General features: G+C 45.9%; 2 protein-coding genes and 1 pseudogene across 18 annotated transcripts; 1 reads left to right on the top strand and 2 right to left on the bottom strand.

Moving 5' to 3' along the window:
* Positions 1-34186: 34186 nt before the first annotated feature.
* On the bottom strand, positions 34187-35022 carry LOC123409317 (annotated as a pseudogene).
* Positions 35023-45838: 10816 nt separating this feature from the next.
* On the bottom strand, positions 45839-66935 carry LOC123410290 (pentatricopeptide repeat-containing protein At5g39350-like). 17 transcript variants are annotated; one of them, XM_045103201.1, is made up of 8 exons: positions 64867-66935; positions 56380-56459; positions 54222-54330; positions 53520-53555; positions 51733-51835; positions 51364-51505; positions 50619-50887; positions 45839-46175 (listed from the first exon to the last, which is right to left on the bottom strand). In XM_045103201.1, exon 1 carries the CDS (start codon positions 66909-66911, stop codon positions 64890-64892), a length of 2022 nt encoding a protein of 673 aa, XP_044959136.1. In that variant the 5' UTR covers positions 66912-66935; the 3' UTR covers positions 45839-46175; positions 50619-50887; positions 51364-51505; positions 51733-51835; positions 53520-53555; positions 54222-54330; positions 56380-56459; positions 64867-64889. The 17 variants fall into 17 exon arrangements, with proteins under 17 accessions (XP_044959136.1, XP_044959137.1, XP_044959138.1 ...); XM_045103202.1 differs by lacking the exon at positions 45839-46175 and adding an exon at positions 49287-49654; XM_045103203.1 differs by lacking the exon at positions 45839-46175 and adding an exon at positions 53009-53109 and having other exon boundaries at positions 50266-50887.
* On the top strand, positions 46182-53380 carry LOC123410292 (beta-carotene isomerase D27, chloroplastic). The gene is made up of 7 exons (XM_045103215.1): positions 46182-48547; positions 50137-50276; positions 50653-50745; positions 51064-51125; positions 51693-51799; positions 53037-53126; positions 53211-53380. The coding sequence occupies exons 1-7, from the start codon at positions 48247-48249 to the stop codon at positions 53243-53245; spliced, it is 828 nt and encodes a 275-aa protein (XP_044959150.1). The 5' UTR covers positions 46182-48246; the 3' UTR covers positions 53246-53380.
* Positions 66936-72089: the final 5154 nt, after the last annotated feature.

Genomic DNA, 72089 nt, shown 5'->3' with positions numbered 1-72089 from the left:
TTACCGATAATTTCAGTGCTTGCACAGAATACCTTGCTGAAAACCACTTGTCAGATCCTTCTGTTCCTCGTTGGGTTCGACACTCTTACTTATCGAAAGGACTACGATAGATCCCCTACACTTGTGGGTCATCACTCACTAACAGAACTGTTCTCCTCCATCTTGCAGATAAAGAACTTGTCGGAGACTTCATATCTCTCGACCCGGGCATGAGCTTGAAAAACTAGCTTTAGCTCCTGGAACATCTCATATGCTCCGTGTTGCTCAAAACGCCTTTGGAGCCCCGATTCTAAACTGTATAACATGCCACACCTAACCAGAGAGTAGTCATCACTCCGCGCTTGCCACACGTTCTGAACATCTTGGGCTACCGCGGGAACAGGGGGGTCACCTAGCGGTGCATCAAGGATATAAGCCTTCTTGGACGCAATGAGGATGAGCTTCAAGTTGCGGACCCAGTCCGCATAGTTGCTACGATCATCTTTCAGCTTGTTTTTCTCTAGGAACGCGTTGAAATTGAGGTTGACAGGTGCGTTGGCCATTGGATCAACAATATTTGTAAAGACAACTTTTAGACTAAGTTCATGATAATTAAGTTCATTTAATAAAATTAAGTATGAACTCCCACTTAAATCGACATCCCTCTAGTCATCTAAGTGATACATGATCCATGTCGACTAACCCGTGTCTGATCATCAGTGAGACAGACTAGTCGTCATGGTGAGCAACTTCATGTTGATCGTATTCAACCATACGACTCATGTTCGACCTTTCGGTCTCTTGTATTCGAGGTCATGTCTGTACATGCTAAGCTCGTCGAGTCAACCTAAGTGTTTCGCGTGTGTAAATCTGGCTTACACCCGTTGTATGCGAACGTTAGAATCTATCACACCCGATCATCACGTGGTGCTTCGAGACAACGATCCTTCGCAACGGTGCACACTTAGGGGAATACATTCTCGAAATTTTATTAGGGGTCATCTTATTATGCTACCGTCATTCTAAGCAATAAGATGGAAAACATGATAAACATCACATGCAATCATATAGTGACATGATATGGCCATTATCATCTTTGCTCCTTCGATCTCCATCTTCGGGCATCGCATGATCATCATTGTCACCGGCATGACACTATGATCTCCATCATCGTGTCTCCGTGAAGTCGTCACGCCAACTACTACTACTACTACTATAGCTAACTGTTAGCAATGAAGTAAAAGTAGTAAACACATGGCGTTGCATCTCATACAATAAATTAAGACAACTCCTATGGCCCTTGCCGGTTGTCATACTCATCAACATGCAAGTCGTGAATCCTATTACAAGAACATCATCATCATATCATACATCACACATGTAACATCACAACCTTTGGCCATATCACATCACATGTCAAACCCTGCAAAAACAAGTTAGACGTCCTCTAATTGTTGTTGCAAGTTTTACGTGGCTGATTTGGGTTTCTAGGAAGAACGCCTTCTTACCTACGTGACAGCCACAACGATGATATGCCAAAACCATTTACCCTTCATAAGGACCCTTTTCATCCAATCCAATCCGACTAGAGTGGGAGAGACAGACACCCGCTAGCCACCTTATGCACCTAGTGCATGTTGGTCGCTGGAACCTGTCTCACGTAAGCGTACGTGTAAGGTCGGTCCGGGCCGCTTCATCCCACAATACAGCCGGAAAAGAATAAGACTAGTAGCGGCAAGCAATTGACAAAATCATTGCCCACAACCTTTTTGTGTTCTACTCATCCATAGAATCTACGCATAGAAAACCTGGCTCGGATGCCACTGTTGGGTTACGTAGCAAAATCAAAACAATTCCTACGCCATATTCAGATCTTCCAATGGAGAGACCAGCAACGAGAGAGGGGAGAGTGCATCTTCATACCTTTGAAGATCGCTAAGCGGAAGCGTTGCTAGAACGTGGTTAATGGAGTCGTACTCGCGATGATTCAGATTGCGGTGTGATTCCGATCTAGTGCCGAACCACGGCACCTCCATGTTCCACACCCGTGCAGCCCGGTGACGTCTCTCGCACCTTGATCCAGCAAGGAGGAGGGAGAGGTGCTACTGCAACAAAAGACCTTCCAACGGCGCCACAAATAAGCGTGTCGACAGCACCAGGAATCCTTCTTCTACGGCTACGCCTTAAGGGACTTCCTCGGAAAATATGCAAAGGATTTCCCCCGTGGCCTTGGGGACTTGCGTTGGTGTTCTCTTGTAGCGGAAAGGGTGATGTAGCGCAACGGTGGTAAGTACTTCCCTCAGTTTTGAGAACCAAGGTATCGATCCAGTGAAGGAGTATCACAAGTGACTGCACAAACACAAAAAGCTTGCTCCCAACGCTATGAAGGGGTTGTCAATCCCTTATAGATTGTTCGCCAAGTGAGAACTGAAAGCAACAAAGTAACAAAGCAAAGTAAAAGCAAAAGTGGAAAGATAGGTGTGAATAGACCCGGGGGGCGTAGTGTTTACTAGTGGCTTCTCTCATGAAAGCAAGTAGACGGTGGTGAACAAATTACTGTCGAGCAATTGATAGAACCGCGCAAAGTCGTGACGTCATCTATGTCAATGATTATATCTATAGGCATCACATCCAAAACAAGTAGACCGATACTTTCTGCATCTACTACTATTACTCCACAGGTCGACCGCTATCCAGCATGCATCTAGTGTATTAAGTCCAAAAGAACAGAGTAACGCCTTAAGCAAGATGACATGATGTAGATGGACAATCTCATATCTACGATAGAGCCCACCTTGTTACCCTTGATGCAACTACACGATGGATGCCTTGCTGCCCCTGCTGTCACTGGGAAAGGTCACCACACGGTAAAAACCCAAAACCAAGCACTTCTCCCATTGCAAGAATCATAGATCTAGTTGGCCAAACAAAACCCAAGACTCAAAGAGACTTACAAGGATATCAAATCATGCATAAAAGAAATCAGCAAAGACTCAAATATATATCATAGATAATCTGATCACAAATCCACAATTCATCGGATCTCGATAAACACACCGCCAAAGAGGATTACATCGGATAGATCTTCATGAAGATCATGGAGAACTTTGTATTGAAGATCCAAGAGAGAGAAGAAGCCATCTAGCTACTAACTACGGACCCGTAGGTCTGAAGTGAAGTACTCACGAGTCATTGGAGGTGCGATGATGTTGATGTAGAAGCCCTCCAACTCCAAAGTCCCCTTCGACAGGGCACCAGGAGGGGTCTCCAGATGAGATCTCACGGAAACGGAAGCTTGCAGCGGCGGAAAAGTATTTTCGTGGATCCCTTGATTTTTTTTCTGTATTTTAGGGAATATATAGGCGAAGGATCTAGGTCAGGGGGGCGCCATGGAAGCCACAAGACTGCCCACCGCCGCCCCCTGGTGGCGAAGAGGGGGCTTGTGGGCTCCCTGTAGCCCTCCTGGCTTGGCCCACAAGCCCCCTGATCTTCTTCCGTTCGGAAAAAAAATCATTTCGGGGATTTTATTCCGTTTGGACTCTGTTCCAAAATCAGGTCTGAAAAGAGCCAAAAACACAGAAAAAACAGGAACTGGCACTTGGCACTGAATTAATACGTTAGTCCCAAAAAAGATATAAAAGGTACATAAAACATCCAAAGATGACAAGATAACATCATGAAACCATCAAAAATTATAGATACGTATGAGACGTATCAAGCATCCCCAAGCTTAACTCCTGCTCGTCCTCGAGTAGGGAAGTGATAAAGAATGAATTTTTCATGCTTTCATGCTACCTAGCATAGATATCCTTTGTAACTCCTCTCATGTGACGTGAATGTTCAGATCCATTAGATTCAAAACAATAGTTTGCTATTGACGTGGAAACAATAATAATTCAAGCAAACTAGCAAGGTAATCATGAACTTTTGAAATAACAAGGGCAAAAGAAAAGTATCCCTACAAAGGCATATAGTCTGGCTATGCTCTATCATCATTGCACAGTGAATTTAAATCATGCACAACCCCGGTATTGGCCAAGTAATTGTTTCACACCTTTACTTTCTCAAACCTTTTCAACTCTCACGCAATACATGAGCGTGAGCCATGGTTATAGCACTATAGATAGTGTGGAGTGTGGTGGAGGTTGCAAGACAAAACAAGGAGAAGATGGTCACATTAACTAGGCATATCAATGAGTTGTGGAGATGCTCATCAATAGATATCAATGTGAATGAGTAGGGATTGCCATACAAATGATGCACTAGAGCTAAGAGTATGTGAAAGCTCTTAAAGAAAACTAGTGGGTGTGTATCCAACTTGCTTGCTCACGAAGACCTAAGGCAATTTTGAGGAAGCCTATCATTGGAATATACAAGCCAAGTTATAAAATGAAAATTTCCCACTAGCTATATGGTGGTGACAAAACGAGAGACTCTCAATCATGAAGATCATGGTGCTTAATATGCACAAGTGTGGAGAAGTGGTAACATTGTCCCTTCTCTCTTTTTCTCTCATTTTTTTATTTTTTTGGTGGGCTCTTTGGCCTCTCTTTTTTATTTATTTTTTATTTTGGTGGGCTTCTTCGGCCTCTTTTATTTCCTCAGATCGGACAATGCTCCATCAATGATGATCATCACACTTTCAACTCAAAACTCAGAGCAACGATGACTCTATATGGAATGCCTTCGGTAGTGTACCGTCACAATGATCTAGCATGGCATAGACATTAACGGAAACATCATGCTAGCTATCTTATGATCATGCAATAGCAATGTAGACGTGATGGCGCATGTCATGGTGGTAGTTGCATGGCAATATATCTCGGAATGACTTTGAAAAAGCCATAGTAGGTAGGTATGGTGGCTGTTTTGAGGGAGGCTAATGGTGGGTTTTATGCACCGGCGAAAGTTGCACGGCACTAAGAAGATAGTGATGGTGGAAGGTGAAAGTGCATCTAAACCATGGACTCAACATTAGTCATGAAGAACTCATATACTTGTTGCAAAAGTTTTATTAGTAATCGAAACAAAGCATTCAACGCATACTCCTAGGGGAAGGGTTGGTAGGTACAAACCATCGCGCGATCCCGACCGCCACGCAAAGGATGACAATCAATAGACTAATCATGCTCAGATTTCATCACATAGCGGTTCACCATACGTGCATGCTATGGGAATCACTAACTTCAACACAAGTATTTCTAGATCCACAACACCTTACTAGCATAACTTCAATATTACCAAAACCACAACTCAAAACTAATTGAGAAGAATCAAACTTCTCTAACTATTCAATGCACATGAAGGTTGAAGTTTTCGTATCCCTTTGGATAACTACCCCTTTTGAGACTACTTTCAAAGCATAGATCAACTACGAAGCCATGCACCGCTGTGCTCTAAAAGATATAAGTGAAGCACATAGAGCAAAAGTATCTAGCTCAAAAGATATAAGTGAAGCACATGTGAGCTGAATTGTCTACCAAAAGATATAAGTGAAGCTCGACAAAATCACGGTGAGTGCATGTCTCTCTCTCTAGGTGTGCAGCAAGGATGATTGTGACACAACAAAAATAAAATACTCCTATGATACAAGACGCTCCAAGCAAAAACACATAACATGTGGTGAATAAAAATATAGCCCCAAGTAACGTTGTCGATGGATTGAAGACGAGAGAGGGGATGCCTTCCCGGGGCATCCACAAGCTTAGGCTTTTACGGCATCCTTGAATCTCTTGGGGTGCCTTGGGCATCTCCAAGCTTGAGCTCTTACCACTCTTTATCTCTTTGTCCATAAGAACTTCACCCAAAACTTGAAAACTTCACAACACGAAACTTAAACAGAAACTCGTGATAACATTAGTATGAGAAAGCAAACCACCACTTCCTTAGGTACTATAGCAAACTTAAATTCTACTTATGCTGATGTTGGGTTACTGTATTTTCAATCTTCCATGGCTAATACCCCCCGATACTATCCATAGTTTCATCAAAATAAGCAACCAACGCAACAAAAACATAATCTGTTAACAGCAGACCAGTGTGTAGCAATCTGTATATTTCGTGTACTTCTGGTACTTCACAAATTCTGCAAATTGTGACAGTCTGAAGAATTTACGTAGCAATCAGCAGCAAAAAGAATCAACTCAAAAGCTCTTACCGAAAAAAAAAATCTTTTCGTGAGCAGAAAGTTTCTGTCTTTTCCGGCATGACCAAACGATCATCCCCAAGACTAATCATAACGGTTTTGCTTGGCACAAACGCAAAAAGAAACACAAAAAACACAATCATAACAGAATTATGAAAGTGTGGAAAACACAAAACAGAAAGAAAAAGGATAGATTCGTTGGTTTGCCTCCCAACAAGCGCTTTTGTTTAACGCCCTTAGCTAGGCAAAAGGTGATGGAATCACGTATAGTCATCTTTGGTGCTCAAACCATAAGTAGCCCTCATCATAGATTCATAAGGCAATCTTATTTTCTTTCTAGGAAAGTGCTCCATGCCCTTCTTTAAAGGAAATTGAAATCTAATATTCCCTTCCTTCATATCGATGATAGCACCAATAGTCCTTAGGAAAGGTCTACCAAGAATAATGGCACATGAAGGATTGCAATCTATGTCAAACACAATGAAATCCACGGGTACATAGTTCTTATTTGCAAGAATGAGAACATCATCGATCCTTCCCATGGGTTTCTTGACAGTAGAACCTGCAATATGCAAATTAAGATAACACTCTTCAATCTCATGAAAATCAAAAATATCACATAAAGACTTTGGAATCGCGGAAACACTAGCACCCAAATCACACAAAGTATTGCACTCATAGTTTTTTATCTTGATTTTGATAGTAGGTTCCCACTCATCATGAAGTTTTCTAGGTATAGAGACTTCTAGTTCGAGCTTCTCTTCAAGAGATTTCATCATAGCATCTACGATATGCGCGGTAAAGGCTTTGCCTTGTCTATAAGCGTGTGGAGAGTTTGCAATGGATTGCATCAAAGAAATGCATTCAAACAAGGAGCAATTATCATAATTGAATTCCTTGAAATCCAAAGTGGGAGCTTCATTACTACCCAAACTTTTGATTTCTTCTACTCCACTCTCCACACCTTTATCATCAAGATGGGTGGACTCCGAATCATTGGGGCGTTTTTCAACCAAAGTGGATTCATATCCGGCCCCTCCATAAATAGGTTTGACACACGAAAACAAAGATTCAAGAGGAGACACACCAAGCACTTTAAGATCTTCATGATTCGCATCCCAAATTTCAGGTTTAGCTGCCATCTTATTGACTAAGGTACCCTGCTTGTCAGAAATTTGGCCCACCAATTTTTCAAGGTGAGCAAGCTGAGAATTAAGTGCAAGGAAATCATTGGCCATATCATCAACCTCTTTATTCAAACAGACCAAAAAGGAATTTTGCTCTTTTAATTCCCTACATAAGAAACTATTTTGGTCAAACTGAGAAGATATGAAACCTTTGACATTAGTTTCAATCTCCTCCAATTTTCTGAAATAGTTTGGTTTGGCATGAGGAAAGGTCTCTCATGAACAAACCTAAGAACAGGCGGGCGAAAGGGAAAGGCAAAAAGCAAAATAAAACGGCAAAGGAGAAAGGCAAATGAAAACGGCAAATGTGAACTGGGGGAGAGGAAAACAAGAGGCAACTGGCAAACAAGTAAATGCAAGAGATGAGTTTGTGAGACCTACTTGGATAGATCTCTCCTTCCCCGGCAACGGCGCCAGAAATACTTCTGCTACTGCAACAGAAGACCTTCCAACGGCGCCAGAAATAAGCGTGTCGACGGCACCAGGAATTCTTCTGCTACGGCTACGCCTTAAGGTACTTCCTAGGCAAATATGCAAAGGATTTCCCCCATGGCATGGGAGCCTTGCGTTGGTGTTCCCTCGAAGCGGAAACGGTGATGTAGCGCGGCGGTGGTAAGTATTTCCCTCAGTTTTGAGAACCAAGGTATCGATCCAGTGAGGGAGTATCACAAGTGCCTGCACAAACACAAAAAGCTTGCTCCCAACGCTATGAAGGGGTTGTCAATCCCTTATAGATTGTTCGCCAAGTAAGAACTGAAAGCAAAAAAGTAACAAAGCAAAGTAAAAGCAAAAGTGGAAACGATAGGTGTGAATAGACCCGGGGGCCGTAGTGTTTACTAGTGGCTTCTCTCATGAAAGCAAGTAGACGGTGGGTGAACAAATTACTGTCGAGCAATTGATAGAACCGCGCAAATTCGTGACGTCATCTATGGCAATGATTATATATATAGGCATCACGTCCAAAACAATTAGACCGATACTTTCTGCATCTACTACTATTACTCCACACGTCGACCGTATCCAGCATGCATCTAGTGTAATAAGTCCAAAAGAACAGAGTAACGCCTTAAGCAAGATGACATGATGTAGATGGACAATCTCATATCTACGACAGAGCCCACCTTGTTACCCTTGATGCAACTACACGATGTGTGCCTTGCTGCCCCTGCTGTCACTTGGAAAGGTCACCACACGGTAAGAACCCAAAACCAAGCACTTCTTCCATTGCAAGAATCATAGATCTAGTTGGCCAAACAAAACCCAAGACTTGGAGAGACTTACAAGGATATCAAATCATGCATAAAAGAAATCAGCAAAGACTCAAATATATATCATAGATAATCTGATCACAGATCCACAATTCATCGGATCTCGACAAACACACCGCCAAAGAGGATTACATCGGATAGATCTCCATGAAGATCATGGAGAACTTTGTATTGAAGATCCAAGAGAGAGAAGAAGCCATCTAGCTACTAACTACGGACCCGTAGGTCCGAAGTGAACTACTCACGAGTCATTGGAGGGGCGATGATGTTGATGTAGATGCCCTCCAACTCCAAAGTCCCCTTCGGCAGGGCACCGGGAAGGGTTTCCAGATGAGATATCGCGGAAACGGAAGCTAGCGGCGATGGAAAAGTATTTTCGTGGATGCCTTGATTTTTTTCTGTATTTTAGGGAATATATAGGCGAATGATCTAGGTCAGGGGGGTGCCAGGGAGGCCACAAGACTGCCCACTGCCGCCCCTTGTGGCGGAGAGGGGGCTTGTGGGCTCCCTGTAGCCCTCCTGGCTTGGCCCACAAGCCCCCTGATCTTCTTCCGTTCGGAAAAAAATCATTTCGGGGATTTTATTCCGTTTGGACTCCGTTCCAAAATCAGGTCTGAAAAGAGCGAAAAACACAGAAAAACAGGAACTGGCACTTGCCACTGAATTAATAAGTTAGTCCCAAAAAATATATAAAAGGTACATAAAACATCCAAAGATGACAAGATAACAGCATGAAACCATCGAAAATTATAGATACGTTTGATACGTATCAAGAGGTTGGGGAAGATCTCCGGCAGCACGACGGCGTGGTGTCGATGGAGAGACGATGTCTCCCGGCATGGCTTCGCCAAGCACCGTGGGAGAGTAGGAAGAAGAAGAGTAGGGCTGCACCGAGAGAGAGATGGAATTCCGTCTCTCCAATGGCCAAAACCACCGCTATATATAGGGGGAAGGGAGGGTTGCGCCCCCTTTAGGGTTTCCACCCCTAAGGGGGGTGGCAACCCTAGATGGGGGAGGGGGTGCCGGCCAGGAGGGGAGGAGGGGGTGGCGCACCCCCTGGTGGGCCTTAGGCCCACCTGCGCTAGGGTCCCCACTTCCCCCTCTTAGGCGCCATGGGTTGGGTGTGGAGGCGCACCAGCCCACCCAGGGGCTGGTTCCCTCTCACACTTGCCCCATGTAGCCTCCTGGGGTTGGTGGCCTCTCCCGGTGGGCCTCCAGAACCCTTCCGGTGGTCCCGGTACTTTCCCGATGGTGCCCGAAACATTTCCGGCATCCAAACCCATACATCCTATATATCAATCTTTACCTTCGGACCATTCCGGAGCTCCTCGTGACGTCCGGGATCTCATCCGGGACCCCGAACAACCTTCGGTAACTGTCGTGGTTTTGTCACGGCAGATGTCCTCGTGAAAGGACTTAGTGTTGGAGCCATCACACCTTGGTGGCGACTCAAAGGGGTTGAACGGGAGCGAGACAGAGATTTACCCAGGTTCGGCCCCTCGAGAGGAGGTAAAAGCCTACGTCCTTCTTTGTGTTGTATTGATGGTGTTTCGATTACAAGGAGGGCGTAACTCGCCTGACCTAGCACTCGATGATTTCTAACCTCCCCTCTCCTTCCCCGGGACTCGCCTTTATATACCGGTCGAGCCCTTAGGGTTTACAAGAGTCCTTGCCATCATGCAAGTCATGATTCTTTCTATCTCTAAGTCACCGTGCTTTCCAAGACTTGGAGATCTTCCCAATGATTGATTCTACACGAGGATCTCGAACCGCCCTCTAGCTCCTGGGCTTATAGGCCAAGGCTTGAATCGCCAAAGGATGAGTCGCCCGCTTGGTGACCCGGCCCAACTAGGGCGGGTCACACAACAGATAATATCCCCAACATTAGGCCCCAGATTGACCTGAACCTGTTCATGCCAACTCTCACCTAGTCAGGGGCGACTCACTCTGCTCTTTTTTACGCATCATACGCTTAATCCGCCACCCTTTCATGGAAATATCCAAGTCGCCGAACCGTTTCTCGTTGACACCATCTTATCCCTTTAATCTCGGAAGAAATGATGATGCCATCCCCAATGGATCTTTCGGCACAGATATCCCAAAAATCTTGGCGCTATTATAGCGAATCTTTTATCATGTTGTCAGTTCCCGCGCGAGGCGCCTTGATTCCAGCGCCCGACCCAATAAATAGGCTAGGGGAGGGGGCAGGGAACATCCCCACCTACCCATTTCATCGACCCCTTCTTCCTCGCGACTGCACCAAGAACTCCATCGCTGCCCGAGGACCTCCGTCTCCGGCCACCGCGTCCGACGCATCCCCAGGCTGACCAAACGCGCAACACTCGCCGCGGATCTTCCTTGGTCGCCTCTGGTCGCCATCATCAGGTTAGTCCTTTGCCATTAGAGGTAGATCTTAGCTCCTTGAGGCTCGTCGCTTGTCGGTTCCTTGGAACACCTCGAACGCCCCCATAGATGTTGATTAGTTCACAATGATAATAGTAGGCACGGTAGCATCGACCATATCCTCATTTGATTAGCTCCTGTTTGAGAATCTAAAAAAGGCTTCTGTCAAATCAGCTTTACTGTTCTTACCCTAGCCACGGGCTGTTTTACTTTATCTAGGCCTTTTTCCATTCATTTTCGCCTGCTCTGTAGATCTATGTGTTACTGCCTACTGTATAAAACCTGTTTGTAGATCCGTACTTCACCATTTTAGCGAACATCTCTGAAGCTCTAAGTTGTCTCCCTTAAACAGTAGGAAATTCCTAAATCGCCCTTGTATCCTGACCCGGTCCCTTGTTGGCGAGTCAACGGACTCCCTTAGTCACCTGAAAAAAGTGCGGCAAGTTAATTGATCCTTTTAACCACTCAGTAAGCGTTCGGCGAGTTAATTCATCCGTAATCTTTTCCTTTGTAGCCATGGGTACCGTTTTCAAAGCCGATTGGCTCCCGACCAAAGTTGATGAAGCTTTTCTCAATGAATGTGTGGAGACGGGAAATTTCGACCCGAAAGAGGTTATTGGATGGCGATCCGGGTTTGGAGAAGAAATTCCCAACCTGGATGAAGGGGAAATAGTTGTCTTTGTTGAACACCTCGAACGGGGGTTTAAGCCGCCAGGGTCAAAATTCCTCAGAGATGCCATGACTTTCATGAACGTCCGCCTCCAAGACTTAGGACCCAACTCGATTAGTAACTTATGTCAGTTCCAAGTGTTCTGCGAAGCCTACTTGCGGATGGAACCTTCAGTTCCTTTGTTCTGGTATTTTTTTCATTTGAATCGCCAGACCGAATTTTCCAATGGCTCTAGCTTGGAACTTGGAGGCGTCAACGTCCAACGTCGCAGGGACAGCTCACTCCCATCACTCGCCATGCCAAGCCATCCCAAAGGCTGGGGCGAGTCTTGGTTTTATTGCCAAGAAACTTCTCCTGAGGGTGAAAACAAACTCCTTGGCTATAGGGAGGAACGCCTTCCTACAAACTTTAAACTTCCAGACAAGCTCACTGAAGAAGAGGAGTCAGATTTTATTCCGGTGCTATCCGAGTTACGAACTTTGACAAACAATGGTCTTACTCGGATTGATTTGATCCGCTGCTGGGTTGAATGGCGCATCCTTCCCTTAAGTCGCCGAGACGGCTTAATGTGTGAGTTTGATGGCACCTTGGACCATCCCCAATGCTACTTCCGTACAACACTGATAGAAAATGATATTGTGACCATCATCAAGAAGCTGACCGGCGAGCCCTTGGCCAAGTGTATCCAAATAGGGCTTAAGCCATTCTGCAAGATCAACCCGGCTCCTAAGGTAAATAACTTAACTCGCCTTTACTTTATTCTTTCCGACTTACTTGAATTATGATTCACATAATAAAAATGCAACTTCGGAAAGGTGACCGATTCTGGTCCAAGAGGCCGAAAAAGGTGGCCCTGAAGCAAGCCAGGCCGCCTCCAAAAAAGAAATCCAAGAGCAAAAGCAAAACCGCCATTATTGAACCGTCTGATGTGGACGAATCCCAAATCGGCGACGTATCTTCAGAGGTAAAATTCTATCTTCTTTGTCTTGCCATCCATTGCTATAATTTGTGATTACACCTCTGTATCTCTTATGTATAGAATGATGGCAACGAAAGCCAAGAAGACTCCGTAGAGATAATTTATGTTTCCTCCGACTCATCTTCTCCTCCGCCTAAGCCGGCCAGGCGGGTTTGTGGGAAGGTTCCCATGTCTCACCCAAATGCTTGTTTGGATCCTAATTTCCTTTTGAAGAAAGCACAACATGCTTCCTATCGGAAGACTCAAAGTCATTCTAGAGACTTGGTGTCCGGGTTACCAGTGAAAACTCCTACCAAGAAGAGGCAGAATGAGGTATCCTTTTAACAGCGTCCCCCTTTGCTTCCTTTTGGATCATACTTATAACTTGCTCATATCTTGAGGTATTACTTTTGCAGAATTCTCCCCCTTCGTCAGGCGACTCAGTGATGTCAGCCCTTCCGCCAATGATCCGTGTTTCAGGGTAAATCCTCATAACATTTACATTTGTCCTGATGATGAGAATGTATGTTTTTAAGCATATCCCCTTCTCTTTTTAGGGCACAAGCGAAGAAAAGGAAAACTGGCGGATCAACTTCCACTACAGCTCCGGAACCTATTGAAAAACTAGCACCGGCTCAGGCTAACCCGGCAAAGGATAAACCTGATGACCAAGCGGACCTCCCAAGTTCTCCCAAGGAAGGCACAGAAACGCCCAATCTACCGAGTCCGTTGAAAATGGCAGAGGGTCCAGATGTTGTAATCATCACTGGTACTAGCTTCTCTAAACCGGCTTCGGCAGTCTTGTCGAAGCATGAATCAACATCAACCCAGCCTTCTACTGGACATGAGATTTCCAAGGCCAAACTATCCCAATACGAAAATCTTGAATTTATAGAGCTCTGCTCCGGCTTTGCAAGTCGTCTGGAGGCGAGTTATGAAATGGAGAAGAGTCTACTCCTTATGATGAAGAATAGACATGAGGTACGCCTTAATGCATACCATCCTTATTAGCCCCCAAGGGCCGGGTCATTTGTTGAAAGATGAGCCGGGTCTTGATATTAGAAAAATCTTTCGACCTGTAACCCCCAAGGACCGGGTCATCTGTTGAAAGATGAGCCGGGACTTGATATTAGAAAATTCTTTCAACCTGTAACCCCCAAGGGTAGGATCATCTGTTGAAAGATGAGCCGGGTCTTGATATTAGGAAAAAAACTTTCGACCTGTAACCCCCAAGGGCCGGGTCATCTGTTGAAAGATGAGACGGGTCTTGATATTAGAAAAAATCTTTCGACCTGTAACCCCCAAGGGCCGAGTCATCTGTTGAAAGATGAGTCGGGTCTTGATATTTAGAAAAAAAATCTTTCAACTTGTAACCCCCAAGGGTCGGGTCATCTATTGAAAGATGAGTCGGGTCTTGATATTAGAAAAATCTTTTGACCTGTAACCCCCAAGGGCCGGGTCATCTGTTAAAAGATGAACCGGGTCTTGATCTTGTATAACTTTGTCTAAAAATTTATACATTAGCCCCCAAGTGTCAGAGATGTTGCTTGCAATAATTCTGAGACTTGCCCATTGATAATATATTTTAACAGGAATCTCTTGCCCAAGCTGAGTCGGTGTTGGGCGACTTAAAGAAAAGTTTAGCCGACCAGCAAGACGCGCGGGCTAAATCAGAAGAAAAATGTCAAGTGATCTTATCTGAGATGGGGAAGCTGAAGGCCGCCCACAAGAAGGCTCAAGCTGATCAAGGCACCATGGTAAAGCGAGCGGAAAAAGCTGAAGCAAAACTAGAAATTGTGCAACAAGAGCTGGCCGGCTTAAAGCAACATATCTCCAACTTGGCACAAGCTATCTTTGGTAAGAAGCAAACCCTGATCTTGTAGTTTGTAAAAACAAACTTTGTATGAAGAAGTTACTGACCATCATTATCCCTTATATAGGTCCGAGAGCCGCCAACCTTCAGGATGACTGTATCTTGACGCTAAAGGCGATTTACACATTAACAGAGCAACTGTTTACCGGAAGCGTGCTGACCGTGAAGGCAGTGATGGGCGGCAAGGAACCCATAACATCAATTAAAAAGATGCTTGGCTGCTTATCTACCCTTCCGCCTCAGATAGGTGAGCTAACCAGATCAGCTGCCCGGAAATGGGTACTGACTACGTTGAGTTGGTGCTTAGCATACGCTCCAGAGCTAAAACCCGAAGAAGTAGCACCAGGCTTTCTCCAGCTCAAGGACGACGGGTTAGAATTTACTCAAGATGATTATCAGCGCGTTGTCAAAGAATCTCGCTCGGCGGCGACTCAGCTTGCAGCAGGTTTGGATTTGTCAAAGTATCAAGCTGCTTATGATGACAAAAATAAGAAAATAAATCTGCCAACCTTTGTGACAACCAGCTTGACTCTGCGTCGACCCAAGAACCCTTTTGATTTGGAGGCGGACCTCTCGACATTTTTGAATGATGAAGATGAATTCGCCGCCTTATCCAAGTGTAATTGGGTGTTGGGCGACTTACAACTTGAAGTCGGCCAGAGCTCAAAGCAAGCTGACCCGGGGTCATCAGTAGAGTAGTTCTTCATGGAATTGGCCATCGGAGCCATGTAATAGGTTATTTGTAGAAAACAACCTTGTTCCGTGATTTCTTTAAAACCCTTGTGTCGTCCTCAGGGCGCCTTATGATGCCTGACCCGCCATGTCAGTAGAGATTTTGATCATCGATCTATTAGGCTGAAAACATACATCAAACCACCTCAGTGAGTAATGGATGATAATAATGATAACCGACTCAGGATGTTCCGGTGAGTCGGAAAAATTTGCAAAACCTTGTGGCAGTGCCAGGAAGGTGAAAGTAAGGATTTTGTCGGCTCGTTCAAATCGCGACAGGATAGGACGAGTTAACTCAAGTGCTACCCGAGGGAGATTTTTTGTGTAAAAAAGCTCAAGTATTTAGACCGGCTGATGAGGCATGAGTCAAGCTTCAGTGAAGCAGGTTCAGTGAACCAATGGTTTCTCTATTTTCCATGTGGGGCGCTAGCCGGTACCATGCATGTTTTAACCAAGGTGAGTTCAGGGTCCATAAAGCGGAGTAACTCGCCAAGAGTTCATGGGTCCATATGGCGATTCGGCCAACACACAGTCCAGTATAACCATTTGTAATGCGGTAATTTTTCGCATGCCAAATGGGTAGTAAGGCTGATCTCAATGAGAGGAAGCCCCCAAGTGACCTATGATTAGGGGAAAGACTGGTCATAGGATTGTAGAAGTGTATATGCTCTTACCACAAAACGACTTGGGAGCAAATAACCCCCAAGTAATCCGGCCTAATCCACATAATCATATAAGGCGCCTATGTTTGAATCACGCGCTCGTAGCGACTTGATCCTCTTTGGCTTATCGATACCCAGTGTTGTAATAAGTGCAGCATGCCGACTTATGCTCTCTGGTATGGATAGCGTCCATGCTTGGGCGACTTGTCGAGGAGCAATAAAAATCCATACTTTCAATAAGATGAAATAGCAGGAAAGCCCCCAAAATTCGTGGGCATCAATTTTATTGCTTCATAAAAATGAAAGACTTACAATTTTCAAGAGAAGAAAAAACAGAGCCAATAGCTCAAGTGTAATAAGGCCTCAAGTGGGCTATGTTCCAGGGGCGAGTTGACTCAGCCTCCGTGGTTGGTCGATCAGGTCGAAGATCCACCAGATAGTATGACCCGTTGCGAAGGCTTTTGCTGACAACGAACGGTCCTTCCCATGGTGGTGATAACTTATGCATGCCAGTGCGATCTTGGATCAATCGAAGCACTAAGTCGCCCTCCTGAAAAGTTCGGCTCTTGACCCGGCGGCTATGGTAACGCCGCAAGTCCTGCTGATAAATAGCCGATCGGGCGGCAGCCAAGTTGCGTGCTTCCACCAAAGCGTCCAAAGAATCTTGACGCGCCAACTCATTATCCTGTTCCACATAAGCAGCAACTCTGGGCGAGTCATGCCTAATGTCAGTGGGAAGAACAGCTTCTGCCCCATACACCAGGAAAAAAGGAGTAAAACCCGTAGAACGGTTTGGGGTGGTTCGGATGCTCCACAGTACTGAAGGCAACTCCTCAACCCAACATCCTGGGGTGCGCTCCAAGGGGACCATAAGTCGGGGCTTGATTCCTCGCAACACTTCCTGATTCGCCCGTTCCGCTTGCCCATTAGATTGTGGATGAGCAACAGCAGATACATCAAGCCGAATGTGCTCACGATGACAAAACTCCTGCATCGCTCCTTGTGATAGATTAGTACAATTATCAGTAATAATGTTGTGTGGATATCCGAATCAGAAGATTAGTTTTTTCAAGAACTTGACTGTTGTTTCCGCATTGCAGGCACCAACAGGTTCTGCTTCGACCCACTTGGTGAATTTATCAACAGCCACCAGTAGATGTGTTTTTTTGTTGGATGACATCTTAAAGGGGCCAACCATGTCTAGCCCCCAGACCGCAAAAGGCCAAGTAATAAGTATCATCCTTAGTTCTTGAGCCGACACATGAGCCTGTTGTCCGTAACGCTGACAGCCATCACATCGACGAACTATCTCCTCTGCGTCTGCATGAGCCGTCAACCAAAAGAATCCGTGACGGAACGCCTTTGAGACCAGGGAACGTGACCCGGCATGATGCCCACAATCTCCGGCATGGATGTCGTTCAGAATCACGCACCCTTCTTCAGAAGAAACACATTGTTGGAATACCCGAGAAGTGCTTCGCTTATATAATTCGCCGTTGATGATGACCATGGATTTGCTCCGACGAACAATTTGGCGAGCCATCACCTCATCCGAAGGTAACTCGCCTCATGCAAGATATGCCAAATAAGGAAGAACCCAATCCGGCGTAACACGGAGAGCCGCCACAAACTAGGACTCAGGGTCTGGTATTGCCAACTCCTCTTCTGAGGGCAACCTCACGGAAGGATTATGCAAAATATCCAAAAAACATTGGGAGGAACCGGCTTATGTTGTGAGCCGAGACGTGAAACGGCGTCAGCTGCTTCTTTAAGTCGCCGGTCGATATGATCAACTTGATAGCCATGGAAATGACCCGCCACATCAGTCACGGCTCTCCTGTAAGCCGCCATCAAGGGGTCCCGAGAATCCCAAGTGCCTGAAACTTGTTGAGCCACCAGATTAGAATCGCCAAGACATCTGACACGCGTGAGGTTCATCTCCTTGGCGAGTCGCAAACCATGAAGCAAGGCTTCATACTCTGCAGCGTTGTTGGTGCATGGAAACATGAGTCGGAGAACATAACAGACTTTGTCTCCCTGGGGCGAAATCAACACCACGCCAGCCCCCGAGCCTTCCAATTGCCTAGACCCATCAAAGTAAATAGTCCAGTACGTGAGGTCATGCTTGTCTTCCGGAATTTGCAATTCGGTCCAATCGTTGACGAAGTCGACCAATGCCTGGGATTTGATGGTCGTGCGAGGGGTGTACCGCACGTGGTGGGGCCCAAGTTCGATCACCCATTTGGCGATCCGACCTGTTGCTTCTCGATTTTGGATGATGTCCCCAAGAGGAGCAGAGCTAACCACCGTGATGGGATGCTCTTGGAAATAGTGTTTCAGCTTCCGACTCGCCATAAAGACCTCGTAGACCAGTTTCTGCCGGTGCGGGTAACGTTGTTTGGAGAGGGTTAGCACCTCGCTAATGAAGTACACCGGCCGTTGTACCGGATATTCCTCCCTTCTTCCTTCCGTTTGACAGCTACTGCCACGCTCAACACCTTGGAGTTCGCCGCGATGTACATAAGCATAGGTTCTTTTTCAGTCGGGGCGGCCAAAACTGGCGGGTTGACCAGCTGTTGTTTCAAGGCTTCAAAAGCTTCATTGGCCTCGTCCGTCCAAACAAAACGGTCAGATTTCTTAAGCAACTGATAGAGGGGAATAGCTTTCTCCCCCAGGCGGCTTATGAAGCGACTTAAGGCCGCGATACGACCCGCCATGCGTTGAACTTGATTGATATTCGCTAGTTTCCCAAGTGAAGTAACTGCCTCAATTTTGTCCAGGTTGGCCTCAATGCCGCGTTCTGACACCAGGAAGCCCAACAACTTTCCTGTGGGAACGCCAAAGACACATTTGGTGGGATTAAGCTTCATTTGATATACCCGCAGGTTGTCAAAGGTTTCCCTTAGGTCTTCCAAGAGCGTCCCCCTCCTACGGGTTTTAACCACAATGTCATCAACGTAAGCGTGGATGTTGCGTCCAATTTGGCCATGGAGACAATTTTGGATGCAGCGCTGGTAAGTCGCCCCAGCGTTTTTTAGCCCGAACGGCATGGACACATAACAAAAAGCCCCGAATGGGGTTATAAAAGCTGTCTTTTCCTGATCTTCCACAACCATCTTGATTTGGTGATACCCGGAATAAGCGTCCAGGAAACACAGATGCTCGCAGCCCGCCACTGAATCAATCATTTGATCGATGCGGGGAAGGGCGAAATGGTCCTTTGGACAAGCTCTGTTAAGGTTTGTGTAGTCAATGCACATGCGGATGGTGCAGTTCTTCTTGAGCACCAGGACCAGGTTGGCCAACCACTTGGGGTGGAAGACCTCTACGATGAATCCGGCAGCCACAAGACGGGCGACTTCTTCCCCGATTGCCTTGCGTCGTTCCTCATTGAACCTACGAAGATATTGCTGAATCGGCTTTGCTTTTGGGTCAACATTAAGATGGTGCTCAGCGAATTCTCTCGGTACACCAGGCATGTCAGAAGGTTTCCACGCGAAGATGTCCCGATTCTAATGGATGAATTCGATGAGTGCGCTTTCCTATTTAGGATCCAGACCCGCCCCAATAGTAAACTGCTTGGATGAGTCGCCAGGAATGAAATCCACCATCTTAGTGCCATCCGTTGGTTTGAACTTGAGGGGAGGTTTAGCGTCTGTTGTTGGCTTCTTGAGAGGTGACATATCTGCTGGATCAACATTGGTCTGGTGATACTTGAGCTCTTCTGCAGCACAGGCGACTTCTGCGTAAGCCGCATCCCCTTCCTCACACTCTCTTGCTATCCTCCTGTCACCGTCAACCGTGATGGGTCCCTTAGGAACAGGCATCTTGAGTTTAAGGTAAACATAGTAGGGGCGAGCCATGAAACGGGCGTAAGTCGGTCGCCCAAACAACGCATGATAAGGGCTCTTTAACTTGACCACCTCAAATATAAGTGACTCACTCCTGTAATTGGATGTTGTTCCAAACACCACTGTGAGTTTAACCCGGCCTATAGGGTATGCCCACTTACCTGGGACAATTCCATGGAATACCGTGGTTGACGGCATTAGGTCTTTCTCCAGCAGGTTCATCCTTCGAAAAGTGTCGAAGTATAGTATGTTGATGCTGCTACCACCATCCATCAGCACCTTCGATAGGGTATACCCCCCGACTTGAGGAGCCACGACCAATGCTAAGTCGCCGGGGTTGTCAATTATGGGCGGGTGATCCTCCCTACTCCACGAGATAGTCTGCTCGGACCAGTGGAGGTACCTGGGGAGCGCCGGCTCAGATACACTGTACGCTCGGTGACTCACCTTCTTATCACGCTTGCAGGCATTGGTGGTGAACACGTGGTATTGCATGTTGCTTAATTGTTTTGGATTGTTGCAGAACCCGCCATGATCATCTTGCCCCTATGGAGCCCCCTGCGGGGGTGGCTGCTGAAATAATCCGGGCGGGTTATACCGATGTTAGTTATGCACTGGGTACTGGCCGTTGCTTGGCTGCGAGCCGCCCTGAGCCCCCGGTTCGGGGAAGCCGCCGAACGGGTTCTGGCGTTGATTAGGTGCACCGAACTGTTCCGGCCATTGGCCCTGGTCACCGTTTTGGCCCTTTTTCATTGCCTCCGCCCGAAATTCCTGCATCACATAACAGTCCTCCCAAGAGTGAGTCGCCGGCCCGTCCTCCATGGCATGATGCGGGCAGGGGGCCTTGAGTATCTCATTATAATTGCGCGGCTTCTTGCCACTGTAACCCCTCTTCTTATGGCGCTGGTTGCCGTTGTTGGCGTTGGTGCTGGCGACAAAGTCCGTGGACCCTTCCTGCTGCCTTCTTTTGCCGTTCCCCCCATGATTGTGGTGGGCGCGTCCCTGAAGCCGGGTATGATTTTTGGATGACTCGCCCTTCCTCGGCGAGTTGGCCTTGCTGCCATCCTCTCCTGGATCTTTGGTATCATCTGCTTCGGCGTACCTAGTGAGGGTGCCCATCAGTTCCCCCATATCCTGGACCTTTCGCTTGAGTCGCCCCAACTTCTGTACCAAGGGTTCATAGTGGCAGTTTTGCTCCAAGATCAGCACAGCTTGAGCCATCGTGATGCCGTCCGACGAGTGGATATTTCTGTGACCCGCCGTGTCCAGTGGTGAGCCGACTCATCGGGGCGCTGAACGCGGTGCTGTAAATCGACTATTGTCATTGGGCGCTTGCAAGTTCCCCGGAAGTTTTTGATGAAACGCTCTTTTAGTTTGGCCCAAGTTTGGATGGAGTTGGGTGGCAGGTTTTTCAACCAAGTACGTGTCGTCCCCTCGAGCATCATTGTGAAGTACCTGGCGCAGACTACTTCATTTACATCGAGCATGTCCATGGCGCTTTCGTAACTCTCAACCCATGACGCCGGCTCAAGGTCCGGGGTGTAATTAGGCACCTTCCTTGGTCCTTTAAAATCTTTCGGCATCCTCTCATTGCGAAGGGCGGGGGCCAAGCATGGCACCCCTACCTGCCCGCCGCCTACAACAAGTGGTGTTGGGCCGGTTTGAACGTCCGGGTGATCCCGACCAGGCGGGTCCCGATGGTCAGGCGGGTTAACCTGGGGCAGGGGTCACGCTCCGCTAGTTATGGCGGGCTGGTCCTCTGGCCGGCTCCTGGTGCGTCTTGCTTGGGGGGTGGAGTGTAGCCGATCGAGGCTGTGCAAGAACTGAGCGTTTTGAACCATCATTGTCTTCAACATCTCAATGGCGTTTCTTGCCTCTATTTCGGCCGGGGTGTTTCCATGAATCGGAAGGGATTCTAAATGGCGAGTTGCAGCGAGCACGTTGTCCACCGGGTTGGAAAAGTGACCCCGAGGTGTCTGGAAACGGGGAATGCGATCAACTACTGGTTGAAGCAGCGGGTTTGGCGGCTGACCCGGCCCTCCTCCTGGAGCGTCTCCTGCCCCGGGGGTGCATGGAGTGTCGAATAGGCGGGTAGGGTTGATATCAGGGGGTAAACGCCCCTGGTGCCTCCTCCGATGAAAAGCGTCCGATGCGTGCTGATGCCTCTCAAGCCGCCAGTTTTTGGTGTTCAAGCGGGTTGTCTCAGCGGTGATCTGAGCTTGCCGGGTCTCGATCCTGGCGGCTTCTACTTCAGCGTCTCGTTGAGCCTTTGCCACCCCATCTCTTAGCTTTGCCAACTCGGCGTTTATCGTGCCCTGGTTTTCTGCTGTTACAGGGGTCGCCATGATCCTTGTTATCTCCGCCGTCAAGTCCACCAAGATTGCAGCTGGGCTCCTGGATGTTTTGCCAGTCCCATCATTGCCTGCAGGGTTTTGTGTTGGAAATATGCCCTAGAGGCAATAATAATTAGTTATTATTATATTTCTTTGTTCATGATAATCGTTTATTATCCATGCTATAATTGTATTGATTGGAAACACAATACTTGTGTGGATACATAGACAAAGCACTGTCCCTAGTAAGCCTCTAGTTGGCTAGCTTGTTGATCAAAGATGGTCAAGGTTTCCTGGCCATAGGCAAGTGTTGTTACTTGATACCGGGATCACATCATTAGGAGAATCATGTGATGGACTAGACCCAAACTAATAGACGTAGCATGTTGATCGTGTCATTTTGTTGCTACCGTTTTGTGCGTGTCAAGTATTTGTTCCTATGACCATGAGATCATATAACTCACTAACACCGGAGGAATGCTTTGTGTGTATCAAACGTCGTAACGTAACTAGGTGACTATAAAGATGCTCTACAGGTATCTCCGAAGGTGTTCGTTGAGTTAGTATGGATCAAGACTGGGATTTGTCACTCCGTATGATGGAGAGGTATCTCGGGGCCCACTCGGTAATACAAAATCACACACAAGCCTTGCAAGCAATGTGACTTAGTGTAAGTTGCGGGATCTTGTATTACGGAACGAGTAAAGAGACTTGCCGGTAAACGAGATTGAAATAGGTATGCGGATACTGACGATCGGATCTCAGGCAAGTAACATACCGAAGGACAAAGGGAATGACATACGGGATTATATGAATCCTTGGCACTGAGGTTCAAAACGATAAGATCTTCGTAGAATATGTAGGATCCAATATGGGCATCCAGGTTCCGCTATTGGATATTGACCGAGGAGTCTCTCGGGTCATGTCTACATAGTTCTCGAACCCGCAGGGACTGCACACTTAAGGTTCGACATTGTTTTATGCGTATTTGAGTTATATGGTTGGTTACCGAATGTTTTTCGGAGTCCCGGATGAGATCACGGACGTCACGAGGGTTTCCGGAATGATCCGGAAATGAAGATTGATATATAGGATGACCTCATTTGGTTACCGGAAGGTTTTCGTGCATTACCGGAAAAGTTTCGGGCTCATCGGTAGTGTACTGGGAGTGCCGGGAGGGGTGCCGGGGACCATCAGGAGGGGTATCACGCCCCAAGGGGTCTCATGGGCTATGGGAAGAGATAAACCAGCCCCTAGTGGGCTGGAATAAGTTCCCACTAAGGCCCATAAGGTTTGAGAAGGAAAATACACAAGGTGGAAAGAGTTTCCAAGTGGGAAGGTGGAATCCTACTCCAAGTAGGATTGGAGTAGGACTCCTCCACCTCCAATTCCGGCCTATCCTTTAGGTTTTGAGGCTGCCTCCTCCCCTCCCTCCCTCCTATATATAGTGGGGTTTTAGGGCTGATTTGAGACAACTTTTTCAAGGCAGCCCGACCACATACCTCCACGGTTTTACCTCTAGATCGCATTTCTGCGGAGCTCGGGCGGAGCCCTGCTGAGATTAGATCACCACCAACCTCCGGAGCGTCGTCACGCTGCCGGAGAACTCATCTACCTCTCCGTCTCTCTTGCTGGATCAAGAAGGCCGAGATCATCATCGAGCTGTACGAGTGCTGAACACGGAGGTGACGTCCGTTCGGCACTAGATCGTGGGACGGATCACGGGACGGTTCGTGGGACGGTTCGCGGGGCGGATCGAGGGACGTGAGGACATTCCACTACATCAACCGCGTTCACTAACGCTTCTGCTGTGCGATCTACAAGGGTACGTAGATCGGAAATCCCCTCTCGTAGATGGACATCACCATGATAGGTCTTCGTGCGCGTAGGAAAAATTTTGTTTCCCATGCGACGTTCCCCAACAGTGGCATCATGAGCTAGGTTCATGCGTAGATGTAATCTCGAGTCGAACACAAAAGTTTTTGTGGGCGGTGATGTGTGTCTTGCTTCCCTCCTTAGTCTTTTCTTGATTCTGCGGTATTGTTGGATTGAAGCGGCTTGGACCGACATTACTCGTACGCTTACGAGAGACTGGTTTCATCGCTACGAGTAACTCCGTTGCTCAAAGATGACTGGCAAGTGTCGGTTTCTCCAACTTTAGTTGAATCGGATTTGACCGAGGAGGTCCTTGGATAAGGTTAAATAGCAATTCATATATCTCCGTTGTGGTGTTTGCGTAAGTAAGATGCGATCCTACTAGATACCCATGGTCACCATATAAAACATGCAACAACAAATTAGAGGACGTCTAACTTGTTTTTGTAGGGTATGCTTGTGATGTGATATGGCCAACGATGTGATGTGATATATTGGATGTATGAGATGATCATGTTGTAATAGATAATATCGACTTGCACGTCGATGGTACGGTAACCGGCAGGAGCCATAGGGTTATCTTTAAACTAATGTTTGTGCTTGCAGATGCGTTTACTATTTTGCTAGGATGTAGCTTTAGTAGTAATAGCGTGAGTAGCACGACAACCCCGATGGCGACACGTTGATGGAGATCATGGTGTGGCACCGGTGACAAGAAGATCATGCCGGTGCTTTGGTGATGGAGATCAAGGAGCACGTGATGATGGCCATATCATGTCACTTAAGAATTGCATGTGATGTTAATCCTTTTATGCACCTTATTTTGCTTAGAACGACGGTAACATTATGAGGTGATCTCTCACTAAAATTTCAAGACGAAATTGTGTTCTCCCCGACTGTGCACCGCTGCGACAGTTCTTCGTTTCGAGACACCACGTGATGATCGGGTGTGATAGACTCAACGTTCACATACAACGGGTGCAAAACAGTTGCACACGCGGAACACTCGGGTTAAGCTTGACGAGCCTAGCATGTGCAGACATGGCCTCGGAACACATGAGACCGAAAGGTCGAGCATGAATTGTATAGTTGATATGATTAGCATAGAGATGCTTACCACTGAAACTATTCTCGACTCACGTGATGATCGGACTTGAGATAGTGGATTTGGATCATGTACCACTCAAATGACTAGAGAGATGTACTTTTTGAGTGGGAGTTCTTAAGTAATATGATTAATTGAACTAATTGTCCTGAACATAGTCTAATGGTCCTTGCGAATTACGATGTAGCTTGCGCTATAGCTCTACTGTTTTTATATGTTCCTAGAGAAAATTTAGTTGAAAGTTGATTGTAGCAAACTTTGCAGACTGAGTCTATAAAACCGAGGATTGTCCTCGTTGCTGCGCAGAAGGCTTATGTCCTTAATGCGCCACTCGGTGTGCTGCACCTCGAGCATCGTCTGTAGATGTTGTGAACATCCTACATACACGTTTCTGATGACTACACGATAGTTCAGTACAAAATACTTAATGGCTTAGAAGCAAGGCATCGAAGACGTTTTGAAATGTCAGGGAACATAAGAGATGTTCTAAAGAGATGAAATTATGATTTCATGCTTGTGCCCTTGTTAAGAGGTATGAGACCTCTGACAAAATTCTTTGTCCACGAAGTAAAGGAAAAAATCTCAATCATTGAGCGTGTGCTCAGATTATCTGAGTACGACAATCGCTTGAATCAAGTGGGAGTTGATCTTCCAGATAAGATAGTGATGGTTCTCCAAAGTCACTGCCACCAAGCTGTGAGAGCTTCGTGATGAACTATAACATATCAAGGATAGATACAATCATCCTTGAGCGATTCGCGATGTTTGACACTGCGAGAGTAGAAATCAAGAAGGAGCATCAACAGTTGATGGTTAGTAAAACCACTAAGTTTCGAGAAAGGCAAGGGATAGAAGGGATACTTCATGAAACGGCAAAGCAGTTGCTGCACTAATGAAGAGATCCCAGATTAAACCCAAGCCCGGGACTAAGTGCTTCTGTTATGAGGGGAACAGTCACTGAGGCGGAGCAACTCTAGGTACTTGGTAGATAAGAAGGCTGACAAAAGTCGAAAGAAGTATATTTGATATACATGATGTTGATGTGTACTTTACTAGTACTCCTAGTAGCACAAGGGTATTGGATACCGGTTTGTTTGCTAAGTGATTAGTAACACGAAATGAAAGCTACGGCATAAACGGAGACTAGCTAAAGGCGAGGTGACGATACGTGTTGGAAGTGTTTCCAAGGTTGATATGATCAAACGTCGCACGCTCCCTCTACCATCGGGATTGGTGTTAAACCTAAATAATTGTTATTTGGTGCTTGCGTTAAGCATGAACATGATTGGATCGTGTTTATTGCAATACGATTATTTATTTAAAGAGAATAATGGTTACTCTATTTGCTTGAATAATCACCTTCAATGGTTTATTGAATCTCGATCGTAGTGTTACACATGTTCATGATATTGGTGCCAAAAGATACGAGGTAATGATGATAGTACCACTTACTTGTGGCACTGTCGCTTGAGTCATGTTGGTATAAATTGCATGAAGAGGCTCCATGCTGATGGATCTTTATACTCACTTGATTTTGAATCACTAGTGACATGCAAATCATACCACATGTGCAAGGCCTTGTTTTCATTGAGATGAAACAAGATAGTAACTTGTTGGAAGTGATACATTTTGATGTATGCAGTCCAATGGGTGCTGAGGCACGCAGTGGATATCATTATGTTCTTACTTCAATGACGATTTGAGTAGATACAAGAGTATTTACTTAATGAATCACAAGTCTGAAATATTGAAAAGTTCAATTCTGTTTCAGGAGTGAAGTTTGTCGTAACAAGAGGATAAACTGTCTATGATATGATCATAGAAATGAATATCTGAGTTACGAGTTTTGGTACGCAGTTAAGACAATGTGGAAATTGTTTCGCGGTTCATGCCACCTGGAACATCATAGTGTGATGATGTGTCTGAACGTCATAGCCACGCACTATTTGGTATGGTGCATGCTATGATGTCTCTTATCAAATTACCACTATCGTTTATGGGTTATGCATTAGAGACAACCGCATTCACTTTAAATAGGGCACCGCGTATTTCCGTTGAGATGACACAGTATAGACTGAGGTTTAGAGAAATCTAAACTGTCGTTTCTTGAAAGTTTGGGGCTTCGACACTTATGTGAAAAAGTTTCAGTCTGATAAGCTCGAACCCAAAGCGGATAAATGCATCTTCATAGGATATCCAAAACAGTTGGGTACATCTCCTATCTCAGATCCGAAAGCAAAGTGTTTGTTTCTAGAAACGGATCCTTTCTCGAGGAAAGGTTTCTCTCGAAAGAATTGAGTGGGAGGGTGGTAGAACTTGATGAGGTTATTGAACCATCACTTCAACTAGTGTGTAGCAGGGCGCGGGAAGTTGTTCCTGTGGCGCCTACACCAATTGAAGTGAAAGCTGATGATGGTGATCATCGAGCATCAGATCAAGTTACTGCAAGCCTCGTAGGTTGACAAGGTCACGTACTACTGCAGAGTGGTACAGTAACCCTGTCTTGGAGGTCATATTGTTGAGCAACAGTGAACCTACGAGTTATGGAGAAAGCAATGGTGGGCCCGGATTCCGACAAATGGCTGGAAGCCATGAAATCCGAGAGAGGATCCATGTATGAAAACAAAGTGTAGACTTTGGAAGAACTACTTGATGGTCATAAGACTATTGAGCAAAGATGGATCTTTAAAAGGAAGACAGACGATGATGGTGATAAGTCACTATTAAGAAAAGCTCGACTTGTCGCAAATATGTTTCTGACAAGATCAAACAGTTGACTATGATGAGACTCTCTCACTCGTAGCGATGCTAAAAGTCTGTTAGAATTATGTTAGTAGTTGCTGCATTATTTAAGAAATATTGCACATAGGATGTCAAAACATTGTTTCCTAGACGGTTTCCTTGAGCAAACATTGTATGTGATACAACCAGGAGGTTTTGTCGATCCTAAGGATACTAGCAAGTATGCAAGCTCCAGCGATCCTTCAATGGACTGGTACAAGCATCTCGGAGTTGGAATATACACTTTGATGAGATGATCAAAGATTTTGGGTTTGTACAAGGTTTATGAGAAACTTGTATTTCCAAAGAAGTGAGTGGGAGCACTATAGAATTTCTGATAAGTATATGTGGTTGACATATTGTGGATCAGAAGTAATGTAGAATTTCTGTAAAGCATACAAGGTTGTTTGAAAGGAGTTTTCAAAGGAATACCTGGATTGCGCTACTTGAATGTTGAGCATCAAAGATCTATGGAGATAGATCAAAAGCGCTTAATGGAAGTTTCAACAAGATGCATGCCTTGACAAGTTTTTGAAGGAGTTCAAAATAGATCAGCAAAGAAGGAGTTCTTGGTTGCGTTGTAAGGTGTGAATTTGAGTAAGACTCAAAACCCGACCACGGCAGAATAAAGAGAATGGACGAAGGTCGTCTTCTATGCCTTAGCCGTAGACTCTAAAGTATGCCATGCTGAGTACCGCACTTGACGTGTGCCTTGCAGCAAGTCTGTTAAGAGGTACACAGAGTGATCCAGGATTGAATCACTGTTCAGCGGTCAAAGTTATCCTTAGTAACTAAATAGACTAACGAATTTTTCTCGATTATGGAGGTGGTTAAAGAGTTCGTCGTAAAGGGTTACGTCGATGCAAGCTTTGACACTAATCCGAATAACTATGAGTAGTGAAACGGATTCGTATAGTAGAGTAGATATCTGGAGCATTTCCGAATAACACGTAGTAGCAGCATCTATAAGATGACATAAAGATTTGTAAAGAACGCACGGATATGAAAGTTTCAGAACCGTTGACTAAAACCTCTCTCACGAGCAAGACGTGATCAGACCCCAGAACTATATGGGTGTTGGATTCGTTGAAATCACATGGTGATATGAACTAGATTATTGACTCTAGTGCAAGTGGGAGACTGTTGGAAATATTGCCTAGAGGCAATAATAATTAGTTATTATTATATTTCTTTGTTCATGATAATCGTTTATTATCCATGCTATAATTGTATTGATTGGAAACACAATACTTGTGTGGATACATAGACAAAGCACTGTCCCTAGTAAGCCTCTAGTTGGCTAGCTTGTTGATCAAAGATGGTCAAGGTTTCCTGGCCATAGGCAAGTGTTGTTACTTGATACCGGGATCACATCATTAGGAGAATCATGTGATGGACTAGACCCAAACTAATAGACGTAGCATGTTGATCGTGTCATTTTGTTGCTACCGTTTTGTGCGTGTCAAGTATTTGTTCCTATGACCATGAGATCATATAACTCACTAACACCGGAGGAATGCTTTGTGTGTATCAAACGTCGTAACGTAACTAGGTGACTATAAAGATGCTCTATAGGTATCTTCGAAGGTGTTCGTTGAGTTAGTATGGATCAAGACTGGGATTTGTCACTCCGTATGATGGAGAGGTATCTTGGGGCCCACTCGGTAATACAAAATCACACACAAGCCTTGCAAGCAATGTGACTTAGTGTAAGTTGCGGGATCTTGTATTACGGAACGATTAAAGAGACTTGCCGGTAAACGAGATTGAAATAGGTATGCGGATACTGACGATCGAATCTCAGGCAAGTAACATACCGAAGGACAAAGGGAATGACATACGGGATTATATGAATCCTTGGCACTGAGGTTCAAAACGATAAGATCTTCATAGAATATGTAGGATCCAATATGGGCATCCAGGTCCCGCTATTGGATATTGACCGAGGAGTCTCTCGGGTCATGTCTACATAGTTCTCGAACCCGCAGGGTCTGCACACTTAAGGTTCGACGTTGTTTTATGCGTATTTGAGTTATATGGTTGGTTACCGAATGTTGTTCGGAGTCCCGGATGAGATCACGGACGTCACGAGGGTTTCCGGAATGATCCGGAAACGAAGATTGATATATAGGATGACCTCATTTGGTTACCGGAAGGTTTTCGTGCATTACCGGAAAAGTTTCGGGCTCATCGGTAGTGTACTGGGAGTGCCGGGAGGCGTGCCGGGGACCATCAGGAGGGGTATCACGCCCCAAGGGGTCTCATGGGCTATGGGAAGAGATAAACCAGCCCCTAGTGGGCTGGAATAAGTTCCCACTAAGGCCCATAAGGTTTGAGAAGGAAAATACACAAGGTGGAAAGAGTTTCCAAGTGGGAAGGTGGAATCCTACTCCAAGTAGGATTGGAGTAGGACTCCTCCACCTCCAATTCCGGCCTATCCTTTAGGTTTTGAGGCTGCCTCCTCCCCTCCCTCCCTCCTATATATAGTGGGGTTTTAGGGCTGATTTGAGACAACTTTTTCAAGGCAGCCCGACCACATACCTCCACGGTTTTACCTCTAGATCGCATTTCTGCGGAGCTCGGGCGGAGCCCTGCTGAGATTAGATCACCACCAACCTCCGGAGCGTCATCACGCTGCCGGAGAACTCATCTACCTCTCCGTCTCTCTTGCTGGATCAAGAAGGCCGAGATCATCATCGAGCTGTACGAGTGCTGAACGCGGAGGTGACGTCCGTTCGGCACTAGATCGTGGGACGGATCACGGGACGGTTCGTGGGACGGTTCGCGGGGCGGATCGAGGGACGTGAGGACATTCCACTACATCAACCGCGTTCACTAACACTTCTGCTGTGCGATCTACAAGGGTACGTAGATCGGAAATCCCCTCTCGTAGATGGACATCACCATGATAGGTCTTCGTGCGCGTAGGAAAAATTTTGTTTCCCATGCGACGTTCCCCAACAGTGGCATCATGAGCTAGGTTCATGCGTAGATGTAATCTCGAGTCGAACACAAAAGTTTTTGTGGGCGGTGATGTGTGTCTTGCTTCCCTCCTTAGTCTTTTCTTGATTCTACGGTATTGTTGGATTGAAGCGGCTTGGACCGACATTACTCGTACGCTTACGAGAGACTGGTTTCATCGCTACGAGTAACTCCGTTGCTCAAAGATGACTGGCAAGTGTCGGTTTCTCCAACTTTAGTTGAATCGGATTTGACCGAGGAGGTCCTTGGATAAGGTTAAATAGCATTCGGATTTGAGGACGTTCCACTACATCAACCGCGTTCACTAACGCTTCTGCTGTGCGATCTACAAGGGTACGTAGATCGGAAATCCCCTCTCGTAGATGGACATCACCATGATAGGTCTTCGTGCGCGTAGGAAAATTTTTGTTTCCCATGCGACGTTCCCCAACATTTTGCTGGGGCTGAGTCGCCCCTGCCATGTACACGGCGATTTGACGGCGGGTCCGGTCAAGGACCTCGGGGTTCATTGCCAATGACAAGCCTCCGAGGCAGCCCCCGTGAAGAGACTGAATTGAATCTGAGTCGCCCATGGATGATTCGTCAGCAGTGTTGACCGGCGTAGTCTCCTGAGTCGCCGATCGTTCTGGTTCCTCTGATCCATGTGTGAAACCAACAAAGACCGGGCGGGTTAGGTTTGGCGTTGCAACAGGGCGAACATACCTGGCCGGCTCAACGATGTCGGTGAAGATGTCCGGCTCAGGTGCAGGCGATCCAACCATGCCGATAAAGATGTTGATCTTGCCGAAGGGGACTCTGTAGCCGGATTCGATGGAATCGGCCTCGGGCCCCCACAGCGAGTTATTGATGTAGTACTTTCCTCGGCGGCTCCAAGTCATGAGCCCCGCCACGTAGCTCCCTGACCCTGGTAGGGCTCCCTTTGAGAACTCAACTCCACCGTGTGTAGGCCCCATGGTGGGCGCCAACTGTCGTGGTTTTGTCACGGCAGATGTCCTCGTGAAAGGACTTAGTGTTGGAGCCATCGCACCTTGGTGGCGACTCAAAGGGGTTGAACGCGAGCGAGACAGAGATTTACCCAGGTTCGGCCCCTCGAGAGGAGGTAAAAGACTACGTCCTGCTTTGTGTTGTATTGATGGTGTTTCGATTACAAGGAGGGCATAACTCGCCTGACCTAGCACTCGATGATTGCTAACCTCCCCTCTCCTTCCCTGGGACTCGCCTTTATATACAGGTCGAGCCCTTAGGGTTTACAAGAGTCCTTGCCATCATGCAAGTCATGATTCTTTCTATCTCTAAGTCGTCGTGCTTTCCAAGACTTGGAGATCTTCCCAATGATTGATTCTCCACGAGGATCTCGAACCGCCGTCTAGCTCCTGGGCTTATAGGCCAAGGCTTGAATCGCCAAAGGATGAGTCGCCCGCTTGGTGACCCGGCCCAACTAGGGCGGGTCACACAACAGATAATATCCCCAACAGTAACCTCGTATAACAATTCCATATAACCCTAGCATCATCGAACCTTAAGTGTGTAGACCCTACGAGTTCGGGAGGCATGCAGACATGACCGAGACATCTCTCAGGCCAATAACCATCAGCGGGGTCTGGATACCCATGGTGGCTCCCACATGTTCTATGATGATCTCATCGGATGAACCACGATGTCAAGGATTCAATCAGTCCCGTATACAATTCCCTATGTCTGTCGGTATAGAACTTGCCCGAGATTCGATCGTTGATATACCTATACCTTGTTCAATCTCGTTACTGGTAAGTCTCTTTACTCATTCCGTAGCACATCATCTTGTGACTAACTCCTTAGTCACATTGAGCTCATGATGATGTTCTACCGAGTGGGCCTAGAGATACCTCTCCGTCACGCGGAGTGTCAAATCCCGATCTCAATTCGTAACAACCCAACAGACACTTTCGGAGATACCCGTAGTGCACCTTTATAGTCACCCAGTTATGTTGTGACGTTTGATACACGCAAAGCACTCCTACGGTATCCGGGAGTTGCACAATCTCACGGTCGAAGGAAAAGACACTTGACATTAGAAAATCTTTAGCATACGAACAACACGATCTAGTGCTATGCTTAGGATTGGGTCTTGTCCATCACATCATTCTCCCAATGATGTGATCCCGTTATCAATGACATCTAATGTCCATGATGAGAAAAACCATGATCATCTATTGATCAATGAGCTAGCCAACTAGAGGCTTGCTAGGGACACATTGTGATCTATTTATTCACACATGTATTACTGTTTCATGTTAATACAATTATAGCATGAACAATAGACGATTATCATGAACAAGAAAATATTATAATAACCATTTTATTATTGCCTCTAGGGCATATTTCCAACAGAAGATGGTCTTTCTCAAGCAACCCTGCATCTAAGAAACAAGAAGTTTCTTGTGTCCCCAACACACCTAATACAATGGTAAATTGTATAGGTGCACTAATTCAGCGAAGAGATGGTAAAATATGGGCGATAGGTGTGGCAAAGCAAGGTAATATAAATCTGTAATAAAAATTACAGCAAGGTAGCAAGTGACATAAGTGAGCATAAACGGTGTAACAATGGTGAGAAACAAGGTCTTGCCTTCATACTTTCACTAGTGGCAACTCCCAACAACATTAAGATAGTCTAATCACATGATATTTCCACTAAAACATGCAATGGAGACGTACTCAGAGGTCATAACTTTGTGATCACTAGTTAGCATGCACGTGCAACGCACGACTAACCGAATAATTTATAAATTACTTTTAATACTAAAATTTTAGTATATATATATATAGCTGCAAAAATATTGAAACACACACATTATACTAAATCGAGCTGCAAATTATTTTTTTGTGACGAAACTTATCCGCTGATTTCTTAAGCAGCGCAAGAACCTCCTCCCAGTTGTTCACACATGAATGAATCTTCCTTTAATTTCTTACTTGTATACTAAATCGATCATGAGGGAGACAGTGGAATAGAAAAGACAAGAAAAGGAGAAGATCGACCGACGCCCAACCAAAAACAGGAATCTCACAAAGAATGACGGACATGCCGTAATGATTGAAGAGGCATCAATCACCAGCAGTGCAATTTGCTCTGCCTTACGGCTCAAGCTCGCAGCTAGCCAAATGCTCTTCCCACAAATAGCGTCTCTTAACAAAAGCTCTTCTAATCTAAACAAAAAATACCCCGCAAAGAAAAAAAAACCTAAACAAAAAATGATCTTTTCAAAAAAGAGCAGCCTGTCATCTCATTCTCATCTGCAAGAGATATAAAACTGGCGCACAAGCTAAAAAAATAAGCAAATTATACGCATTTTTTACACTCAAGATCTGCGCCGCAGTTCCGGTGGCGGCGTGGAGTTCATCATGGCCGCGCCACCGCCGACGAAGCGGCCCCCTTTTTGCTCGACTCGGGATCGTCCCTTCCCCTCCGCGTGGACCCGTCCCACCCCTTCCGCACCGACCCGTTGCCTCCCCCTCAGTCCCACGACATCGTCCTCGCCAGGAACGCCTGCCACCGCCGCCCGCCGTCGGCATTGCCGTAGCTGCCTCCCCCACCCACGGGCCGGCCTCCGCGCACGCTCCCCTCGGGGCTCGCTCCGGCGAGGTCGATCAGGCTGGTGGCGTGGCGCAGGCGGCGCGACCTGAGCACTTGCTCCCTCACGTGGTGCGGCAGCCGTAGCGTGAACCTCTCGTGGTCGCTCCGCTCGGCGGCCGCCGCCGACGCCGCGAAGAGCGAGTGCCCCGTCGAGTGCGACCTCGGCAGCCTCGCCGCCTGCCGCTCGTTGCGCGGCATCTCTAGCTCCATCGCCTCCTCCTTCCTGTCGTCCTCGTCGCTCTCCTCCTCTTTCTGCACCGGTATCGCCACGGTGTGCGGCGGCGACGACGAAGGCGAGGGCTGACGCCATGCCACCTGCTCCGGCGACGGGGGCGCCACGGCGGGCGGCAGCGGAGGCGGCGGCTTCTCGAGGTTGGCGCGGCAGAGCGGGCATGTGATCCGCGCCTCCAGCCAGGGGTCGATGCACTCCGGGTGGAAGGCATGCGAGCAGTGCGGCAGCAGCCCGAGGAGGAGGTGGAGCACGGTTTTTTTTTTGCGGGGAGGTGCAACAGTTGGATCTATTTTTGTTTGCTCGCTGTAGGAGGAGGTGGAGCACGGTCAGCCTTTGGTGAATTTGGTAACTGCACACCGTCGTGGTGCATGGATGGTGGAAGGCCGTTAGATTGCAATTTGTTGACTAATTGTGTGGTGATGATTGATGTTTGTTTTTTGTGGGTTAGTTGTGTGTACTTAGATAAGTTCTCGTTTGATCTTTTATTAGTAGTATAGAAGAGAGGACGAGAATTATGTAGGGCTACAAAAGCACACCTCAGAGTTCGTAGTTCTCATCTATGGATTTCCCAATGTCACCGCGGCCATCCAAAGAGAGTACCACAATCACCACAACGTATCTCAAGGATAGTCAAAGACAAGCACCAAGAGACTCTCAATCTTCAATCAATTGACAAAAGAGGAAATCACTCATGAAAATATTCTTCTAATCCATGTCCAATAGACGGTTGTCACCATGGTCTCGGGGATTATACTAGATAAGATCAAGTGAGTACATCAATCCAATACATAGAAGAAGGGGAAACATCATGGGATCACCCTAGCTTAACATAGCCTATGATCACAATCAAGATCACATCATGGGAGAGAGAATTAACCACATAGCTACTGTAGAAGACCTCAACCCCGAGGAGGAACTACTCACGCTTCATGGAGGGAGGAAGCAACATCGATGGAGATGAATCCGGGGGAACTTCCCCGTCCCGGCAGGGTGCCGGCACAGGAACTCTGGTCCCCCGAAACTTGTTGGCGATGGCGGCGGAGATCGGAATTGCTTCTAGAGAAAAGGGGTCCGGAATCAGGGTTTCCTCCACGGGGGTAAAAATAGGGCCAAAAGGGGGCACCAGGGGAGGTCCCACTCACCCCAGGCGTCCTGGTGGCGCGGCCTCCCCCTAGGCCGCACCAGGTGGCCGCCTGGGTGGGGGGTGGCCCCCCTCTGGCTCTCCTTCGGGCGTTTGGAGTCTTCAGGAATGCTGATTTTTTATATATTTTCTATGGAATTTTTTGGGCACTATAAATATGGGTATAAACCTGCAATTCACAAACATCACCAGACAATACTGGCATTGGGTGCACTGAGTTAGTAGGTTAGTCCAAATATGTTGAAAAAGATATGAAAGTGTACAAAACACATAGCAATATCATCCAAAACTTGCATGGAGCAAGCAGAAATTATAGATACGTTTGGGACGTATCAACATCCCCAAGCTTAATTCTTGCTCGTCCTCGAGTAGGTAAATGATAACAAGCATCATTTCTGTGGTGACATGCTAACACACATATAAGAACTTCAAAGTAAAGCAAGTAAGATATGCAATTCAAGTCAAGACAATAACAAGCAAGAGTCTATATCTAGTATTGAAACTAGCAAAGTAAGAACATAAGGTGCTAGAGCTCTCGTTGTACGTGACTCGAATGTCTCTAAATGGTGTTTGCGTGCAAGAAGTGGGAGATGGGTTTAGAGCATAAAATACAATATAGTTTAATTGAGAACTCAGTCTACTAAAACTTCACATTTGGTCTCCTTCGGAATCTTATTTTGACTCGTCCCGAGACCACTAGTCACGCACAAGTCAAAATGATCCTCTCCCTTTCGACTTTGAGCAATCATGCAATGGATGAGCGCAAGCAAGATAGTTGGCACTTAGGATGGCAAATAGATAAATGATGGGGAAGGAAGACAAAAAAGGTGTGAAAGTCTAACATTAATGAGGACAATCATAGGTGAGAGAAAGCCAAATGATAGATATGATGTGAGGAGTAGGGATTGCCATGCAACGGATGCACATATGAGCTAAGGTAAGCTCTCCAATGCAACTAGTGGGGGTTCATCCAACTTGCTTGCTCATGAAGACCTAGAGCTCATTTGAGGAGGCTCATCATTGGAATATACAAGCCAAGTTCCATAGTGTAAGGGTCCCCACATGTTATCCATGAATGATAATCTCTATGGAGTACAAATATAACAATGGAGTACGAGTGTGGATCTTTCGAAAGGAATAGTAGTGTTGCCCCCTTCTCTCGTTTTATTTCTTTTTTTCTTTCCTTTTTTTGTGGCCTCTTTGGCTCTTTCTATTTATCTCTGATTTGTCCTCTTTGGGATCTTTTCATGTGTCCTCTTTTGGGATCTTTTAATTTTTCCTCTTTGGGATCTTTTCCTCACTTAAGGGCAACACCCTATATTTTACAAGAAATAAGAAGAAGATCTTCACACTTTATAATAAGTACTCAACATAAAGATAAATGAAAACTATCATGATGTATGCAAATGTATGACTCTGCCAATGTAGCACGATATTCAATGATACTAGCGCGTCATGTAGCAATAATAAGGGCAAAGCCCAACTAGCATGCGGCTCCTCGATCAAGCAAAAGCATGTATGACATGAAGATCAAGTCATGAGATGGTGGATGTTGCATGGCAATGTATCTCGGAAAGGCTATGGAAATGTCTTGATAGGTAGGTATGGTGGCTGTTTTGAGGAAGGATATAATGACGCTTATGATGACAAAGCGTATCATGCCAAGGGTTTGGATGCACCGGTGAAGTATGCACCAACTCTCAAGATGAGAAAGGGCAATGCACGATACCGAAGAGGCTAGCAAAATATGGATGGTGGAAATGCCAACAATCGAATGCTCGCATTAGTCCGAAGAACTCATGCACTTATTATCGGTAACTCTCTATCTAGCCAGGAGATTCACAAAGAGACAAGTACCCCAAGGAGGAGTGTTTGGGGGTTTGTTTATCCTTGCGCATCCTCGACCCATGATAACTTGAGGGTACTCTATATATTCCAACCCCTCCAGAGGTTAGCGATCCATCAAGTAGCTAGAGTTCTCAACTAATATTTTTTTAGTTTTGAAAATACACACGGATTGCCGAAAATACGACACATATCACTAATAGGCTCAAGCTCTTGACACCAAAAGTCCAAACATTACTCAAATCAATACCTCAAAACTATTGCAAGTTACTACTATACTTAAATAGCAACCTCAATTACCTACTCATGCAAGACACACAACTCAGTGCAACAAGACAACTCTCTAAACAAGATAAGCATGATAACTCAAGAGAGTTCCAAAAGCAACTTAAATAAAATCTCTTAAAAAGATAAAGCATGACAACTAAGAGCTAAGCATGACAGCACCTATGAAAATATAAAGAACACACAAAACGATAAACATGAAAACCTATGTTGTGTTCTAGGGTGGAGTGGAGCGTGTTTCTCTCCCAAACAAAGAAGGCTAGGGTCCAAATTGTTATGAACAGCAAGCAAAACTAAAACAAACTAAAAAAGTAAAGAGTGGGACGCTCCAAGCATAGCACATAATATATGAAGTGATAAAAATATAGCATGGAGAAGGACGAACTGATGATTGTTGATGGAGAAGGGGATGCACGGGGGCATCCCCAAGCTTAGACGCTTGAGTCTCCTTGAATATTTATTGGGGGTGCATGGAGGCATCCCCAAGCTTGAGTGATTGACACTCCTGGATCTTCTTTCATCATCTTCCATCGCATACTTGAAAACTTCCTTCATACGAAACTCATCATAAGCTGATTAAAGTGGTTAGTACTCATAATAAAATATATTTTATCCACTGGAAATAAAGATTTTCATGAAGCGCTACTGTTTCTCAAGATTTTCAAAAAGTGTTTGCAAAGAAAAAGCAAGCTTAAGATTTGCAAAACAATGAAAACGCAAAACGTGGCAGAATTTGTGAAAAACAAACCAGCAGTTAGTAAATAATTTTTTCAGGGCACTTCTGCAACTCAAATGAAAAAACTCAGAACAGAGTCTAGAAAGCCAATTGTATAGAGCATACTTCCAAAACAATTCAGATCAAAAAGATGATCTGGTGATTTTTGGTGAATTTTTCCGTCAAGCAGACAGAATCTGTTTCTGGACAGCATGTCACAACTTTTGAACTTTCTTGCAATCGGAGGCTAAAACTTGGCACAAAGCTTAAAAATAAAGATACAATGATGTTGCTACAGTAGTAACACACATCAAGACCACTAAAAACTGAAAGTAAAAAACTCAAAGTAAAGATAACAAGGGTTGTCTCCCTAGAGCTCTTTCTTTATAGCCATAAAGATAGGCTTAAGATTTTAATGATGCTCTCGTAGGAATAAGAGTTGTAGAAAAAAAGTGAGCATCAAGAAGCAAATACTAAACACATTTAAGTCTAACATGCTTCCTATGCATAGGAATATTGCAATGGAATAGTTCATTGAAGCACAAAGCAATAAGCATAGGAAGGCAAAACAAGTGCAGCTTCAAAACCCTCAACATAAAGAGAGGGAACTTGATATTATTGAAATATCTATAAGCATATGTTCCCTTCGCATAATAATTTTCAGTGGGATCATGAATAAACTCAAAAATATAAGTATCGCATAAAGAATTGTTACCATGATCCACATGCAAAAAGGTATCTTACTCTCCACATAAGCATAATCTTTCTCATTGGTAACAGTGGGAGTAGGACTATCATAAACAACCTGAACACCATAGATTAATTGTGTATTGGGGAGATGGTGTTCAGCAAGGGAGTAATTCCCTCCATGATTATGACCAGTTTCATATGGATAATTTCTCCTTATGTCATAGGTATCTTTATAATCAGTATAGATAGGAGTTATAACATCATCATGGTAGAGAAGAGCATTATTATTGCTAGCAACTATATTTGTAAACATGTTGTCTTTATTCTTACTAGCAAAAGAATTATCAATTATCACATCACTAATGGGTAAAGGACTTGCAATCCTATCATCCCCAAGCTTAGAGCTTTCCATATCATCATTTTCAAAGTTGGTACCAAACAAAATTCAAGATCATAAGTAGCATTATCATCATCTTCCCAATCAAAATAAGCAACATGCATATCATAATAAAAATCATCTTCAATAGTACCTACGGACTTATCATCAAGATAATAATGAATGCAATCAAGCTCACCATCCTCCATAAATTTATGTTTGTTAGGATAAAAGTTGATGCGAGGAATATGCTCAGGCCAGGTTGATACCCATTCTTCTTCCTTCTTGTTCCTCTTACTCCTCTTCTTTTTCTTCTTCTTCACCTTAGGAGGGAGTGGTTGGAGAGGAAGCTTCTCCAAATATTCTGGTTTATCATTAGAAACAATAGGGGAAACTTGGGAGAAACTCTCCTTTTTATTAGTGGAAACATAAGAGACATTTTCATGCTTTGGTAAAGTTCCCTCCCTTCTAATCTTACTTATGTAATGATTTTCATGGCAATTAACAACACAATAGAGAAGGCATTTTTGCAAAGTGTTGTTTATTCCTAAGTCATTATCATCTAGCCAAGAAGTTTTTTTTGATAACTCTTCACACATCAAAGATAACATAAGTTCATCATAAAGATCAGAAGTGATCATGTTATCACACAACTGGTTAACAGTTATGTTTTGAAAGTACATGCATTGAAAATTAAAGTGCCCCTCTATACCACAAATTTCACAAGTAAAAGGATAAAGGTCACACAATTCTCTAGCAATTTCATTTAAATCTCTAACCCAAGTAATTTTTCTTTCACGCTTATGTTGCTTACAATACTTATCTTCTTCAATCATAGGACTTTCACAAGGTCTATCCACTCCACAAAAATTAACATGCTTATATAAAACTTCATTTTCAGGAATTGGATCATGCATGTTGCAATTATCATTAACAATTTCATTTTGTTTGCAAATATCTTTAAAAGGTTCATGATGCTTGATCCAATTCTCCTTAGGCATATTAAGATGTGAAGCAAAAGATTTGAGGAAATCAACAAGGAGTTGAGAATCAAGCCCAATCTTAGCACTAAACTTATTAAAACTTGCAGTTTCAACAAAGGCCTTAATGCAATCATACTCAAAATTTATACATGACTCTTTACCTTTGTCGATCTCCCAATCTTCAGTATTGCGTTGAATTCTTTCAAGGAGTTCCCATTTAGCATCAATCCTTTCGTTTGTGAAAGAACCCATAGAGGAAGCATCGAGCAAGACTTTATCCTCTCGAGAGAGCCTCGCATAGAAATTAGTAATAATCATATCTTTGGGGAGCCCATGGTTAGGACATTTTAGCATTAAAGTTTTCAGTCTCCCCCAAGCTTGAGCTATGCTCTCTCCGTCATGTGGATAGAAATTGTAAACATAATTCCTATTCTCATGGACTTCATGAAGAGGATAAAACTTGTAGTAAAAGAGAGACTGAATCTCTTCCCAATCCCATAGGTGAGAATCATCTTGTAGCCTATACCATTCCAATGCTTTTCCTTTCAGTGACAAGGCAAATAATTTCCTCATGACTCCATCTCTTGTCAAACCTGAAATCTTAAACAACTCACAAAGTTCTGTAAGTTTCGACAAATGAAAACTAGGATTGACTGTTCCATCTCCTGCATAACAATCATTCCTAATTATTTCAATTATCCCAAGTGGTATTTTGAATGTGATACATTCAGTAGGTGGAGGAGACTTCTCTACACGGGTCCGGTAAAGCGGCCTTCCCCAAGCAGCAAACTAAGAGTGTAGTTTTCCATAAGCCTAACTAGTGAAAATAAAAACAAGAAAAGAAAAGATTTAATTGCAAGATCTAAAGATATACCTTCAAGCACTCACCTCCCCGGTAACGGCGCCAGAAATAGCTTGATGTCTACGCACGCTTCTATTCTTGTAGACTATGTTGGGCCTCCAAGTGCAGAGGTTTGTAGGACAGCAGCAATTTCCCTCAAGTGGATGACCTAAGGTTTATCGAACTCAGGGAAGTAGAGGTTGAAGATGGTCTCTCTCAAGCAACCCTGCAATTAAGAAACAAGAAGTCTCTTATGTCCCCAACACACCTAATACAATGGTAAATTGTATAGGTGCACTAGTTCAGCGAAGAGATGGTAAAATATGGGTGATAGGTGTGGCAAAGCAAGGTAATATAAATCTGTAATAAAAATTACAGCAAGGTAGCAAGTGACAAAAGTGAGCATAAACGGTGTAACAATGGTGTGAAACTTACAGAACTTACTTTCACTAGTGGCAACTCCCAACAACATTTGCATAGTCTAATCACATGACATTTCCACTAAAACATGCAATGGAGACGTACTCGGAGGTCATTCCTTTGTGATCAAGAGAGGACGATAATTATGTAGGGCTACAAAAGCACACCTCAGAGTTCGTAGTTCTCATCTATGGATTTCCCAATATCACCGCGGCCATCCAAAGAGAGTACCACAATCACCACAACGTATCTCAAGGATAGTCAAAGACAAGCACCAAGAGACTCTCAATCTTCAATCAATTCACAAAAGAGGAAATCACTCATGAAATATTATTCTAACCCATGTCCAATAGACCATTGTCACCATGGTCACGGGGATTATACTAGATAAGATCAAGTGAGTACATCAATCCAATACATAGAAGAAGGGGAAACATCATGGGATTACCCTAGGTTAACATAGCCTATGATCACAATCAAGAACACATCATGGGAGAGAGAATTAACCACATAGCTACTGTAGAAGACATCAGCCCCGAGGAGGAACTACTTCCGCTTCATGGAGGGAGGAAGCAACATCGATGGACATGAATCCGGGGCCACTTCCCCGTCCCGGCAAGGTGCCGACACAGGAATTATGGTCCCCCGAAACTTGTTGGCGATGGCGGCGGAGATCGGAATTGCTTTTGGAGAAAAGGGGCCCAGAATCAGGGTTTCCTCCACTGGGGTAAAAATAGGGCCAAAGGGGGGCACGAGGGGAGGTCCCACTCGCCCAGGCGGCATGGTGGTGCGACCTCCCCCTAGGCCACGCCAGGTGGCCGCCTGGGTGGGGGGTGTCCCCCCTCTGGCTCTCCTTCGGGCGTCTGGAGTCTTCTGCAACGCTGCTTTTTTATATATTTTCTGTGGAATTTTTCGGGCACTGTAAATATAGGTATAAAACCTGCAATTCACAGACATCGGCAGACAGAAACTGGCACTGGGTGCACTGAGTTAGTAGGTTAGTCCAAATATGTTGAAAAAGGTATGAAAGTGTACAAAACACGTAGCGATATCACCCAAAACTTGCATGGAGCAAGCAGAAATTATAGATACGTTTGGGACGTATCACCACGCCGAAGCACGATCAACCTGACCACGAAGGTCTATTCCTTCAAGTAATTGAAGAACGAGTAAGAATATGATAAAAAGCAATATGAATATTGTGAATATATATGAAGTAATGATAAAGGTGGGGATCTGAAAGTGACCTTGGTCTAGTCGTTGGACACAAGCGAAGTACACGAAGTTGCAATGGCCACTTTTAACTAACAAATCCCCAACAAAAAGCTACTAGATTGATCTATTTATATAGGAGCAAGGGGTGGCGGCCAAGCAGGCGGGAGGACGTCTCAATTCATCATAAAATTAACCCTAGGTTGTACAAGGCCCATGGGCCCAAGTGGAGGTGATGTAACACCTTTGGACTTATAGTTTGACTCAAATTCTGCTCCAGCATCAGAATGTTTCGTCAATATCTCCATGATCCGGAAGAATTTTAAGGTGCATACAATTGGGTTGGAAAGTACATGAAATCTAATTTCCAACAAAAAAGAATCGCCCAATTTAGAGTCTGGATACAAAAGTTCTTGACGTTTTGAGACAGGTATGTCTGCGGAGTCTGAATCTGAGTCCAAAATGCAACAGACTTAGACTCTATCTTCTTTTGGACTAAAAGTAAAAGCAAATATCAATGTCTTACAAATTCTTACCATGCATCAGGTGGTGACCGCAACCGACGGTGTCAATATCTCTGAAGGTTGAGTAAAGCGATTACCAAGTGAACGTATGTATACATGATGTAGAAATATGTGGATCTTGCAAGTCTTGAATATATGGTAGCAAAATATTAGCAATAATCAATTCAGGGATGCAATGTTGAATAAACGCTCAATGATGATACTCTGCTGGTCCTATGCTAGACCGTACTAGAGACGCGAGCGTAGAATACTAATGGATTCACGACAAAGAATAAATAGCAGTGGATGATATGAAGCAGCTTTAAATAGCAAGATGTAAGTGAAGATCACTATGGGAGTAAAGATAATGATGACCAATCACGGCCAAACAGGATATACCAAAACCCTCTCTGAAACTTTCCTTTGGAAAATATTATGTCAAATTTTTTATTTATTTTTCAAGAATGCTTCTAAGTCGATATTTCCAATGCAAAAAGAATCACTCAATTCCAAGTTCGTATGAGGAGTCAAAAAATTCAGGAACAGACCTGAAAAATATTGACAAACTGTGTTCGCGACCTTCGGAAGGCAAACCATCCTATTTAGAAGTCGATTTAGAGGTGACAATAATGAACTAGCTTGATGGACTATTCAGAAGCGTCCCGTCGATATCTTGAATTTGAGTACTCGTGGAGCCAAAACGGACTTTGGATTAGGAAGATATGCATGTTTTACTAAACACTATGCAAAACAGATTTCGATTCGAATTCACATACGAGATCGAGTCTAGGTAGATCCGAAATTTGTTTTTTCTCTTCTCTCTTTTTTTCATTTTTTTGTTTCACTTTCTTTTTAACTTTTTCTTCTCTTTTTTTCTGCTCTCACTTTTTCTCTCTTGTCTCCAAATCAAGCAGAATAAGATGCAAATTAACCCAAGTGATGATTCAACCAATTTGAAGTATAATAGTGGGATTTGACAGATGGGTGGTAGCAACATGATGGAAATTGATGGGATGGTGATGATCGATAATGGAATGGGTGATGATGCCGCGGCGACATGATTAATGCGAATAGAACTCGAAACTCTAATGGAACTATCTTCGCAAAAAAAACTCTAATGGAACTAGATACTAAGACTAGCAACTCGACACGATGATGCAACTGACAATTCAACTATGCAAACACTAAAAAGAAAATTACAAAGGCTCAGACTAGCTAGGACAACACAGGAATAGATCTAACATTTTTGTGTGGCTTTTCTTGGACAATATGTAATAAAACAAATATAATCTATGGATAACTGAAAATTTTCACCGAGCAACCTAAAAACTGATACCACTTCATAGAGGCGAGGGTCTCGATCTTTCGATGAGATGGTTGCTAACGATTTGGTGAAGACGACTTTGATGGTCCAACTACAAACATGCACGATGTTGCCTTAGCAAGCGCTAAACCAATCTCCAAGAAGTTATTGACCATGCCGGAGCACGATCAACCTGATCACGAAGGTCTATTTCTGCAAGCAATCGAAGAACAAGCAAGAATATGATAAAAGCAATTTGAATATTACGAATATATATGAAGTATTGATAAAGATGGGAATCCGAAAGCAGTCTTGGTCTCGTCGTTGGACACAAACGAAGTACATGAATTGCAATGGCCAACTTTTAACTAAACAAATCCCCAACAAAAAGTTACTAGATTGGTCTACTTATATAGGAGTAAGAGGTGACGGCCAAGGAGGTGAGAGGATGTCCCAAGACATCCTAAAACTAACCCTAGGTCGTACAAGGCAAATGTTCCCAAGTGAAGGTGATGCAACACCTTTGGACTTATAGTTTGATTCGAATTCTCATGCAACGTCAGATTGTTTCATCCATATCTCCATGCTCCAGACAAATTTGAAGGTTAATCCAATTGGGTTGGAAAATACATGAAATCTACTTTCCAACAAAAAAGAATCAACCAATTCAGAGCTCGAATGCAAAAGTTCTTTATGTCTTGAGACAAGTATGTTTGTGCAGTCTCAGTCTGAGTCCAGAAACACACTTGGACTCTATCTTCTCATGGGCTAGAAGTGACGTGAGCGAAGTTCTTGAACAACACCTAAACATCTCTTTTTCCCTTATCGTATATGTGGATTGTACAAGTGTTCGGTAATTCTGCAATTAGGCATGAAACAAAAAAAGGTGAAGTACTTTTGTTCTATATAGCATAAATAAATTGTTACATAAATTTTATCAGAAATCACCTCAAATAAATACACATATGAAATATTTATGATCATAGCCAAAGTAGTCGTGTCCTCATCAGAACTCGCACCACTTGTTTGTCAAGAGCCTGACCACGCGCGGGAGCTTGACCATGAGCCACTACTTCATCACCTCCACCAACTTGGGAGGGATGACAGCATGGCGAGATCCTCCTCGTCTCGAATTTGCACGTAAAAACGAAGGGGCTGTCGGGACCCCTTCTCATGGCCAGTCCTAGGAACTCACCCGCTTGAACATGGCTGACTCGTGAAGGCGGTAAGAAGACAGCGATTGGTAACATGGGAATTGGCATAATACATTTATACTATTAGTACATGCACGTAGCAAAATCATGCACCAATCTAGCTAGCATGCACATGAACACGAAGCATGAACAACGAAGACAACACCAATATAGCTAACTAGCACATGAACCCTAAGCATGAACATCAATCACAACACCTAACTTGCATCATGAAGCATAAGCACGAACATCAAACACATCACCTAACTTGCATCATGAATCCTAAGTATGAACATCAAACACATCACCTAACTTGCATGATGAACACATTGTTGCGAATGAGCACTAGGCATGAACATGAAACACAACAACTATCTACCATACCCGTGAACACAGTGTACATCATGAGCAGCACTAAGAATTAAGCAGTACGCACTATGCTTGAACATGAAACACACATCACTCTAGCATGCCTATGAACATAACTATCCTGCTTATGAAGACTACTAAACATGCACATCAAACACCTAACAAGCAAGAACACTACTATCCTGCCTATGACCAATAGCGCGCCAGGAATTGAATCCAATCGGTTCGACTCAATTCGGATCGGGTCGAATCTAATCTAATGCATGCTAATGATGAAAACCCTAATCTACACATCTACGAGCAAAGAGGGGACTTCGTTCTTACCGAAGCGGCTGGAGCGTACGCCGGTCGGGGAGAAAACCCCGATGGGAAGGAGATGGCCGATGAACAGGAGGAGGAGTCGCCGATGCCGATAGACGTCAGCATTGGCCCGATGCACATGGCCACACGCACGATCGAGGGGGAGGGCACCGACATCCATGGAACAAACCCTCGGATGGGGAACCCCCCCCCCCCTCCTCACCACCAATAGGGGTTTCAACCAACAACACGGACGCCGCCCCCTCCGATGGCACCACCGAACCCATGACCATGAGGTTCGGATACGACGACGAAGCCGAAGCGACCGGCACCGCATTTGTCGGACGTGGAGACCTGGTGCACAACGAAGATGGCGCCCGCAGAGCCCGCATCAGGTCCACACTGGAGTTCGCCAAGCCAACAACCCATTGCTCATGAATACGGTTATGGCCGGCACTGATGGAGGTCAAGGACGACACGACGGCGGACGACTCATCGAAGGAGAAGAGAGGAGAGGAGAGCAAGGGGCGGTGAGGGAAATGAGAGTGAATGGTGTGAATGGAGTAGTGAACGATGACAGGAGAAGGAGAGGGGGTCATGAGACGTCTCGTCTGTCTATCGCACTCTACGAGACGTGCATCCAACAACCACGCGTTTCCGCGCTCCGCGTGTCTGCAGAGAAACTACCGATTCGACGATAGCTCGCGGGCCAGGCCCAAAACTACTTTAACTTCTGTGTGGGCCAAAACGTGGGTGCAATCCAAGCAACCAAACATCGTGTTTTCGTCCCTTGGGGGTCTGGTTGACCCAGAAGCGTTTGATGTGTTTTTTTTTATAGATATGTTTGTAAGGATCTATGATAGTGAATTTATGGCTTTGGGCAGTTTTGCATAAAAAAGAAGAAAAATACATATACGAAGTGTTAGAATCGGTCGGTCCGGGGTCCAAGTTGGTGCAACAGTTTAGGCAGCGGCATACACGGCGGTGCAGACATATGTCGCCGTGGAAAAGAGCGAGTTCCACGCGGGGAAAGTGTTAGTATTTAATTCTCATGTCTACGGATCTTTCCGCCCGGTCCAACAAAAGGAGGGAGGGAACATCGATAGCCAAATCCCATTAAAAATTGACACAGCTCCTCTCCTCCTTGTCCATTCCCAGGCGAGGATCTCGTGGAACATGATGTTAGCCTTGATTCCATCGTCCCCCCACACCAAGATGCCCCCTTCCCTGCCGTTTGGGCTTTTCCTCCTCGTCTCTCCCCCCCATACGAGTCAAATCGTAAGCCTAGTAATCAACATCCTACAAATACACCTTAATTCAACTCTTCCTCTTCTCCCACTCTACAGATATACATCTCCCTCTCGCCCTCCCTCTCGCTCTCTCTCACACACACACTCATAGCTAGGCAGACCATAAACATGGAGGCCACCGCACTTGTGCTCCTCCCTCACAGTCACAGCGGCCTCACGGTCAGAGCACCGTCTTCCGTGGGTGGAAGCTCCGTGACGAAGAAGAGCTACGCGAGGAGGATCAAGCGGAGCTCCACGGTGCGAGGGGTCATGGCGAGGCCACAGGAGGCGACTCTAGCTCGGGTCCCGGCACCGGCGCCAACAAGGCCGGTGAGAGAGACAGCCGCGGCAACGACGACGGTGTACCACGACACTTGGTTCGACAACCTCGCCATTGGCTACCTGTCCAGGAAACTTCAAGAAGCTTCCGGTTCGTGCGCACTCTATATGTATTTCCCAGCTTTGGAATGATCCATCCTTCATGCTGTTTCACCCATGCGAGTTTCTGCTGCATGTGAAGAGACATACTGTAGTTTCATTACAGTGAATAAACCACTGCTACATTTAGCTTTCATCAATGGTAACGGAGCCCTGTTTTGATGAGGCCACGGTTCCTTGGCCCGTCCTCACGATCTTTGCCTGGACTGAAGATGGCCGTGTGGCTCACACACTTGTGTCCCACACGGCCACACGTATTGGAAGGTCCTTTTCTTTTTCAGATGGGAGGTGGTCGGATCTAGTCTAGGAAACATAAAAGTTGCTACAACGGTAAAAGAAAATTTCTTGGTTAAGTTGGAAAAATATTACCCATAAAGAATTGAAGAATAAATGAGTACTTTGAGGGTAGATGCTTCATAAGAACCGAATGGACATTTCCCAGATGCTTGTTTTCGTCGTTAGTTGCCACCTGACGTCCTGACGGGTGCTACTATGGTCCATTTTTGTCAGCGTAGGCCGATTAATTTAACTTACTTAGCACATGATTAATTAATCAACGTTGATCACGTATTGCTATGCTTGGCTTGATGCTTTCGTCCGTACGTGGCACGACAAATTTTCTACCACTGTTGTAGGTATGTTTATTACCATTGTTGTAGGTATGTTTATCTATAGATCTACGAGACTACGATTTATCTATAGATCTACGAGACTACGATCATAAATAAATATTAACCGAATAACTTCTTTTTGTTTTGCCTAGAAAATATATGCAGTAATAAGTAGTATTATGCATCTCAGTTTATACATGTCGACGGACGCACATGCATGTATAATGTGGGAGATAAAAAAATCACTCGAGCGATGACAGAATAATTTCCACCAAAAGGGAAATATCAAACCAATATGATACTATGTTGAAGAGCTCAGCTACGTGCGAGTGCAGCATATCAGCTAGTAGCATATATAGCTAGGCAACTACGAGGGGCCATAACTTGCCGGCCGTGTAAGTGTAAGAATAAGAATGTGAGGTGCACATTCCAGGAATCTTTCAGTGGTGAGTCCGTCCTTTTTGTTCTTCTTCTTCACACGATACAACCTAATGGAGAAGTCAAACAAGCATCATGTAGCACATGGTTTCACCTAGGAGTTAGCCCCACTTACTTGGTGTGTCTACCATGTGGCAGCTGTAAATTCCTGACACTGATCAGATGTTTCGATGACTGACTAGACACGACGAATTAAGCTATCTCAAAAACAATGACTAGACACGCGAATTAGCATGTACTGCTCCCTCCGATATGTCGCAGTTTTAAACCGGGGTTAAACCGTGACACTTATTTTGGATCGGAGGGAGTACTAGCTATGATTGTACCCCTTGTTTAATTATTGCCCAGTTCATTGATTGTACCCAAGAAGAAGTAGATTTTTATCTCTAGACTACAGGAAAGCTCGGTATTAGTGTTGTTTGTTGTTCACTATATTTTTCTATGCTACTGTACGTTTTAGTTAGAATTAGATGTGGTCCATATTAAGGATGGTCAACACTTGCTGACTGACCTGAACATATATGTATGACAGGGATAAAGAACGGGAAACATGGCTACCAAGGATTAATAGAGGCCGCTGTGGCAATCTCCAGAATCTTCAGGCTCGACACACAGTGCGAGATTGTGGCCGGTGCTCTCGAACGAGCTATGCCAAGCTACATCGTCACAATGGCAAGTACATGCCCCAGCCCCATGCATAATTAACTTTGTAATAAAATTCAGCCGGCTATGTTATCCCACCAGTGATTTTCTCAACAAAAACAAAAGTAAACAACAAAAAAAACTCCCTCCATCCCATAATATAAGAGCGTTTTTTATACTACACTAGTGTCAAAAACGCTCTTATATTATGGGTCGGAAGGAGTATATAGGATTTCATTTATTTTTTTCTTGAATGCTAAAGCAAACCATGCAAATTTTTTGCTTCCAAATTTATAGGCCTTCTTTTTGGACATGGAGGGGGTTATCTCTGAAAAGGGAGGGGGGAACAGTAAAAATGTCTCTGCTTTTTACCTGGATTTGGTTTGACAGAATTATGTTTGGGCAGATAAAGGTGATGATGCCACCTTCAAGATTTTCCAGGGAGTACTTTGCTGCCTTCACCACCATATTCTTCCCTTGGCTCGTCGGACCATGTGAGGTATTATATCAACAGATTTTCTCTCCTTGACATGTTCTTGCTCCATGTAATAATGTACTATTTCAGTACATAAAATAAGTATGATGCCCTCAAGGAGGGCATCATTCAAAGAAAGACTCCATGCTAGTGCTTCTGGTGAGCCCTGCCCAAAATGAAACGATATAAAGCCACATGCCAAGTTGATAAAATACTTCTAGTGCATATTGCAAGAGTGGTTTTTATTTCCACTACATATATTAATATTGAATGCAGTCACACATGGCATACACTCCCCACTTTGGATAAGTCTTCTGAGTGATCATTATGTCAATGAACAAGGTCAGGGAATCTGAAGTCGATGGAACGAGAGAGAAGAATGTGGTGTACATTCCCAAATGCAGGTAACTCAATCATAACCGGGGAACTGTTTTGCTGAGTAGCTAATGCTAAGGAAGGAAGCTAAATGCAAGAGAACAAATTGTCGACTGAGTTTAACTAGGTTGAATATAAGGTATCCCAAATTAAATATATTGGTCCATTGCTCTGAGCATTCATAGGTGCAAAAACAATTAGCTTATTTTTCAAATTAATAATGCATGATTCTGCATGAATGAAATTATTGCAGTATGTCCATCTTACTCAAGTAAATCCACTTGAAAGGAAAGGCAAGAAAGTACTAAAGCTGTCATCCCACTTGTATTGGCCATGTCGCAATTGTGGCAGACTGATGTTCCTACTCACACTCCACAAACTGCCTAGGCGAATAGATGAAAAATACCTTCTGAAAATAAGTAGAAATGAAAAGTAAGAGGCCAATGCAACATAACAGTACTACCCATGTTTGAGACACTATCCCAATTAACACCAACATAAGGAAAATATTTACTAAGGTGCAGAATGCACACCTACAAACAAATCTTGAGGTAAGTGGTGCTGATCTTTCTATATGTTATCTTACTTGGCGACAGGTTTCTGGAAAGCACCAACTGTGTCGGTATGTGCACGAACCTTTGCAAGATCCCATCCCAGAAGTTTATGCAAGATTCACTCGGAGTTTCTGTGTACATGTCACCCAGTAAGCTTCCTTTGCTCTGATCCACAAGAGGCTATCCTGAATAGTGAGTATATCAGTGGGCATGCAGCAACTTAAGTATAATCCGTTCCAATACAAGTGAAATGATAAAATTAAAATTCCGGCCCACTAAATAAATTCAGCAAGAGATTAATGGATTATCACTTAAGATATGTTGAAACCTGAAAGTGTATCTGAACTACCCTGGACAGTGACCAAATTATAATTTAAGCGTAACAGTTTACTTATGTTGACTTCAGTGAACTTAGAATACCATCTTTCCACTTTAAGTAGTGCTATAATAGGTCCCTAGCCACCCAAATGTCTAGACTAGCTCTTCAAGGGAAATGTTAACTCAAAGCATCCACGACATCAAGATTCTCATATGAGTAATCCAGAACTTGATACATTAGGTTAATAAGACTTTGCCATCTATACCTAGGTCTTAACCTTTTTATTTTGGTTATATGGGAACCACAGGCCACCATTTGGGGAACAAAAAGGGTTGGAGTGGGACCAACGTGTTTGCAGGTCACCCATTAATTGCAAGTGTTGTACAGAAATAGGGCTAGCCCCTATGTGTCATTCTTAGTGGGTGCGGTGGGGGACTGCAAATAGCAGAAACAAGTTGTACTGTCTATTCCGACTGTTCCACAATCCAGGACCAGACAAACACAGTATAGGCACCTTCGCTTAAAAGTTCAGGGCCAGCATGTTTCAAATATCAGAGCAATATGGTTCAGTCTCACTTATGAGAGGCCCTTGTGAGTGATGGTTCTTCCAGGGTGATTCAGCTGTATATTTCAGCTGCAACAATCACTGTTTCTAGGTAATATGACCTTGATATTGTATGACGGCAGTCCACCCAATTAGAGATCAACTTGAGTTGGGATATGCAAGGCATGATTCTCCTTTTGTGCTTTCAAGTACATAGCTCCGAGGGCAGCCAATGAATGTTGCTTACTGCCACTACAAAAGTGCTAACTGTCTTACCCCTTGGGGCTTCACTCCTGTATATTGCAAAGGAGCGTTTCCAACCCCATGTCTGATGCCAACAAAGCCAAACAATCTATCCTTTCTTTATCTACTTTCTTTTATTTGGAATAAAAAAAACAACTGAGGGGGGCATATCATGTTAGGTTCAAACAAGCTCTTAATGCCATTAAGCTTTAATACTTAATTATGTATGAGAGAAAACAGAATATTATGTACTTATGTCAATCGTATTGTTACTGTTCAGATTTTGAAGACATGAGCTGCGAGATGATCTTTGGACAGCAACCTCCTGAAGATGACCCAGCACTGAAGCAGCCCTGCTTCAGCACGAAATGTATGGAAGTCCCCAAATGAGACATTCAACATACTCAACAAATATTCTTCTTTTAAGTTCTTATGCTTTTTGACTTTTATGCAGGTATCGCGAAGCAGGACTATGGTGTGAGTTGCTAGCATATTTGATCAGATATAAATCATTAACGATTAAACACTCCCGAAATATCAGTGAAATGCCTACAGCTCCATAGTTGTATTTTTCTGGAGAAACTTGCAGAAGGCATTTTTAATACATTCAGCTATTGCGTCAAATTGTTACCCAGAGCAGTCTAAGATGAAATGAAGAGCAACGAAAATCATCATATTACTCAGAGCAAGAAATATGTAACATCACTTGGTGGATCATGTTGTATACTTATATGATGCGTATAGCTGTTCAGGAAATACCTACCGGTTACCACTGCTGTGCGTCCACATCAAGGCCGATCTGGTAACAGAAAAAATTAGTTTAGATCGTTAGTCCAATCTTTGTAAGGCCAAGACAAAGTCTGCTTGGACTGTGAAGGTTAAAATAGTGTAATCATCAATGTGCTCTGGCAACTGTGGAAGTAGCAAAATATGCGGGCAATGAAACATGATTTTCGGCAACATCAGGAACACCTACTAGCAATCCAAGGCAAGGCTGTTAAGCTTCATGCACTGGCCAATGCAACCAAAAGTTTGGATTGATGGAAAGGGCCAGGCATCCACATATACACTTCAACACCCCCTCTCACGTGTGACACGGGAAGTCAACACGTGAATAGACTTGGAGGTATGGCTCAAGAGGCCTATACATGGACACCGGCAACAGCAATTTTTGGATAAACTGCGAAAGCCAGGACTTTGAACTCAAGACCACTTCAACAGAGACAATCCAGGATGAGGCTACAATTTGGTAGATGGCAAGAGAAAATGATCGAGGGAGTTGTGTGCATCACTGGAAGCGCAAATTTCAACATGAAAGGCCTTCATAACACTAGTCTGTTTTTCTGTTTCTTCAGTTTCTTGTAGTTTACTGGCTTGTATCATTCTAATGTATGTAGCAAATGTGCACCAACACAAAAAAAAGGTTAACAGCGGAAAGCAAGCTGGGGCGAGAAGGTTATCTTACTTGATACAACTCCGTTATTATTCAGAAATTTCTTGTTTCTGTCAATAGTCTGGAGTTAATTCCGTTTTTTTACACTGTTCATTCACTCATACACAGGCTCAGATCACACCTGCAGTGAGTGTAGTTAGAGGCAAAAATAACATGAGGTCATCACTTTGCACCTATGAATTGTGATATATTTTATCCCAGAGTTTCTGACAGTACATTATGCAATCGCATAAGTTCTTTTACCAGTTAATTAAATACTAGAACAGGATATTACATCTACTTGGCATAAAGTGCACCACATTTTTTCAATACGCGAAGTTGGCAGTGGCATGTATCTAATTAACCCATCAGTCTCATATTTCTTGTTAGGACGTATTAGTATTAGTCTATTAGTATTAGTCTAGGAGTCCTTATTAGTCTATGTTTACTTTCCTTGCACCTCAAGTCATGTGTAATATATATATGCCCCTTGGGCCTTCAATATAGACAAGTTGCTTATTCCTAACATGGTATTAGAGCCTTAGGTTATTTTTTCGCACGCGCAATTCGTGCTCCGATCCAATCTCCACGCAGCCGCCGTCTGTCTGCTGCTACCTCTCGATCTCCTCCTACGTCTGCTTCTCGCAGGATTGAATCCTGCCGCAGGTGCCCATGCCGCCGAGTCTTCCTCCTCCTGCTGCTCCGCAGGTTCCGTTCGTCTGTGCCTCGTGGATCTGCTCCCGCCGGCCCCGCTCGAAGCTTCCAGATCCCGCCTGGACCATTCGCAGGTCAACTCACCCTGCCGCCCATTGAATCATGGTCGCATGTCCGTCTCTCTGGCTGCCCGCTGGATCGTCAACACCACTACCTCCTGCCACCGCATGTGATCCTCCTGGCCGGCAGCTGCCCTGTTCCCACACGTTTCTGTGCTTGCTACTGTTGTGCTGCTACGTTCGCTCCTGCCGCTAGCTGCTGTCTTTCCGCCACGTACTAGCTTCTGCCTGCTACTATGTGTTGCTATTAGTCAACCCATGGATGATGGATCTAGTTCCGCCGTCTGGCTGCCTGATTTGTTTTTTGCGTCTTGGTTCACTGCTTGATCTTGATAGACCAAACTTGACATGGGAGGAGTCCGTTAAGATAGACCTGAAGGTTTGGAATATCGACAAAGACTTAGCCATGGACAGGGGTGCGTGGAAGTTAGCTATCCACGTTCCAGAGCCATGACTTGGCTTCGAGATCTTATGGGTTTCAACTCTAGCCTACCCCAACTTGTTTGGGACTGAAAGGCTTGGTTGTTGTTGTTGTTGTTGTGGTTCACTGCTTGATCTCGAAAAAAAAAAAACTTCATGTTTCTTCCGCTGCAACCACTGCTAGATTTTCTATCCATCGCCTAGTGTGTATTTTCTAGTTTTCTTTGTTTTCCGCTGCGTCCACCAAATCCGTTGATATTTTGTGTTTTCTCATGCCATGCGAGTCCAACATACCTTTGTCCGTCAGCCTTTTCTTTGGTCCTGATCCTTTCTATGCAACTTTTGTGGCCTATTTGCCCTTGTTGTTTTCTATAGGATTTTCTGGGCTTCTTTTGCATTGTCGATCTACGTCCATCGTGCCTTATCCGCCGAGCTTCTTTCGCCGACTGTTGTCGTGGACTATGATTTTCTGCACAATGCTTTATTCTCTTGATGTGCAATCTTCTTTTGACAACCCATCTTCTCTTGATACTTATCTTGTATCTTCAAGTGATGCGGTGTCTACCTCTGATGTGCCATCTCTTCGTTCTCTCCTTCGACGACTCGACAAGTTTTGAAGACTCTTCATGCTACGACGACACTCTCAAGACGCGGATTTGGATTATCATTGTTTTTTAGTATTATACTTCTTCAAATGCAATGCTATTGCATACGCTTTGCATTTGAGGGGGGGGGGGGGGGTGGGGGTGTTAGGAAGTATTAGTATTAGTCTAGGAGTCCTTATTAGTCTATGTTTACTTTCCTTGAACCTCAAGTCATGTGTAATATATATATATGCCCCTTGGGCCTTCAATATAGACAAGTTGCTTATTCCTAACACTTCTAAGTATCTTCTGGTATATTGTAGAAAAACCTGCCAAAAACAGGATATACTTACAAACACTAATATCTATTAAGGGAAATAAGTGTCTCACAAAGGAGGGGAAATAGTTCAGCACCTTGCTAGATTGTGGGATATATCTCCAGAGAAGTTGTTCTTGATCCGAGATAAAGGAAAAATGTTTTCCAAATCCTGATTCTGGAAACATTGGTAAGTAAATCATAACTGACTTGACCAAAAAAGTATATAGTGACACAGCTTCAACATTATTACAGAAAAGAATAGTTAGGATCTACCAGCCTGAAGATGCTACTTTCTGGGACCTAGAGCACTTACAGAATATATTCACATATAGAATTCATACAACGCAACAAAGTCAAGACAAGGATAATCATCATTCAGCACTACCGACATGGCATGCACTATTACCATGTTTTGGCTGCTGAGTTATTTCTATGGTCTGCTTTGATAATTCTATTGGCGTTAAATCTGACAGTACTCAAAACAGTTCCTGATCCCTACTCAGGATGCCCCCCCCCCAGCCTTCGTCTTCGCGCCGTCGCAGCCCGTCCCCAGAGGAGCTCGCGGGCCTCTGCTTCCGGTGACTTGATCACCGGTACTGCGTGCGGGATTGCCCGAACGACATACGGTGCCGGCGATGCCTCGCGTCCGGCCATGCGTCCCGCGATTGCGGTGGCCGGCGGCCCGCCGTCGCGCCGCCGCGCTCCCCCCGTGGCGTCGCGGACGCGCAGCCTCGGCCCCCTCGCGGTGCCCCTGCCAGAGCCTCTCCTCCTGCAGCGCGTCCCCGTGCGACTCCCCCGCCTCCACTTCCCGCCCTGCCCCAGCGTCCACGCTGGCCCTGGCCCGGCCGCCACCCCAGGATGGCCCCGCGCGCGTCTTCATGGCGCAGACCGTGGAGATGGATGAGGCGGAGCTGGTGCTTGCCCGCGCGATGGTGGCCTCCGTCACGGGCAACCGACCGCTGGTGACCGTAGACGAGGTCGCCGAGCTTCTTCTCTGCTCCCTGGAGCTCTTGGAGGGCGACTTCACCGTCCATTTGCACCACCCTGAAGATTTTCTTATCATCTTCTCATCCCTGGAGACCATGCGGCGGCTCCGAGGCGAGCACTTCATCAGCTCGACGCACTTCGCGCTCTCTCTTCGGCCCTGGTGCAAGCTCGCTCACGCCGGTGCCGGAGGGCTCGAGTACCGCGTCGAGTTGGAGCTCCGCGGCATCCCCGCCCATGCCTGGCACCTCTCCACCGTCGAACACGTGCTGGGTGGCAGCTGCTGGATTGAGAGGCTGCACCCCTGCACGCGCTCCTGCGACGACCTGGTCGTCTTTCGCCTCTCCGGCCGGGCGCATGACACCGCCGACATCAGGCGCGCCGCGGTCCTGGAGATCGTCGAGCAGCTGCCCTCCCGCGTGCCCTCGGAGGCACCGACTATCAGAACCCTCACGTTCCCTGTATCCATCGCTCTTACCAAGGCGAAGCTGATCCGGGCCGCTCCGGCCGGCTCTCAGGCCAATGGAGGTAACGGCGGCGACGCGGATGACACATGTGGGCGGAACGGCCAAGGCCAAGGTCAGGGCCCCGGTCCAGGGCGCGCGCGCCGCCGCGGCCGCAAACGCCGGCGTACGGAAGAGGCGCCGAGCAGCCGGGCCGACGGTATGGCCATTGACGCGCCGGCGTTGCACGCTCACAGCCGCTCTGGCCGCTCCGATGGGGCTGGTACGGTGGCATCTTGGCCATCCCCGGCGGCACCGCTGCAGATCACGCGTCCAAAGCGAAAGGGCATGCTGACATGGCCAGGTCAGCAGGGCCCCGCAGGATCTCGTCACCGCGTCAGGAAAGGAAGGAAGGGGGCAGAAAAGGCCTGCCCAAAGTCGCTTTGCTTGTGGCCTCGACGCACAAAGCTGCCCTTTCTTCGGGCGGTGACGACACGGTTGATGGCATCGGGACAGCTCGCGGGCCGTCGTTGGCCGATGGTGGTCTAGAAGCACCCGCCAATTCGAATTCAGGCGCCTTGCCCACGACCGAGGAGGATCCGATCGGGTCCGCTCCTGCAACGGCCGATCCTATGCCTTGCCAGGATCGCTATCATCCGCGCCAGGGCCCAGCATCGCTGCCTGTGGGGACTGACGAGCTGGCCCCGCCTACCGCCCGGTCGGGGCAAAGCGCCGCTTTGCTCACCTTTGTCGCACCCGCTCTACCATCCACCCCCCTTGACCAGTCGCCGTGGCCCCACGTACGCGCCAATGAGGAGAGGGCGGGAAGCGAAGCCTCCTTTCCCGTCGCGCCAGTCGCGCTTGCTGTGCCTCCGCCTGCCCTCACGACTGCTGCTAGGCCCGCGCCCGATGCCACGTCTGCAGCTTGGCCTGCTGAGCCTGGGCTGCTTCTGGAAGGGCCTGCCTCGCCCGTGCCAGCTGCGGGGCCCCCCGACTGCAGCGGCCCCGCCCCTCTCACGATCCTGCAAAGGCCCACGAGTCGCGCTGCTCCTGGCACCAGCGCCGCAACCACTCGCCCGCCCGCCCCTGGATGATTCGCTTCGCCGCCAGTCACCCTGCAGAGACGGCGCCGCAGCGCCCCCGTCAGCCAGTCGTGGACGCTGGGCGAGTTCCTGTCCGCGGCCACGAAGCAACTCAGCGCGGTTCTGCCTTCACCTGGGAAGCGACCCCCCCCCCTTAACTTCAGCCCCAGGCGGGGACGCTCCGCTGCCGCCGCTGCACCGACCGTCGCTCCACCCATGGCTGACCGGAGGGCAGTCGTGCAGATCCTGCGCACTCTCGGGATCGTGGGCGCCAACCATCTGATCTCCCCTGCCGAGATGAAGGCCTATGACGACATGTTCGCCGCGCCGATCAGGATGCCGGTACTGCAGGCCATCGCTGCCTTGGTCGACCAGACAGTTCCTGCAGGCCTGGCTCTTCCAGCATGCGATGCCGTGGTATGCGCGAGCTAGCCCGGGCGAAGCACTACAGTCGACCCCTTGCCCATGTATCACGGACCTCAAATTGCTGTATGGAACGTCAGGGGCCTAAACTCGCGCGCTAGGCGTTGTGCTATCCGCTCGCTGCTTTGTACCACCCGTGCATCCATTGTATGCCTCCAGGAAACGAAAATGGCGTTGATTTGCTCGTCGATTGTGTTGGATATTCTTGGGTCTGAATTCGATGGCTCCACTTACCTCCCGACTGACGGCACTCGAGGAGGCATCCTCATCGCCTGGAAGAGCAGGGCTGTCACCATCTCCGACCCACTGTTCACCCAGAACGCGATCACGGTGAAGGTGTGTGTGCCCAGCGGCACGCCGTGGTGGCTAACCACGGTTTATGGCCCCCAAAGCGACCCGGATAAGCTCCTGTTCCTGCAGGAGCTGAGGGACATTCGTGTCGCCTGCCCGGGCCCCTGGATGCTCTGCGGTGATTTCAACCTCATCTATCGCGACGCGAACAAGAATTCCGGTAGCCTGAACCGCCGCATGATGGGAAGGTTCCGGCGCACCATCAACGACCTCGCCCTGAAGGAGATCTACCTCAACGGGCGCCGCTTCACATGGTCGAATGAGCAATCACCGCCGACGCTTGTGCACCTCGACCGGGTTCTATGCACCGTGGAGTGGGAGGACTACCATGGTGAATGTCATCTTCGCTGCCTTGCGTCTGTCGTGTCCGACCATTGCCCGCTGCTGTTGGATTGCTCTCCAATGCTCGTGGCCCACAAGCACTTCCGCTTCGACGATTATTGGCTACGTCTCGATGGCTTCCACGACACAGTCGCCACGCCCTGGAGCTCGGTGCACGATCCCGATCCCTTCCGGCGGCTGGTCAGGCGCCTGCAAGCCACGGCCCGCGCCCTTACTAGTTGGAGTGCCAAGTCTACGGGCAACATCCGGGACAAGCTGGCCATCTCTCAAGAGCTGATCTCCCGCTTCGACCATGCGCTTGAGTGCCGCCAGCTCACCCCGCCGGAAGACTGGCTGCGCAAACAGCTTAAGATGGCGTACATTGGCATGGCCTCGCTTGAGCGCACCATTGCCCGGCAGCACGCCCGCATATCTTTCCTCGGGGATGGTGACGCGAATACGAGCTTCTTCCACAGGCAATGCACGTATCGCCGGCAGAAGAACCGAGTACACAGCCTGCTCGTCGACGGGCATGTGCTCTGTGATCACGAGGAGATGGCTCATGCGGCATTTGCGCACTTCGACGGGCTGCTGGGCACCGCCGCTGACCGGGCTCACACGCTCGACCTCGAGCAGCTCATCATGCCCGGCGACCTAGACAGCCTGGAGGCGCCTTTTAGCCCCGAGGAGATCTGGGCGGCGGTCAGACGCATGCCCGCGCACAAGGCACCAGGTACGGACGGGTTCACCGCCGAATTCCTGCGTGCCTGCTGGAGCATTATCAGGCAGGACATCATAGACGCCTTCGAGCTGCTATATACGTTGCGCGGGCGGGGATTCAGCAAGCTCAACCAAGCCCTGCTAACCCTGCTGCCAAAGCGCGCGGACACCCACAAGCTCGGCGACTACCGGCCGATATGCCTGATCCACATCGTGGCCAAGATCTTCGCGAAGGTCCTGTCGTTGCGTATCGCTCCTAAGCTCGACAGCCTGGTGAGCCGCAACCAGAACACCTTCATTGCCGGACGCACGCTTCACGACAACTTCGTCCTCGTCCGGCAATCCCTAAGGCTGCTTCATCACCTGGGCGCGCCGCGCATCATGCTCAAGCCCGACCTCACGCGGGCCTTCAACTTCATATCATGGCCGTTCCTCTTTGAGGTTCTGCGCCAATATGGGTTTGGGGACAGGTTTAGGGAATGGCTGGCCATACTCCTATCTTCGGCCAGCACCCGCGTCTTGCTCAATGGAGTGCCCGGCCCCCTGATATGGCACCGTCGCGGGCTGCGCCAAGGCGACTCCACATCCCCGCAACTATTCGTCTTGGCGGTTGACATGCTTGCCCGCCTCATGCACCGTGCGCTCCAGACCGGCATCCTTCGGCGCCTTCATCCACGCCGCAACATCCCGGCCATATCCCTATACGCCGATGATGTGATGCTGTTTTGCCACGCCGAGATGGATGAGGTTCTCGCCGTGAAGAGCATGCTGGGTATCTTCGGGACGGCATCAGGCCTGCAGGTCAACTACGGCAAGAGTTCAACCACGACACTGCACGGAGACGAGTCAGGCGCCGCTCTGTTGGAGATTCTCGGATACCAGACAACGGACAAGCCCATCACTTACTTAGGCATCCCACTCACCACCCGCCGGCCCTCAGCGGCACAGATGCAGCCGCTTGTCGACGATGTGGCTGGGCGCCTCCCGTCGTGGAAAGCCTGGCTCATGAACAAGGCCAGGCGACTGGCGCTTGTTAAGTCGGTGCTCAGTGCGATCCCCATACATCAGATGCTCGCCCTAGCCCCCCCCCCCCCCAAGAAAACTCTGAAGCAACTCGAGAAGATCCAGCGCGGTTTTCTTTGGGCTGGCCGCGAGGTCGCCCATGGAGGGCACTGGCACGTGAACTGGCGCACGGTCTGCCGGCCGATCGCGTATGGCGGGCTGGGCGTCCGAGACCTTGAGCGCGCGGGGCTCGCCCTCAGACTCCGATGGCTTTGGCTATCGAGGACGAACACCGACCGTGCCTGGCAGGGCCTTGACCTACAGTTCACACCTGAGGAGCGCGGCCTCTTCTACGCCTCCACATGCATGGTGGTTGGGGATGGTTTGACAACCCTATTCTGGGAAGACTGCTGGCTCCACGGTCAGTCCATTCACGAGCTCGCGCCCCTGCTCTACCTATGCATCCCCAAAAACAGAAGAAGAGCGCGGACGGTGGCAGAGGGCATCGCCGGCAACACTTGGGCTCGTGACATCCGCGGAGTTGTAGGCCTGCAAGAGATTGGGCAGTACCTGCGGACATGGCAGCTTGTGACGCACACAACACTGTCCACCGAGTCGGACAAGCTAGTTTGGAACTGGATGGCCAATGGCGTCTACTCGGCGAGGTCCTGCTACCGGGCCACCTTCCACGGATCGATGGCATGCCGCTCCTGGAAGCTCATTTGGAAGGGTTGGGCGCCGCCGAAAGTGAAGTTCTTTCACTGGCTCGCCAACCTGGACCGCTGCTGGACTGCAGAGCGGCTCGCTCGCCGCGGCCTTCATCATCACCCCCGTTGCCTACTATGCGACCAAGAGCCGAAAACCATCTGGCACTTGCTACTCACATGCCCTTTCGCGAGGCAGGCTTGGCACGAGACCCTGTCTTGGTTACGCCTACCGGCCCCGTCGCCAGAACACGACGCCTCGCTCCAGGATTGGTGGCTGAGGGCGAGGGATGCCACGCCACCATCGCTTCGCAAGGCGCTGATGTCGGACACGCTTCTGGTGCCCTGGATGATCTGGAAGCATAGGAACGCATGTGTTTTTGACCATAACACCATCGCTCGATGAGCTCATGGAGAGGATTAAGGATGAGACCAGATGTTGGGCAAGAGCCGGGGCCAAAGGGCTCAGGGTAGTCTTGCCCACATCATGGGATGTTCACTAATCCTCATGTAACGTTGTTGTACTAGCCTCTTAGGAGGATGTAACCCCCCCCCCTTCTTTTCAATACAATGAAACGCAAAGGCTTTTGCGTTTTCTCGAAAAATGTGCTACATAATTATTATATTTAAATAACTACTAAATGAAAAACATTCGCTCTCTTTCCCTGACACTTATTTTCCATCAAAAGCATATACATTTGTATTGTTACAATAGTACTAGTACCGCAGATGGTGCACAGAGAAATTTAACATTAAGGAGATGTACACTCATGTTTCTATTTGTTAATATTGAATGTCATAAGTGATGCAAATCGGTAATGCTAGCATTAAACAAGGTCCCCTGTTGTCCTAATTTACATAGTCCACAAAAGATAAATCTCCACAAAGAAATGAGATTTAAGTTTAGTGAGGAGACGGAATCATATCTCAAAATCTGTTCTCGACATGGAGATATGGTCATTAACTTTTTGTTAACCAGTTGCAATTTAAGAGACACGAGAGGAGAGAAACCCAACAATTCATCTTTTCATGGTATATCCTGCTAAGATATTTTAAATTGAATTTGGTGTCATGATACAGTATGTCTGAAACTTAAAAGAATGCCATGAGCCCCAAAGCGTAAGAGATTCTAAACTGAATTTGATATCATAATACAGTATGTCTGAAACTTAAAAGAATGCCATGAACCCAAAAGTCTAAGAGATTCTAAACTGAATTTGATATCATGATACGGTATGTCTGAAACTTAAAAGAGTGCCATGAGCCCAAAAGGCATAAGCTCCAGAACTCCATATTGCTCCATTTCTAAATTCCTTTTTTGATAGCACTGAAGGATTGTGAAATAGAATGCTAATACTAATCTTTCATTCACATAGGTAGCTGCACAAAATTCCCTAGCAAAGGGACTTAGATAGAACATCTAGCAACTCACATAGAGACCCAGTGCTAGAAGCTCTCAGACCAGGTGAGGTCTGGGGAAGGATTATACGAGGCAAGCCTTACCCCTGCACAGTGCAATGCAGAGGGGCCGCATCGAGCCCATGGCCCCTTGGCACAGGTGGGAGTACTTCACCACTGCGCCAGGCCTGTCCTTCATGCACTCCAGTTACTTGAGAATAAAAATAGAACAGGAAATGCCGAAGTGCTAAGAAACAGTAATCCCCCCATAAATCCTTACTCCTATAAAGACGTCAATCGGTGGTGGCAGTTCATCGCCTTCTGGCCCCCTTCTGCCGTCAGTCGTTAATCTATTGCAAACGTCTGAGATGGTCCATGGTGGTCATGCTTGCCACCAAAGTTGGAATAGAATTACTAGCAAGTGCTCTTAGCCTCTTAATATGTAATAAGTGTTTTTTGTAGTCTAGCTTATCGATAGCAACATGTTGGGTCGTCTAACTTGATTCATCCATAGGACCATAACAATGATTAGGTATTTACCTAGTATTACAAATATTCAATCTTGAGATTTTTAGCATTATGACCAACCCCCCCTCTTGATTTTTTGTCCTTCGAACTGGTTTTCACACTGAGTACCTTAAAAATATCACGCCTGGACGAACTATCAACACTCAACACATGGTCTAGTCATGCATTTGATGTTGTTAAGTACTTTATTATTTGATCGCGGCCAAACTTTTAATCTTATGTCACACTCCAAGGGTTCACTTTTTGAATTGTAATTAAAATAGAATTGAAAATTCGTGCTCAAATAGCAGTTCCAGAGTGTTGAAGCAAAGATGCATGCCCTAACTGATGTCGCATCAGTAGTATTGTCCGTGTATACAAATAACTATACAAATAACTGTGCTTAAGGCCAATGGTTTGAACACGAAAGTAAAACTAATTTCAACAAGGCAAATAGCTGTAAGTTGGATGACTGAGTGTTGGTTATGCTAAAAGAACTATGAAATGCCACCAGTAAGTAGTAAGAATATGATACATCTAAAGTTCTAGACAATAATATCAGAGCCTGCTTTAGAACTGAGAACATGATAGATGAAATATAAACAGAGGTGAGAAAAGAGGACAATCTAACCATATTTGAGTCATACCATCTAGCATGTATTTGCAACATTCAGCCACCTTCAGTCCAGCTGCAGCCTGGTTTCGAGTCTAGCCCTCTTGACAATGATAGTCTAAGGATATTATTAGCACTATCCCTTCTCCCAAGCGAGACATAAATATCCGCAAGCATTTTATAGTTGGCTCGATTTTCTGGATCCAGAGACAAGAGATGTCTGGCAGCTTCTTCCCCAATCACCAAATCCCCAGATGAACGGGAAGCACTTAGCAATATCCCCCATAATATATGATTGTCTACACGTTCAGAATTAGTACCTTTTACCAGGTCATATGCATCAGTCAAGCGTCCAGTACGACAGAGCATATCAACAACACATGAAATATGCTCAACATCAGGCTCAAGACCATATTGCTCTTCCATGAACTTGAGCAAGTACATTCCCTCTTCAACAAGACCTGTGTTCTTACATGCAGACAGCACAGCAAGAAAGGTGTAGCGGTTCGGTTTCACTTCTGTTTTCTTCATCAGCTCAAAAAGCTCGACAACTTCAGCAGCATGTCCATTCCAGGCATATACCTGAACCATAGAAGTCCAAGAGATTACATCCTTGTCCAGAATCCCAGTAAAGGTGTCAAATGAATGTCTAAGATCCCCGCATCGACCATACATGGTAATGAGTGAATTAGCAATTGTCCTTTCATTCTGGAAACCTCTTTTAACAATCTGACCATGTGCTTCCATCCCCTTCTTCAGTGATGGAATCAAAGAAATCATAGGTAGGATCTCCAAGAATGTGACAGCATCTGGATCAACGCCTACCCTCTGCATTTCCACTGCAAATCCTATTGCCTTTCCCACTTGTCCAAGAACTCCACAGCCTTTGATAATGGCATTCCATGCAACTATGTCATCTCTCATTGCTGCGACTCCATGTAGAAGAGCGATTGAAGAATCTAACTGTCCACACTTTGCATACATATATATCAGTGAAGTTACCAAAGATGGATCTCTATTGAATTCACTAGAACTAGCCAGCACATAGCTTTGTTCAATCCATCTTCCTTGTTTCCACTCCCCCAGCTCAGCGCAGGCCGCAATGACATTAAGCAAGATGGACCTAGTGGCCGACACACTCGAATTTGACAACATCCAATGGAAAACGTTAAGAGCAGAATTCGGTCGTCCATTCCGAACAAGCCCACCAATCATCGTGCTCCAAGTGATGGGATCTTTCCCCTCCATCTGACGAAACAGCATCACAGCCTCCCTCAAACAGCCGGAGTAAAGATAAAGCTCCAGGAGAGCGTTGCAAACACAGACGTTAAGGTGGAAACCAGACCTAACTACAACAGCATGCATCATATAGCAGACCTTCCGAGAAGCATAGATTGCAAACCCGGAAACCAAGCTCACCAGAGTCGCCTCAGTCGGAGACACTCCATCCACCATCCTCATCCTTGCAAACAACCCGAGAGCCTCTCCCATACAACTCGCACGGGCATAGCCAGCAATGAGGGCATTCCACACCACATCATCGCGGTGCGGCATTCCATCAAACACCCTGAGAGCGGCCGCCATGTCACCTGCTTCAGAATACGTGACGACCAGCGCCGTCCCAACCAGGAGGTCGGCCGAAAACCCTCTGGAGCACGCTTCGCTCCCGACACGCCGGCCGAGCTCAAACTCCGCCGCGCGAGCGCACGCCGTCATGGCGAGTTGGTACGTGTGGCGGTCGGGCGGGCACGCCATCTCGCGGAAGACACCGACCGCCAGGCGGGGGAGGCCGAGAGCGAGGTACCCTCGGATCATGGAGTTGTAGAGGAGGGGCTTAGGCGGCGCCGAAACGGGGGACGATTCTGCCCGGGGAAGGGGAACAGCGTCGAACGCCCTGCGCGCGGCATTGGCGGCGCCGAGGCGGAAGTAGCGGGATACGAGGAGGGAGACGACGTAGCCGTTGACGGCGAGACCGGACACTACGGCGAGGGCGTGGGGGCGGCGCACGTCGCCGGCGGTGGAGATGGAAGCGGCGAGGGCCTCTTTGAGCGCTTGGTACTGGTAAGTCGCGACGGGCATGTCTAGACGGGAAAGAAGGATGGCCGGTAACTAGTAAAAAAAATCGGATGGTCTCTTCTAGGACATGTAGTCCTCCGGTTTACTCTGCCTATTAGATTTATTAGATTTATGTCAAATAACTTTGCAAAGTTTGATCAAATATATATTTAAAATTAGAGTAGATAATGTACATACGTATTAGCGTTAAGAGGCCTTACCACACATCTCATGTGGTGTGCAAGAGAAACAGACTATACGCCTACGTGTGGGTAAAACAGTTAACACCCACACGTCCGGCCTTCTGCCTCACGTCACCGCATGCATGCGTGCATGTGGTTTTTTTTTTAGATTTCCAGTTTTTTAAATATTTTATCACTTAGATGAAAAAAATCGATTGAAGATCCGTTTTCACCATTAGATCCATCACGGCAAGATCTTCAAAACTAGATCTCATATCAATATATTTCGATGACTTTTTTAAGTTAAAAATACCATGTCTATTGCATATGAATTGCCATGGTGTTTATACCAAATTGCCATGATATGTTCAGTTATTTTTTCTTCTACGTTTAAAACTAAATTTTAACATATTATAAAACGGGAAATTAAGAAACTAGATTTGCCATGATGAATTACCATTGTGAAACAATTGTCATGGTCAATTAATAAAAATTGCCGTAAAAAGTAGTTGAAAATATAGCGGTAGCTTTAAATCTAGAAGAAACAATAGGTAGAACATGTCATGGTAATTTTAGTGTAAACACTATGACAACTACAGTATGAACATCATGACAACTTTTGGTCAATTTTGTTTTCATCGATGGTGATCAAAATTTTAAAATTGCCATGATCTATAAACTAAATTTGTCATGATGGATTACTAAAAATTTTCATGGTCCATGCATTAGATTTTCCGTGGTTAATTACTAAAAATAACCATGGTCAATTAATAAAAAATGCCGTAAAAAATAGTTGAAAATATAACGCTAGCTCTAAATTTAGAAAAAAAAAATAGATAGAACATATCATGGCAAATGTAATGTAAACAATATATCAACTACAATATAACATTATGACAACTGTTGTTCAAAAAAAATTCATCAAAACATATCAACATGGGATCTAGTTTTAAAGATCCCGTCGATACGGATTTAATGATTAAAATGGATTTTTAATTTAATTTTTTTAATTAGGAGATAAAATATTTTTAAACCGAAAACCAAAAATGATTCTTACTCACAGAGAAACGGACGTGCGGACGAAGTGGTTAAATGCCCACACACCAGCAGTCTTACGTGGCATAAAAAATCTGACAAAACTCGCCAACATTTATGTAACCACAAACGGACGTCGGTCCATGCGTGTGGGCCAGATGCAAACGCTTTCTATAAAATTATCAGTATCAATTATATATACTATGAAACTACATTTCGTAATGTATCTAAGCATATTGATTTGGCATTGTGAATGTTGATACATTTTTTGTAAGTTTGATCAAAATATAGATAGTTTGACTTCGGACAAAACTTGTATGCAAACTAAAAAAAGAAATGAAGGAGTACTAACATTGTCTTATCTTAGGCTGTCACATAATCTACAGAAAGCAATAAAAAATGACAAGTGTTACACGTTGGTCTATCGGCTCGCAACCACCCGAATGAAGCGTTTATGATTTTTTGATTTCCCACCATGGGTCTTTATTCTTCCCTCGACCATTATTTCCTTTTCTTTCGCCTCGCACCCTTGTCTCAAACTCAACCGGTGTGTCACACTACTCGCCCTTCCCTTCGATGCACCCCAAGATCCACTGATGCAGCGCTGATCGTTGTTGTGGTGGGTGTGAGTCTGCGGCTCACTGCCCTTCCTGTGTCCCGTTGCACCTTCGTGGCCTATAGTTGCAACATCCCACGACACCATTGCAGTTTGCTATGGTCATGGTTCCAGCAAAAAACTGCAGTCCCCGTCGGAGCTAGTCGCATCCAACATTGGAGCTCGTCATGGTGATGATTCCATCAAGCCATCGTTATCGTAGCCATTGGATGTAGCTCCTCCAACCGTGGGTTGCAGCTTGTTGTCCCATGGTTGTAGCATCATCATCGTCGGAATTCGTGGTTGCAGCTTCTTGTCAAACGGTTGTAGCTAATCGGTGCACTGGTTGCAGCCCTCGTCATGGTTCCGGCAAAAATGTGCGTCGTGTTTCATTGAGTCTCATGCTATATGTTATATCAAAGCTATAAGCATAGGCCTAGTTGCATATCGTGTCATGATATCCGTTATTATTATCATGTTATCACTAACACATTGCGGGGCGTAGAGAATTTCAAAAGTTAATGAAGAGAGCATGTTCATTCTTGGGCAGACCGCAATGCCCAATGCCGAATACACGCCAAACTTGGGTGTGATTCTTCTACTTCACATAGGTGCCACACAAATCACTCACAAGAAGTTGTCTAGGAGTCACCACCATCTTTGCCAACTCCCTTGGCTTGGCTCTTACCGACTTGAACCTACTTGGAGGTAACTGTCTTGTTAATATTTGTGTTCTCCTCGATGCATAAATGGTAGTTTCTCACCATGGATGCTATTTTATTTGAATTCCTGGAGTGAGGCATTTGTTTTCCACTTCTATGCCTAACTACTTCTCTATTGAGGATTAAAATTGCATTATGTTGCATAGAAAGGAAGAGGAAGAAGAGCAGCAACCAAAAAGATGATGCACCAGGAAGCATGCCCTACGCCACCTACTTCGACGGCAATAACCTCGGAGGCTACATCAACAATCGTGAGGAACCTCACCAACGCACGCCTAGACACACCGAGTACATGTTTTATTATGTCATTTTTGTTTCTATTTTATTTAGTTTATTTTAACTTATGTTTTATTTAGGAGGAATAAGAGAGATGTTGCCAACACAATAATAGGCGCTCCATATACGAGTGGCATGTAGGGAAGACTCGGACACAAGTTACTGGTGGTGTGTGACGGTGTGTTACACTCGAGGGTGGCTCTTCCATATAGGGAGCCCGACAACATGCCTACCCAAGGGCCTAGGAGGCCTACTACGTGCCTGATGATAGGAAGGAGCCCAGAGGAGAAGACAAGCAACCCTTGACCATCTTGCCCCCAAGCATATGCTGTCAGCAACCTAGATCATATCTCTCACATTGTAAAAACCTTGCATCCACCGTATATATAAGGGGAGGCTAGGAGTCTCTCATCCAAATCTACTCTCTGGTAGAACAACTCTCAGTAGTATCTCATTCACCCCATTATAACCCATTGCACGAGGTATTCCCACCATCAATAAACAACAACAAACATGATGTAGGGTATTACTCCTCGATGGGGGTCGGAACCTGGGTAAATTCTGTGTGTGACCTCCGATCGGTGACTTCCAGCCATTGTAGCTACCCTATCAAGGGTACTGACTAGAATATGCACTGCCAACGTGCCATTTTGATGCCAAGCCAGCACTAATGACAATACTAGTAGTGTGCCACATATCTCACATGCCACCACTAACCTATGCTTGGTCAGAACACTTGGTCCCAAACACTTACGGCGTGTGAAAATCCAGTCAAGCTATGTGTAACCTATTACCGGTTACGTACAAAATGTGCCCATGTCATCATTATTTCAAAAAAAAAACACATGGTGTGGATTGAAAGTGGGGCGCCACTAGTTAATATTGTGTGTAAGCATTTTCGCACTAGTGAACATATATTTTGAAAAATATCTATCAGAGTGGATGAGCAAATAACACAACACATTGAAATTTGAAAACCATGGAAATCATATTGAATTAAAACTTCATCTTTAAATGCACCCCCTTAGCTAGAAAGCCAATGTGTCTAGAGAAAAAGAAAGGTGGGAGGGGAAGAGATATTGAAATTGCAAGCACGCCTTGACAAATCAAGCCCGGTGTGAAATATAACTCTTTTAAACTAGATGGGTGTGTCGTGGAGGGGAGGGGTAGAGGTGGGATTTGCGAGTCGGATGTGTCATTGATATAGGTGGTAAAGGAGAAGGAGGAAGAAGAGAAGAGTAGTGGTTTAATGGTAAAAAGAAGATGACCATGTCACCTAATGTTGATGTCCATGAGGACCATATGTTGGACAAAATTGTTGTTGAATCACTCTAATTTATGTCTTTTTTTATTAGAGTGATGATAGCCCTAAAAGACATATATTAGTAATATATGTCTTTTAGAGGTATCATCACTCGAATATATGCTTTTTACAACACACGAGCCATATCTTTATTTTTTTTAGGACAGACAATATTTTTAGTTGATAAGAAGGAAAACCAAGGGCATGTTTTTGTAAGGAAATGCCATCATGGCTAGCTTTACTAAAATTTAAAATAAGGTTACATCATCCCCTAAAGGTTCACGAATAAAATCCGTACGTGAGTCCAACTACACATTCGGTGGATCAACACGACTATTTTGCGCTAGCACATGAGCAACTGAGTTGGCATCATGAATAAAATTCTCTAAGACAACCTTCCCGAAATAAAAAATAAGTAACCAACAATTATCTAGAACTGGCGGTGCTACCGTAGAATTTGTGGCGTTCTGCTGCATTGCTTCAATCAGCACCAAGCAATCGGATTGAACCATTGATTCGCCTTCAATGTATCTATAATTTTTTATTGTTATATGCTATTATATTATTATTCTAGGATAATTTTAAGAATTTACTTGTTGTTATATATTTTTTTTTATCACTAACCTATTAACCCAGTGCCGAGTGTCAGTTGTTGTTTTTTGTATGTTTTTGTCCTTTCAGGCATATTGTACCAAACAAAGTCGAAATATCTCAAAACTTTTTGATGATTTTTCTGGACAAACATAAGACCTGGAAGCTTTGGGGGGAGACCGGAGGCCACACGGGGTGGTGCCAAGCCAACAGGGTGTGCCCTGGGGGGTGTCGTGCCCTGATGGTTTGGGGCCACCTCCCATGGTCTCTGGTCCTGATCTCTTCACTACAAATTCACATATATTGGGAAAACCCTGGAGAGCCTTCTGAAACACTTTTTCTGCCATCGCAAGTCTGTGTTCCATCGTGTGCCCATCTGGAGCCCTCTTTCGGTGCCCTGTCGGAGGGAGGATCGATAATGGAGTGCCTCTACATAAACCTTGCTGCTCCCATGGTGATGTGTGAGTAGTTCACCACAGGCCTATGGGTCTGTAGTTA

Source organism: Hordeum vulgare, chromosome 7H, assembly GCF_904849725.1.
Source record: "Hordeum vulgare subsp. vulgare chromosome 7H, MorexV3_pseudomolecules_assembly, whole genome shotgun sequence".
Taxonomy (NCBI): Eukaryota; Viridiplantae; Streptophyta; class Magnoliopsida; order Poales; family Poaceae; genus Hordeum; species Hordeum vulgare.
This window is presented reverse-complemented; position numbering and strand designations above follow the sequence as displayed.

Coding starts and splice junctions, on each gene's coding strand:
- LOC123410292 (XM_045103215.1), top strand. CDS start 48,247: ATGGAGGCCACCGCACTTGTGCTCCTCCCTCACAGTCACAGCGGCCTC. Junction 48,548..50,136: donor GAAACTTCAAGAAGCTTCCG/GTTCGTGCGCAC, acceptor TATGTATGACAG/GGATAAAGAACGGGAAACAT. Junction 53,127..53,210: donor GCCCTGCTTCAGCACGAAAT/GTATGGAAGTCC, acceptor ACTTTTATGCAG/GTATCGCGAAGCAGGACTAT.
- LOC123410290 (XM_045103201.1), bottom strand. CDS start 66,911: ATGCCCGTCGCGACTTACCAGTACCAAGCGCTCAAAGAGGCCCTCGCC.